This window comes from Magnolia sinica, chromosome 17 (genome assembly GCF_029962835.1).
Source record: "Magnolia sinica isolate HGM2019 chromosome 17, MsV1, whole genome shotgun sequence".
Classification (NCBI taxonomy): Eukaryota; Viridiplantae; Streptophyta; class Magnoliopsida; order Magnoliales; family Magnoliaceae; genus Magnolia; species Magnolia sinica.
In genome coordinates this window covers 5,057,995-5,122,759 of record NC_080589.1, presented here as the reverse complement: position 1 = coordinate 5,122,759, position 64,765 = coordinate 5,057,995, and the positions used below count along the sequence as shown (strand labels likewise).

The window sequence follows — 64,765 nt, the reverse complement described above, 5'->3', positions numbered from 1 at the left end:
CCCACACATTTACCTGTTTACCTTCCCTATTAGGACACGTATAGGGATATTTTGGACTCCACAAACATCCAAGATGAATATGGGTAACCTATACTTTCTAAAACTTTTTTAAAAAAAAATAAAAAAATAAAAATGGTATTCATATGTACATTCTATACCCTACACCCTCACTCAATGAGAATAAGATCCAACATTTGAAATCATGAGATATTATCCCTACATGACTTACACCCAAACAACCCATGTAAATAGAGCTGGGCATGCCTGACCCGATCCAGTGGATCCGACCCGATCCAACTAGATCCGACCCGATTCGAACTGAACTGACGGCCTAGATCGGTGCGGTTCGAGTAGGGTCAGTCTGATCCGACCGTTCATCGGATCATCGAGTTCGGTTCAATATCAATTCGGACTGATCCGATCCGAAATCTAATCCGATTGGATCTGATCCAATCCGGTCATATAGTATGAAGTTAAAATAGATTAAGAAATAAATGATTGAGGTTAAAATAGAGCCATTGGATGTTTGCATCATCAGTGCTTCTACTTTTTCCGATGATATGGTCCCCTTGAGCTTTGGATATGCATAAATTTTGGGTTTAACCACTAAAATGATCTAGAAAAACGAATGGACGGTGTGGATCAACCACATGCATTCATGGTGGGCCCACGTGCACGCCAGCTATACTACCATGTGTGGCCTGGATAAATTTCAAATTAATTGCTTGTATCACACGCAAGCTACTGGCAAGTGACAGGTTAAGTAGCTAGCGAGACTCTTTATTGAAGTGACATCACCAGGTTATGTGGGAACCACCATGATGTATGTGTTGTATCCACACTATCCATCAATTTGTAGAGATCGTTTTAGACCATGAGACAAAAGAATGAGTTAGATCTATATTTGGAGTGGACCCTATCACAGAAAATAGTGGGAAGAGTGACTTCTACCGCTGAAACCTTCCTAAGGTCCACTGTGATATTTATCTGAGTTCCAACATGTTCACAAGTTAAGACAGACATGAAAGAAAGTAAAACACAAATTCCAGTTTGATTGAAAACTTTTACAGGCCTTAGAAAATTTTAATGGTGGGCGTCACTCTCTTTACTGGTTTCTGTGTTGCGGTCCATTTGAGCTTTGCATCGGACTCATTATTTGGCTCTTACTGTAAACTGATATCTCCAAATGAATAGATGGTGCGGATATAACACATATCTCATGGCGGGTCTCACGGAACTTGGTCTCGTCACTTCAGCAGAGAATCTAGGCTCTAGCTACTCAATTTACCAGTAGGCAGTAGCTAATCCGCGTCCCACGCAAGCTGCACAAGACAGGCTATTGTTGTAATCTTGTCGATATCTGTCGTGCGAAGACAAGCACATACGCGCCTCGAGCCTTGAGTTGTACGAATAACCCAAATTAGATCAAAGTTACGTGCCTCACCCTAACGTTTATTTTCCATCTAACCTATTAGTAATGTTGAAAATAACTCTCGAGTGTATACGGAATTCGGTGCATTAATGGTCCTGGACATTTGAAATTACGGCCCTCCACTGTATATGTCCCGAAAGGTAACCCAACCAAGGCATCTCAGTGGGTCCACATAAACAAATCAGCTTTGTGGGACTAATTTTCAAGGCAAAAGTAACTTTAAAATTAAAAAAAGACAAAAATGTCAGCATGTTGGATTTGCCGAATCCCTTGGCAGCCGGTTGCGTGTACGAGGCCAGCTGCAGCTGAAGTATCATCGTCCTGTCACCGCTGGATGGAATTCGCCACTACACTACAATCCCATCCCACTACACTACAATCCCATCCCCCGCGTTGGGCGAAACACGCCCTACGATCTGCCAGGCCATTCAATAAATAATTGGATGCAGATTTCATGGTGACCACCAACATCTGTGGTGCAGGATGTCGTGGTGTGGGGCCCATCGTGATGTATGTATTTCATCCACGCGATCCGTCCACTTTGGTAGCTCATTTTAGGCAGTGAGCCCGAAATTAAGGCATGTCCAACGATCAAGTGGACCACAGCATAGGATACGGTGTGGGTTGAACACCTATAGTTAAAAACTTCATCCCAGCCACAAAAGTTTTTATTTTTGTCCATGTAACCTTATGCATAGGCAGGATGACAAATAAATATCACGGCGGGCTTTAAAAAGATTTTATTGATGGTCATCATTATTGGCATGTTTCCGGTGGTGTGGTTAACTTGAGTTTTAGGTATGATTTAGTTTTGTGCTCACGGAGTAAATGAGCTGGCAAAGTAAATGAACGGTACAGACGGATGTCGCTTATAAACCACGGACCTCACAGTAGACCTCACTGTTGTCGCTGCAGAGTCGTACCTCTGGTGGGGAAAATGCAAGAATTTGGCCACTGTAAATGCTAACTTTTTTATTATTTCTGTTTCCGGTAGTTCAAGACTTACCTTACCGAACGTTGGAGGTACGGACGAGCATCTGGGGACCACAATACGCCTGTCTTCCTTTCAAAGCAGATTGGCTGGTGTACACCACACAGTAGGTACGTGTCGTGCGAAGAGGGAAACGGATGGGCAACGCCCGCTGCCATCAGCCCCGTGGCTGGTGTTCGGTTCTATGAAGGCCCTTCCATGATATACCTGTTTCATCCATTTTTAAAGACCATTTTTAAGCTTTATTCCAAAATTTAGAGGGTTATAAGTGCATCACACCACAGGAAGACAATAGTGATTGGATATCCACCGTTAAAATCCTCCTAAGGCCCATTGTATTATTTATTTGACATCCAATCCGTTGATTAGGTCATATAGGCCCAGATTAAGGGTAAAAAGTAAAGATCAGCTTGATCCAAAACTTTTATGACCCTCAAAAGGTTTTTAACAGTCGATGCTCATTTAACACTGTTTCGTGTAATGTGGTCCATTTGAGCTGGGAATGTACTTCATTTTTGGTCTCATACTATAAAATGATCTGAAAAATTAGATGGACGGCATGGATGAAACACATACATCATGGTGGGACCCACATAGCACCGACCACTAGCTATTAGCCGGTGGCAGGGGAGTAGCCAATCCGTTTCCGCAAAGACGAGCACGGACGCTCCTCGAGCTCCTAGTTGCACGAACGGTTCAAAGGAGATCAAAGTTACATGGGCCCCATAGTGATGTATTTATTATATCTACACCGTTCATCTATTTTTAAAGATGATCATCTGGACCACACTACAAATAGCAACGGAAATAATGATTTTTACCGTTAAAAAATTCGTAGGCCCACCATAACATTTATTTTCCATCCAATCTATTTATAAGGTCAAAACGACCTGAATAAAGAGGAAAAACGAATTTCATATTGATCGAAAACTTCCGTAACCCCCAAAAGTATTTCAATGGTAGACGTTCAATTTCCCACTACATTTTGCAGTGTGGTCCACCTGATAGCTAGATCTATCTTATTTTCTTCTCAAGCCTTGATAAGATCTCGTCAAATGGACTGAAGGTTTAGATATAACACATACATCATGATCAGACCTATAAAACTTGCTGGCATCGTAACTTTAACGGCCTGTTTGATTTCTTTGTTTCACCGAGAAAAGGTAAACACCCTGGAAATGGGTGATTATTACCGTTTAGCCTATTTGAATATTCATGGGAATTTCACTTTTTGGAAATCGGTTCAAAAGTACTAGTGGCCATTTTAGGACACCATCTCGATGTATATGATATATCTATTCCGTCCATCCATTTTATCACAACATTTTGAGATATAAGAAGAAAAATGAGTTAGATTCAACACACAACTGGCTCATACCAAAAGAAAAAATGGTCCCAAGAAGTTTTTAACCGTAAGTATTTAATTCACATTTTTCTATGGCGTGGTCTACTTGAGAATTGGATATGCCTCATTTTTTGGCTTATATCATAAATTTATCTGAAATAGTGGATGAACGGTGTGGATATATGATATGCATCGTGATGGGATCTACAAATGTTTTACAATATTTGCCACTTTTACTTCCAAAAAGTAGGCCGTCAAATCAATCATGAGGAAGTATGCGGCAACTACCGAGGGAAATAATTATTACCATTTACCCGGGTTTTTTCCATTCCTTGAAAAACAAACAAGCCCTAAGGAACACTAGCCAATCCATTTCCTGCGCGGACGCTTGGACACAAATTAGATACTGATCGGTTGATTAGCAAGTCGGCTACTAAAGTGAAGTCATCAAATTCTGTGGGCCTATTATGATGTATGTGTTATATCCACGTAGCTTTCCAAAAGTTTAAAAAAACATGAAATAAGGAAAAACACAAATATCAACCTAATTGAAAACTTTGTGGCCTGTAGGAGTTTTTAATGGTGGGCATCACTGTCCCATTGGATCCACTGGAGATTTGGATTTAACTCTTTAGAATATTGTCCTAAAATGATCTCTCCGAATGGATGAAAGGCGTGGATACAAAACATACATCATGGTGGGGCTCACGAGCATCAGCGCGCGTCTTCGCACGCCAGCCAATCCGCTTCCGAAAGGATGGCAGGGGTATTTTGGTACTCAAATGTTCGTCCGTACTTTCAGCTCTAAGTTGGTAATGTAAGTTTTGAACTCCAAGGCATGTTTGGTCACTGGGATTAGAAGGGATTCGGTGGGATGGGATTCAAAAATCATAATTGTTACCATTGCTGGGATTGTCCCCTGTTGTTCGCATGGGAAAAGATTAATGCCATGCTTTGTTGGTAGGACGTTGGTACAATGGTTGGATATAACACTGTCATTTGAAATTATTGAGAATAACACACGTGTTATATCTAAACTGTTCATTTGTTTTATAACCTCATTTCATGGCCTGAGCCTAAAAATGAGGTAAATCCAAAACTTATTTGGCCCTAAAGAAGTTTTCAACGGTGAGTATTCAATCCCCATTGCTTTCTATGGTGGGGTCCACTTGAGCTTTAGATTTACCTGATTTTTTGGCCTATGCTCTAAAATTCAAAAAATGGGTGGACGGTGTGGATATAGCCCACACATCATGGTGAGACCTACACAACTTGCTAACATTGAGTGAAATTGGCACGGACCCAATGCAATTCCATCCGCAGCTTTTCCATTCTTCCCGAACATGGATTGGAATTGGGACAGGACCAGATGCACTTCCATCCCACCAAATCCCTTCTAATGCCACTGCCCAAACACGCCCTAAAAGGTTGGGTAAAAAGTTTCATCTACTGTGGTCAATTTCCCAATGGAATGCCAATAACAAGTCTGTGTGTGGAGCCACCATGTAGTGTCTTTCATCCAACCTAACACACCATGACGAAGAAAATATACCAAAATCAACCGAACATCGTAAACTGGTGCACACCGTGTAAACTTGGCAGTTTTGGGAGCAATTATACATTACTGCGTTAGGGCGTGTTTGGAGGGGCCCGTATCATGGGATTAGATTGTATTAGGGTGGATGGCAGGTAATGATGTCTGCATCAGTAGATTACTGGCAATCCCATGGGATCCCTATATCCAGGAATCTACCACCGAGTATATTTGGCTCGCCTGGCCAATCCCGGGATTACGCCTGGTCAATCCCTTCCAATCCGTCCACCCAAACATGTCCCAGGCAAAATAGATAGATTAGGAGGAATTGAGTGGATTTTAAGGTAATGATGGTCATGTCAGTGAATTGCTTCAATCCAGGCAGAAGTTCAACGTGCCCGTTTGGTACGCCGACCAATCTCGGGATTGCTCCTTCATCCCTTCCAATACAATCTAATTTCATCCAATCTACTCGGCCAAACAGGCCCCTAGTGTGATCCGGTTGAGACATCTGTCAGGCTTACCTTATGCACATACGGTGCAAATAATGGTTCTCACTTAATGGGTGGAGCAGATGTTATATAAACATCGTGATGGGCCCTATAATACTTTGGGTGTTTCATGTGAGGGAGGTGTTTTACAGCAGAGTCAAACGACCAAGAAACACTCGTTTATTTCTCTTCAAGTTTGGTAAACTTGTAAAGGTTACTATAATTGCAGATTTTAAAAAAGATATCTAAGGTTTAATGAAGGAAGTGTCTTTTCATAATTTTAATGCATTTGCCGTGTTGGCACTTTCTGTGCCAATGTAATTTGGTGATGTACAAGTGGAGGTACAAGTGTAAATGTAATTAGGTAATGTACAGATGGACGTAGGTAATGTACAGGTGGACGTACAAGTGTAAATGTAATTAGGTGATGTACAGGTGGACTTGCATTTCCTTCATTTTATTTTTAAATTACTTGATGACGTCTAAGCTCCTACCTTATTACTTGTCTCCTTAGGTCATTTAATAATGATTGAATAAAGATAGCATGGTTTGGAGGGGGGCTCTGAAAACAGTCCAATCATCGGAAGATTCAAGCAAAGTGTACATAATTGTACAACCAAGGCCAAATAAGAATAATTTGAATTTTATGTACAAATTTTTAAAAAAAAAAAAAAAAAAGTGTACGCAATTGTATAACCAAGTTTAAACAAGAACAATTTAAATTTTATATGAAAAAATTCTTACAAAAAAAAATAAAATCATAACACAAAGCAACAAATAATGCACTATGAAAACAAAAATTATAAGAAATAGAGTGTTACCAATTTGAACAAGCCTTGAATCTTTTTCACAAGCCTTAGGTATCCACTTGAACCCTTAGGAACAATTAGAAAGCTCTAATATACCTCTTCCTTGCCCTAATCTCAATTACACCTGATATATCTACTATTATAATCAAAATAAGAAACAAATCCCGTGCTTGCGCAATTTTGTGCACATTTTTTATGTAACTTTGATGGTATCGACAACCCATCAAGGATCAGTCGATGGCATCAAACTCATTCGATGCCATTGAGTAATAGCACTAAAACGTTCCAACAACCAACATGGATTTTCTAGATTTTTTTGATGGGATCGAGCATTTGTCGATGACATCCACATTTACTCGATGATATCGAGTGGTCTGTTGATGACATTGACAGACCATTTTATTGATAGATTTAAGATATCAATAATAATCTCCGCCATGTCTTTAATATTTATTTTTTTATAGCTCCTTATCAATCTTTATCTCTAATTCTGCATTCCATTATAACTCTACCATTACTTCTCGTGCACACTCCATCTTCCATTTACACCTTTACCAAGCCCAGAGAAGTTGTACAGAACTTGAACTTTTATGTGGGAGTTACCTTCGTAAGCATGTCAGCCGGATTTACGCTTGTGTGGATATTTGCTAGAGTCACGTCTCCTTCCTCAAGCATCTTTTGAATAAAATGATGACATATATCAATATATTTAGTATGTGAGTAATCAACAGAATTCTTATCTAAATTGATCATGTTTTTCACTGTGACAATTGATTGACATGACCTCCTATTAAAGCTCTAACTGATTTATCATTCATCTTAACTAAATACCTTCCTTGAATGCTTCTGTCATTGCCATATATTCAGCTTCAGTTGTGGGAAGAGTCATCATAGACTGAAGCTTCGACATCTAACTAATCGCTCCACCTGTTAGCACAAACGAATAATTGAAAGTAAACTTTTTTATTCACACTGCCCGCGTAATCTTTTTTTTTTTTGTACGAATAAATCCGCTTTTAAAAAAAGAAAAAGGAAAAAGAGATCTTCATTTCATATGAGGGAATTACAGGAACTGTACTTTGGGAATCCCAAGGGTGCCAAAATAAACCCTCGGGGTAACCTATCATAAAGGAAAAACCTATACATGATCCACCACCCTAATGACACCCAAACCAACTTTATTTAACACCACCAAGCCATGGATCCCATGGGAAAGGTCCTTCGTGGCGTGGACACCTTATTGCTCTGGGTATTGCTGCCTAGCCGGGTGTAACGCCCTGAAAATTGGGGGTCTTGCATATACTCGACTCCCAAGTTCCCAGATATCACTTATAACCGATTTTTCACAATCAGGTTGTAAATGCGCAGCGTGGAATTTCTTGAAACATGAAGTACAATCACAACTAATCTATTGAAATGAAAGAGGTCAAATATATATAAGTCCAAAAGAATATAAGTAGGTCGTACAAGGCGTTGCCCAACAAAATCACAAAAGAGTAGCATGTCCAAAATAATAATGCGCTGAGTCCACTACTCAGTGATCCAAATTCCGTCTACTAAGCCGATGGGGGACCGCTCACCAGCTGGAAGTAAGACAGCTCGTCCTCCTCGTTAATGCCAGCCCTACTCGGCTCCTCGAACTCATTGCTACCTGCAGCTATTGAAGAGTCTGGTTGGTGTTTTAAAACACCATCCCAGAGTGGGAGTGAGTGATCAACTCAGTGGGTGCTATTAATCTTAAGTTACAACAGGCATCAATTAAATTATGGATTTAATGAAAGGCAATACATTCATTAGCACATAACAAATCTTATTAATGCGTGTGCATGATGGATGATATGATGTATGCCCTCACCACAACACTCCCTCGAGTGACTCCATCTAACGATCGCGTATGACCAACACTCCCTCAGAGCGACCTCGACTGCCGAGTCGCCAAACTAGCTAGTGCGATGCGATGATAATGTTAGCCAAGTTCTTAGTTAATTTCATTCATCCAACAGGTTGGGGAAACTGATACACCCCACGTATCAATGCCCTAAACTGGTTGCGAGGCCAAGGCCCCCCAACGTGTGAGGCCAAGACCCCGCGATCCTTGATCCCGTCGGGTTCTCCATCCCCGACTTCAAGCACATGGGGAGTGCTGAGAAAAAGGGATCACTCGCGGTCATTACGGGGAAGCGCGTCACCCCAGCGTAGGCCGACAGCTCGGACATAGGGTCTCATTCCACTATGCCCGGCTCACGAGGCGGTGGATCAGTTTCAATCTGGTTATCGATGGGTTACAACGGTTGTAGGGTGTTCCAGGTTCCATACATATGTGAGCAAACAGAGGGAAACAAAACAAGGTTGGTCAGTAGATAGGCTAGACCGCACGAGTTCAGGCAAGCACATGATAGACGACATCGGATACAAGCGACTCATGTAGTCTAACTACTATCGCCCACGCGCACCCGCCCAAATTCATGGGTTTAACCTCAGGATAATCCTACCAAGGGGACCACCTTCACTCTTCTTGTATTCCTGACCAACCCAAGGGTTTGGTGGTATTGTGTAGCATGCCGACTAACATGGGTTATCAATTAGCATAGGTAATAACATGCATTCATACTTCACATCATAAAATCTAGATTTTTACAAGACAAATGCTAACAATATCATGAAATAAAGGTACATGTGTTGTGTGGGTTAGTGTGGAAGGCAAGCATTTCATATATCTCCTAACACCAAAATATACACAAGGGTTAGTGCATCAAACATATTATGAGGAAAACATCTTACATGAACTGAGCAAGGAATGTACAAGCAATCATCATTAACATACCCAATCATGTTTGAGAAACAATAAGCATTTCATCATCATTCCACATTAATTTGGGGGATCTAAAGTGTAGGTCTTGTCTAGGTGTTACTAGATTACCCAAATACATCATCTAACAAACAAAATCATTAAATTCATATTAAAATTGGTGTTAGGCCACCTAAGAACAATAGTCCGCACCTATAGATCGTTGAAGACTTGGAAAATGACCTGAGAGTGTGGATTTGGGGTCGATCGGCCGGAATCCCTAAAACACACCTTTGCATGTTAGAATCTTCATGTAAATCCCTTCTTAACACAAGGGTTTCAAGAAAAGGGATGAGGGATCTCACTTAGATGATTAACGAAACGATTCTTATGGTTGTGGTGTACGGTTTTCCTTTGGAGAAGGGATATGGAGTTGCAAGATTGGGTTTTCTTGGGCCTACCTCGATCTATGGTTCACCATTACTCTCACCTTCACTCTCTTTCTTCACTCTCCCTAACTCTCTCTCTTCTTTCTTTACTCTGTCCCTCTTTCTCTCTTTCTCCCCTTTGAAAATAAAAAATCTTATGGGAAGAGGAGTGCTCCAAATGAGGCCCTTTTATAATGTCAGATTTAGTGCCAATGGCCCCAAGTGTTGGGTTTTTACTATAATAACCCTATGGGAGGGTTTTTCTAGCCTCTAGGGCCCACTATAGGGTGTAGGAGTCAATACCCACCGTTGGATAGTTGGCCCTAGTGATGATCTACGCATAGACACAATCGGCTCGCCATTTAGACGCGCCGATTGACAAATATGATTAGAAGTCTGTTCAACGGTCACCGATAGCCGATTGGGGTCGCGGTTATATGAATGTGAGTAGAAAAATATCCTTACTCCATGTGTGAAGTTTGGTCGTAAATCGACGGTTCGAAATCTTCAACTTTGCATAAGAGTGGACAACCCAATTCATTTAAGTTATAGTCCTTCCTTTGGGATATTTGCACTTCTCATGTACTCGTCATTCGGCTCAAGTTGAGTGGTTCTGGGTAGTACCCAGGTCCGACTCCCGCGATGGACGTTAAGCCCAGTGAGACAGATATTATTTTATAATTTTGGAACTAGTAGCCCACCAATGAGAGGTTTAGATCTTGTTTGAAAAATTGGAGCGTTTTTGGAATGAATTAGGTATTGAGATTTCTTGTTGCCAATGATCGGGGTTTGGATTGACTATATTTATAGGGTGGCCTATTTATAACTAGTGGAAGTGGAGATTTGGTCATGATCACTCTAAACTGTCGGTTTTAGGCTAAAAGAGTAATGGGGTTCATTTGGTCTATTAGCCAAGATCCGGGCCTTGTCTGACTCAGCTTCGGTTGGATATTTAAATTAGTTATGATTGTCTTGATTTATTAGCAATGGGTCGGTTAGATTTGGGCCCTCTGTAAGTGAATCATGGGGCTAAACTTGATATTCAGGTGATCGGGCGGATTCGTTGGCTTCCTACGGTTGATTAAACGAACTTGTGCGGTTCTTTACTGGTTCCACTCGTGTTTAAACTATCATTGAGTACTAATGGTCATTAAGTGATATTATAAGTTAATTAATAATAAAAAAAATTTCAAGGATTTTTGAAAATCCAAAACAGTGAAAATCCAGGATGTTACACTGGGCCAGGCCATCTGTTGGCCCGTTCTCCTCTTTAAAAGTGTGAGTGAAGCGAAATGAGCCCCTTGAATTGAGGGAAGTGATAGACGCCACCCAATGATGCCACTTCCAACCCGTCTGTGAAACTCGGTTGAGCATATCCACCACCAACTTTAAGTCCGACTCAACCATAACATTCCATAGGCCTTTGCTAGCACAAATAGAAAGGCCCTCGTAAACTGTCAAGAACTTCGCCTTGTTATTGGAGCTTAAACCATAACCATGAGAGAAAGCAAAGACCAACTCGCCATCTTTGTTCTTACATATACCACCCCCACCTGACGGGCTCGGGTTATGTAGGGTTGAATCGTCGACATTTAACTTGACCCATCCACGTTCGACCTTCTCCAAACCACCACGTCAGCTCTCTTGGGCGGTAGGGGGGCCTCAGGAATGTGGAGATTCCTGAGTTGGAGGCAGACCAACCAGGAAGAGGGGTTGGCGTGAGCTTAAGTGCCCCCTTTGTACGTCCTGCCCAACCACCAGTTTATATGAGTGATCACAGCACCAATAGGTAGCTTCGTGCTATCAAATCTGGATGAGTTATGCGCCTTCCAAACCTCCTAAAGTAGGAAAATGGGAGTAAGGGCACGAATTTAGACAAGGTAGATGTCCGGGGGCAAGGCCCCCCACCATTGGGCCAACCTAGCCTGCGGGGAGGCTTGATCAGCAGGGGAAATGTTGATGATGCCGCTGAAGTGACGCCACACTACCGATGCCAGATGGCCCGAAACGAACAGATGCCTCAGAGTTTCCTGATGACTATCATTTGGGCAGCACTCGCAGCGAGACGCTATTGAGACACCCTTAATCTGGATGCGATCATTAACCAGAATTGCCTCATCAAGAAGCCTCCAAATGAAGATCGAAATCTTAGGTGGGACTTGAGAGTGCCAAACCCATCTCGACCAACCCCTCCTATCACCTGACGGTCTGAGGATAGACCACACTGATTACACTGAGAAGCCACCTGACGGGGTGAAAGGCCAAACGTAGGAGTCTTCTGTGTCGGATGTGCATAGGCTACTCTGAATAATATACTAAATGATCTCTTGCGGAAGGTACTCCAACATTGAGGAAGGCGGGGACATGCCTTGACTACCAATAAATTCCTTGACTTTCAAACTACGCAGGGCGGGCGGGACCTGTTTGATAATGGCATCTTACAGAGGGCCGAGCCCTGTCCAATTGGCTTCCTAGAGATTGTACTCTCCTCTCCCAATCAAGCATCAAATGTTGGCTGCCAGGAGAGGAAACAAAGCTAGAATGTTGTTCCAGAGAGGGGAGTACGCTGATTGGTTATGCCTGGAGCGAGAGTGGTAGTGGCCGGTAGCGGTGGGAACTCCGTATCTCACCCTCATATACGTCGCCCAAATGCTACTACTGTTACCATGAGAGATCGCCCATGCCATCTTCAATCTCAGTGCCTTCATCATGTCGCGCAACCTCCTGATGCCTAGGCCACCTACCGTGATCGGGGCCACAATCTTACAATTGGTCCAATGTAATTTTTTCTTACCGTTTTTCCAGCCCCAGAAGAAGTTGGCAAAGCTCTTCTCCATATTTGACAAGCACCTTGCGAGCATAGGGGTGGCCGCCATTGTGTGAATCAGAATGCTGCCCAGGACGTACTTGATGAGAGTGGCACGCCAGCCTGCAATAGAATTTGGGCATTCTAGCCATCGACCCTGGTTGTGATCCTGTCTAAGAGGGGCTTGAAAGCATCCCTAGTGGGCCTGCCTTTCACTATAGAGACTCCCAGTTACTGAGCAGTCGAGGACGCCTTGGGAATATTAAGGAAGCTACCAATATATCTGACTCGGCCGATAAGAAGCTTGGATGAGTAGAAAAATGCACTCTTGGCGTGGTTAATCTTCTGGCCCGACGACCGCTGATAGGAGATCAGAAATTCCTTAATCGTTGCCAGCGAGGCCGCACTACCATTGGCTAATAACAATGTATCATCCGCATATAACATGTGAGAGATGAGAGGATAGGCCCTCTTGAGCTTGAACGGTTGACAGATCCCATGGCTAAATAAGGCTCTAATGCCTCTGCTGAATACCTCCGCTGCTATAATGAAGAGGCTTGGAGATAGTGGGTCACCCTGCGGCAGCCCACATAAGGACTTGAAATAGCCCTTAGCTTCTCCATTTATCAACATGAAGAACCAACAATTGTTCCAGCATCTTTCCACCAAACTGACCCAACTTCTGCTGAAACCAAAGCGTAGGAGAACCTGTTTGAGGAAGCTTTAGTTGACCCTGTCATATGCTTTCTCCATGTCGAGCTTGATGATGATGTTTCCGCCCCTCACTTTTCTGTCTAACTCCCTGAAGACCTCTTGAGCTAGCGTGATATTCTCTGCGATGTTCCGGCTTGAATGAACGCACCTTGCTCTGAGGAAATAAGACCGGGGAGGACTGCTGCCAATCTGGACGCTATCACCTTCGAGAATATCTTATAAATGTAATTACATAGGCTTATGGGCCTGAAATGGTGGAAGGCCGAGGGGGCAACGGACTTCAGGATGAGGCACATCAAGGTAGAGGTGAACGCTCTCGGAAGATCCCCCCCTTTAAATAGGAAAGTTGTAGCTTCAAGAATATCAGCACATACGATCTGCCAGCAACCTTTGAAGAAAGAACCACCGAATCCGTTGGGGCCAGGGGCACCGCCAGATGGCAGCGGGAGAGCTGCCTGACGAACCTCCTCCATGGACGGAGGGCGCAACAGTGCGTCATTATCAGCATCAGATATTGAGCAGGGGATGTGGGTCAGGATACTGTCAGCCTACTGGACGTGGGCCTGGTCTGCATCGGCTAGCTAATCAATAGTCAGCAACTTGCTGAAGTAATTAACTGCCTCTGTTTGGATCTCATTTAGGTTTGTGAGAATAGTTGCAGCATCCAAATTGATCTACTTGATGTCCGCTCTTCTAGCATGTTCAATTACTGACAGATGAAATAATTTCGTGTTACGATCCCCCCAGAAAATTTTCTCTGCTAATTCCCACCTAGTCAGGGATTGTTTTGCTTCTAAAATGTCCCCATCATGGCAGGGAACAACGTCTACCTGCTGACTACATTCCAGCTGCTCTAATTTCTGCTCGGCCTCCTTCCTCTTAGCAAAGGCATCTCCAAACGACTCCCTGTTCTAAATTTTGAGTGTTTGTTTTACTTTCCTTAGTTTCAGCATGACCACGATCATAAGCGACCCTGAAGACTCACTGTCCCATGCATCTTTGACGATTTTCAGAAAATCCTCATGCAGAAGCCACATATGTTGAAATCGGAAGGGCTTGGCGTGAGCCGGGGATGGGGCCGAGATTTTTAGCAGTAGGGGGCGTGGTCCGAGCTCGCACGGGGCAGATGGGCCACCTGGAAGTGAGAGAAACACCTAATCCAGTTAACATTGCAAAGAGTTTTGTCTAGCCTCGACTAGACTCTGGCATTCCCTCCTTGATTGTTGCTCTAAGTAGATCTGTTTCCCGAGAAGCTGGCGTTGATCAGCTTTGCATTGTCAATAGCTGCTGCAAAATTCTTGTCCCCTGCGCTGAAGTGGGACCTGTTACCATGCCTTTCTGTAGCATTTGCCACTGCATTAAAATCACTGCCTGCGTAATCTAAATCCACATAACTTACTAACTTGTCCCATTCTTTTTAAATGATAAGACGCAGTCCTATGTAGCTCGAATATATAAAAGTAGCCATTTCACTACCTCTCAGTGTTGGACTGTTAGTTGCTAGGGTTAGACATGTATTTGTTAACAATACCCACTTCATGTGAAATATTCGGTCTTGTGCTGACCATCGCATACATCAAGCTTCCAACTACGCTAGAATAAGGCACACGAGACATATCTACTTTTCTTCATCTGTCTTAGGGCACTGTTCAAAAAATAACTTAATATGAGCCGAGTGGGGAACGTTAACTAGCTTTGCCTTGTCCATCACATACTTCATTAATACATTCTTAATGTATTTTGCTTGAGATAACCATAACTTGCTCATCTTCTTATCTTTGTGCATGTGAATGCCGACAACCCTCTTTACAACCCCTATATCTTTTATCTTGAATGTCTTTGATAGTTGAGCTTTTCAGTATGTTGATCTCAGATATGCAATGACTGACGATAAGCATGTCATCAACAGACAATATCAAGCTAATGAACTTTCCATCACTTAGTATCTTATAATAGATACAATAATCATAATCACTCCTGGTAAACTTTCGACTCACCGTGAAATAATCAAATTTCTTATACTATTGCTTAGGCGAATGTTTTGAGATGTATAATGATATTTTTAACTTGCAACCTTGTTTTCAACCCTTTGTATTTCGAAACATTTTGTTTGCTTTATGTAAATCTGTTCTTCTAAATTCTCACATATAAAGGTAGTCTTCACATCCATCTGTTCCAGCTCGAAATTTTATTGAGCAACCGACACTCATACGAATCTGACAGATACTTGCTTTATTACCGACGCAAATATCTCGGTGAACTCCACACATTCTCTCTGAGGATATCCCTTGGCTACCAACATTGCCTTTTACCTATCATGTTTCTGAAAAATCACCTATAGTGTAATGGGCTTACCGCGGTTGCACGTAAGGAAGCTTGGTGAAGCTAAGGAATAAAGGCTATGTCTTGAGGGGGGGAAGGGGTGATTATGATCAAATAAAATTTTTACCTTTTAAAACCACAATTGCCTACTTAAGCCAATATGTAAATTAATCTAAGTACGACAATTAACTCTAAGGCTTCCAAACGAATAGAGGGTCCAATCACATAAACTATAAAGGATATGTCAATTAAACAACTAGTCTATAACATGATACTATATATGTATGTGTGGGATGTGCTAACTATCAAGTCCCAGCATTCATCTAATCATACATATAGATAATTAAACATTCAATCACATAAGTATAATTAAATAAGTATGCAAGTGACAATTCCAAACATAAGCATTTGTAATGGTTCGGTTTCCTTTATGGTTAATGATCTTTGAGTTCTCAATCCAATGTGTTTCTATAGGGTATAATGGACTGTAAGATCGTAATAATTGGTTAGTGGCGACCCCCTTTTATCTCCAAATAAAAGCCCTTGAGCGAGGTAGCCAGTGGAAAGAGGAGAGTCGATCTCTCGTCCCCTTGAAAAATCCACCCTCTAGTCTCCACACCGAACCATGTTATTCTTCCTAATTTTTCTAAGCCCTTTTCATTTTGAGCGTGACACCTTCAGTCCAAAGGATCAAAAGTTATATTCAAACTAAAACTTACTATTTATAATAAAAATGAAAATAAAAGAGACATTTGATCGTCGATTTTATAGAATCTCACAAATCTAGTGTGGACAACCCAGCATAGCAGGGTTGGTTGGCTAAATTAGCTTCTCCTACCCCAAAATTATATATAATATATAGAAAAACTCATCCCGATTTGCGAGGTACGACTGTTTTAAGATTCTGATGGTCTGGATCATTTCCACCTCCAATTAAGTCTTCTCTTATCCATCTTTACCATGAAAGTATCTATGATGCACTACACCAAGATATACACTGGTTTCGTGACGGAAGACCTTTCTCTTATGGGACTAAAATACTCTACAAAGGCTGGTTTCACGCAGTCCCAAGCACAAGTCCATTGGGTGACATTTTGCATTTATAAAACCTACTGTCACAGGTTCTATACCGGATGTTAGGCCCTAAGACTAAAAATCAGCTGCATTCACAATTTAAACGGAAGGATGATAATGTAAATAACAGGTTTGTGTGTGAGGCCACTGCGTATCTTTCATCCAACTGTTGATCCCATGTAACTCCATGGCACAAGAAAATATACAAAAATCAACCAGAAACCTAAATAAGTCACAGTGTGAACTAGGGGTGCACACGGGTCGGTTTGGTCCGGTTCTGGGGTGAAACCGGAACCGAACCGTTCCTAATGGTTCCAGGATATTCGAAACTGGAACCGGACCGTTGGCACCCTAGAACCGAACCGGAACCGAACTGTTAAAACCGGTTCGGTTCCGGATCGGTTCCACTGTTCTGGGCTTTTTATAATCCAGCCCAATTGGATGTTTAATTTTATTATCTAACTCATGTCCATCCATGTTGTGGTCCATTTGATGAATGGTTTAAATATTGTATAAGGTGTGCAAAAATTCATTTATGAAAATAATTAAATGATGCATTATAAACCATAAATCATGAGTCAAATATGGAAACAATCAAAGGGTTCTTGGATCGGTTCCAAGTTCGGTTCCAGGTTCGGTTCCACGGTTCAGTTCTACGGATCGGATCCACAGTTTGGTTCTACGGATCGGTTCACGGTTCGGTTCGGTTCTACATACCCTCAAACCGAGAATTGAACCAATGTAATCAGTTTTTTTATTTTTGGAATCGGAATCGGAACCGGTGCACTCTAGAACCGGACTAAACCGGACCGTTTGGTCGGTTCCGGTCCGGTTCCACGGTTCTACTAGTTCAATGTGCACCCCTAGTGTGAACTTGGTGACGTCAACACACCATGTTGGTGCATACATAGGTTGGTGACGTCAACACACCACCAAGGTCGGTAGAGTGAGGCACACCATGCAGTCAGTTTAGGAGGAAAAACTCGGGTACTTGGGCAGAGTACAATGACTGATACACAGGCACTGCGGAATTCCAAACGCCTTTAAATTAGACGTGAGGTTAGATTAGATGCCCACGGGTAACAAATATTAAAATCTTGTATCGGTTTCCGTATAGTTCATTACCGATACGAGCTCATATCGCCTGGATTGAGTTTGGGCCCAAACAGCCGCATAGTCATGGATGATAACATAGTCATGGATGATAAGAAGATGTCATGTGGGCAAGAAGTCGGCATGTCAAGTGGGGGAGCACCGATGCCATCTCTGCATGAGAATGAATGCACGATGCTTGGGGAAGCAAGCGGTAATTCCTTGATAGAACCGCTCCTATCTCCAGATGGGCCTGTGCTCCCCATGTCAAGTGCGGAAGCGCACGTCCATCCCCGGCGCAAAGCCATGGTCGGATGCGCAGCCGGCTATTTCACGACGAAATCGGTCACCCCATCCGTTTCCTTGCCAACCATCTACAAGGTTCCAGAAAGAATCCGGCAAGCAAACAAGGATGCGTTCGAGCCGTACGAGCCCCAGATCGTGTCGATCGGCCCATACCATCACCTTAAGAAGGAAGAATTTGAAAAGCACAAAAAGCTGTACCAAAAGTCAATCCTCTCCCGCAATCCCAACCATCTGTTGGAGGACTACAACACGGCGATCGAGAAATTGGAGAACGAAGCGCGAAGTTGCTACTCCGAGGATGTCCGCCTTAACGGCAGCGAGTTTGTCAAAATGATGGTGCTTGATGGTTGCTTCATTGTTGAGCTCTTTCTCAGGGCAAAAGAAGAGAAATTCGAGGGGGATGACCCTGTATTTAGTACGATTAGTACGCTACCCCTAATCAGGTATGATATGCTCCTCCTCGAAAATCAAATTCCCTTCTCTGTTCTGCAGGTTATTTACGAAAAGGCTAGTCCGGGGAACGGTTCACTTGTGGAAATTGCCCTTGATTTCTTCGAACCCATCATACCTAAGAGTAAGGAAAACAAGATCGAGGTTTCCAACGATCAGATCAATGGTCGCTACTTTCATCTGCTCCATTTGTTCTACTCGTATTTGATGCCGACCCCTAGAGAGAAGTCCAAAAAATGTAAGATTCTAATGTTCTTATGCTCGAAAGGTTCAAATGAGGCCGAGTTGCCTATTAGTAACAATCGATCTCCACCAATCAAGAATGAGGCCGAGTTGTCTATGATCCCTTGCGCGGCTGAACTCCAACTTGCGGGAGTCAAGTTCAAGAAGAAAAAGGACTTCAGTAGCATCTTGGATGTGGAATTTAGTGGCGGGGTGTTCAAAATCCCGCAGCTGTGTATAGATGACAACACCAATACTCTCCTTCGGAACCTTGTAGCGTTGGAACAATTATGCTACCCAAGAGTTACATTCCATTTCACGAATTACGTTGGGTTCATGGATTGCCTTGTCAACACATCCAAGGACGTGGCATTACTCCGTTGCAATGGGATCATAGATAATTTGTCGGGAAGTAATGAGGATGTGGCCTGCTTATTCAACCAGCTCTGCTCTGGGATATTCGTTGATTTCGAGAATAATTACCTTTCCGGTATATACAAAGATGTGGATAAATATTATAACACCCCATGGAACATGGGTTGGAATAAGTGTTGGGGGAACTTGAGGAGTGGTTATTTCAGCAATCCGTGGGTCGGCCTTTCTTCGGTAGCGGGCGCAATCGTCATCCTGCTAACTATCGCCCAAGGTTTATACAATTTCTTGCATTACTAGCGGCCACGGTCCTAGTTCTTAATCATCATGTTTTAATGGTTTAGATTATTTTGATTTTTCTCCTTCGTATTTTGCTAATGGAAGTATCTTATGTATGTGTGAAAAACATTACTGTATAATATAAATATTCCTGCTTTTCTTGTGTGTGTGAAAATTGAAAAACATTAATTACTATATAGGACTATAAATCCTGCTTTACTTTTTAATCTGGTAACTCGTCACCACTCGTTCCGGTTCAGTTAAGTGTACTGAACCCTATCAAGCTCGAGTCAACTCAGACCAATTGAGTATGACTCAGACAAGTCACCAACCATGGCTGGCAATGGTCAAGATTCCTGATGGCAACCATCTATCTAACCAACCTGATTTCCAATCGGATCTGAATCCTGGGCCTAAACCTGACCAGTTGTGGACTCAATGTGTGGACCCAAATCCGTGACCCCTTCAACCAGTCCTGAACTCTGCATCGAGATTCATCCAGATGGTAGGGCTGTCAACGGGCCAGGTCCTGTAGTATCTGCAACTGGGGTAACCGGTATCTCTGGCGTTGCCAGGTCTGTGTGTAGTTCTTGAAAGCCCCGACTGAGATATGATTGGGCTCGGTACATACCAGGCCTTTTGATCTGTGTTTGGAGCGGAGACAAATATGAGCATTTACGTTGGGCTCATATGAGAGATGGATTAGATCATGTCAGGAGTCTGCATAAGTAAGCTCTGAATTCGGATCACATGAGATTAAGCAAATGTAAATAAAGCAAGTACAAGCACACACAAATTTTATGTGAAAAACCCTTGTGGGATAAAACCATGGCACAAAGCAACAGCGAATCCACTATGAAAAAAAATGAATTACAAGAGCTAGATGGACTTACTGATCTGAAAACTCTCAAAATACCTTTGTAAAATCCTAGTTTTGTCGTAGAACACCTTACGAATGTCTTTGCCTTCCCTAATCCCAATTACACCCGCTTATATTGTGTTACAATCGAATTAGAAAATACAATACACACTTCCACAAAAGTGCACAATTTTGTCAATGAGTACCTTCGATAGGATTGACGACCATTGAGGCATGTTGATGGGATCGAAGAATAACTCAAAAACTGTCTAGCGAACAAAAGTAAAAAATAGGGAATTTCTCGATATGATTGATAGATGATCGATGGGGATCGAGTGGTCTGTCAATGGGACCAATAAACCCTATTTCATCCAAATTGAAGACATCTAAAAACAGATCACACATATCTACTTTTTGACATTCATGATATAAACAAGGTCTTTATTAGAATAGACTAACCAGTATATATCAAATAATTAAGAATTTAATACCAACACTAGTTGGACTTAACCTGAACTTAGGTAGACCGTGACCTAACCTAACTTTAACCGGTCCATCGTGAACCTGACTAAACCTGACTTTAACTAGGCCTACACAGTGAGACCCAAACCCCATTGATTTTTTAACGAGTCTTTGTCGACACTTTTTTGGTTTAGATGTTTTGGTCACATGTGAAGCACAAAAGCATGCCAAATCGACTATGTCGCTCGATTCTAACCGAACAACTTGATCTCAAGCACCAATATAGGCAGATACAATGACTGGGCCCGTATCTGACCAAGATCTAAGCAAATCAATCACCTATTCACCTAGTAGCAAATTGTTTTATAAAATGATTAGGCAATACTTGGAGGGTGGGGTTCTTCCTCTGAAAGTGGGTTGCAACTTGCCCTTCCATATGAAAAGACTTTTTCACTACTCTGCAATGATCAATAGAAATTAAGGGAAATACTTAAAGTCGATCGAAGCGTAACAGTAAGAAACATGTCTGAATGAAGAATCGCTTTGTATTGATAATTAACATATATAATCCAACGTAATAGTGTAGACTTGGATTACATCTAATTAATTATAGCTAAAGAATTATGACTACGCTTAAGAAAGAGATAAGCTATGACAAGGTAAGATAAACTTCATGGATAATTGAAAGATAATTTAATTGATTTGTTGGATTGGTATGAGAAGACTTGTTTTATTGAGCTTCTTGCTATGTATACACTCTCTTGGGAGATGAGAATTGTTGATGACTAAATCGGGACGACTCTCCACTCTAACTCGCGAACTCTGAACCGCTTCAACGTCTTGAGCCTATACGCTAGCAGCCAGTAAAGGAGACCTTGGCTAAACCGGGGGACCCTCCGATGCCTAAGTCAGGTAAAAGGAATCTGGGTCTAATTTGTAGAGTAGAGGGAGAGTGCAAGATGCTGTGTACCTGTAGCAATGGGGTCCCCTGGTATTTATACATGTGGATTGGATGATCTGCGGCCGTTAATCTCGGCATGATTCACTCAATCAGTGGGATATTGCGATCTTAGAGATATCGTCTATAATCCATGGATTGTGTAGCGTATCATGTCTTAAGAGAGCGTATCTGCGGGTGAGACATTCAGTCACGTCCGTGTTGGGTAGTTTCTTAGTTTGACACTCGGAATATTCACATCTGGCCTCAGCCTCGGCCTTACCCGGCCTGAGGTCGAGTGTTATTAGTTGGGACTGTCGAATCCCCTTTGGTTCGACTTTGGACCTTGGACTAAGATGGCCTCGGTTCCTAGCCTTGGACCAAGAATAGTATGTAGATTGACCTTTTTGTCAAGTTTTTAAACGAGGATAGCTCGGAGTCGAGATATGTCGAGAGAGGACTCGGCCCTACTTATCCTTCATACATGCCCAAGGTCTCCCCTCTGAGCTTTGAGGTCCATAGCCGGCTTGACTCGTCGAGTTGGATTTCCCCACAACAGAAGCCCCCAACGCTTTTAGTCCGAGCTCGGACTTAAAGAGTAAATGCCTGGGAAAATTAAACGACGCCTTCGTATCTCTGCCCATGATGTTGATTACGATAATCGGGGCACAACTAATGCAATTCGTACATATCCGATCCCGCGTGCGGCGCAACGGCCATATCCCTTCAGTTTTTGTCCCCTTGGTAAAGGGCACGTGATGACGGTTACGATTTGTAGACGGCGAGACGAAGGAAACGGCGCCACGTATGTCAGAGGAGCGAGGAGGAGCCTGCATCTTTAATGACATTAAATGCTGAGAATATTTTGACCTCGAAGCATAGGTTCGGACGTATCGCACTCTTCCACGTGTCCCTTGGCATCAGTGCTGAGCCGTATCGGCTTCTGGAACGGTCGCTTGCAATGATGATTATTTGCCGACGGCTTGTTCATATGTGTTGATTGTCGTTCTTAGATGTTAATGTTTAAGGACCTACCCCTTGAGGGGCCAACCCCCCACGAATGGCGCGCTTAGTCGTTTTCGTAGATTAGTCGTTGCGTGACGAGTCAACCCCTTTTTCAAGGAATCGGGTCGTCTTTAGGCTTTTTCCTTGTGTGTGAGGGGATCCCTATGTAAATTTTCATGGGTTTAACGTCCCGACCCCTTCTTGAAGGGATTGGTCCGTTAAGTTAACCTCTGCTTGTGAGAGGAAACTTTTTTCGTTTATAAATTGCACGAGTAGATAATGTAGAAATGGAGGAACTTTTATTAAGGGCCTTAAGAGGCTAGTAGCTTCAAGAAGTACCTTTATTAAGGACCTTCGTTGGCCAGTGGTTTCTTACGGATAGTAGATCTTCAAATGCTCGACATTCTAGGGATGGGAGAGTTGTCGTCCCTCGAGGTCTTCCAAGTAATAGGAGCCTGGCTGGGTTGATCTGACCACATGGTAAGGCCCTTCCCAGTTGGGTCTGAGCGTCCCGACCCCCAGCTTAGCTGTATTTTGGAAGATGTGACAGAGGACCAAGTCCCTTTGTTGGAACCGCCTTGTCTTGACCCTTGAGTTGTAGAATCGTGCTACTTAATGATGCTTAGCGGTGACTCGAAGTCGGGCGATATCTCTGGCTTCCTCGAGCAAGTCAAGGCTTGTTGTGATCTACTCTGTGTTCTGATTTTCCTAGTAGTTTCTGACCTAGCTGTTGGGAGGCCGATCTCAACGGGACGATCGCCTCCGAGCCATAAGATAGCGAAAAAGGGGTCTCCCCAGTAGACGGCTGGGCTGTAGTCCTATAAGCCCAAAAGACAAATGGGAGCTCTTCTGGCCAGTTACCTTTCATTTTTTCTGACTTTGTCTTAAGATTGTGCTTAATGACTTTGTTCACAGCCTCTAATTGTCCATTGGATTGCGGATGCCGAGGCAAGAAACAAGCGTTCGAGATGCCGAGCCCCTTGCACATGCCTCTGAACTTATCATTGTCGAACTACTTGCCGTTGTGGATGCGGATTCATCTTGATGCCTCTCTAGCTGATTTGAAACCCAAGGAACTTGCCAGAACCGACTCTGAAGACACATTTGGCTGGGTTTAGCTTCATGCGATACTCCCGGATGATTGAAAACGTCACTTTAAGGTCTGCGAGGTGGTCGGATGCTCTGACACTCTTAACAAGCATGTCATCAACATAAACTTCCATTGTTTGTCCGATCTGCTTGGCAAACATCCGATTCACTAATCTCTGGTATGTCGCCCCAGTGTTTTTCAGGCCAAAAGGTATGACCCGATAATAGTAGACCCTTTGTCGGTGATAGAGGTAGTCTTCTGCCTGTCTGGGAGATGCATCGGGATCTGATTTTACTCGGAATAGGCATCTAGGAAGGAGAGGTGTTCGTGACCAGCCGTGCTATCGACCAGTTGATCGATTCGAGGTAATGGGAAACTATCCTTCGGACATGCCTTGTTCAGGTCCGAGTAGTCGACATGGACCCATCATTTCCCACTTGCTTTCTTTACCAGGACCACGTTGACGATCTAGTCCGGATAATGTATTTCTTCAATAAAGTCAACGTCGAGGAGATTGGAAACTTCATCGGCTATGGCTGTATACCTCTCGGCATTGAAAGCTTCTTCTCTTCTATTTCACTAGTTTGTGATCTGGATCCACATTCAGTCTGTGGACCATAACCTCGGGAGAAATTTTCGGCATATCCTCATGCGACCATGCGAAAACGTCCTTGTGCTGTTGTAGGAAAGCTAGTATTTGAGACCTCTGCTCTGAATTCAACGATGTCCTGAGTTGAACAGTTCTGCTCGGGTCGGCTTCCTCAAGCGGGACGGTCTGCAAGTTCTCGGGGGGATTTTCCATGATATCGAGGTCGTTGACGGTGAGGGTCTATTTCACTGACCCTTTCCTTACAGCTATTGCATAACATCTCCGAGCTTCACGCTAGTCTCCTCAGAGATATTCGACCTCACCTTCAGCGGGGAACTTTATCATCAAGTGGTATGTGGACATAATCACTCTCATTGTATTAAGGGAGGGTCGGTTCAGAATAATATTATGTACCGATGGCATATTGACGACGAGGAAGTCTACCATAAGGGTGACTTGATGTTGTCCTTCTCTCGCGGTCACAGGGAGGGAGATGGCTCCCTCAGAGATCACCCTTTCTCCGGCAAAGCCGTGCAGGGGGTCTTCACAAGTCTGAGGAGTGACTTCAGAACCCCCATTCTTTTGAAAGCCTCAGAGTAAATACATCTGCTGAGCTTCCGGTGTCGATCGGGATGTGGTACACCTTATAGTTGACTATAGTCATAGTAACCACTAGGGCGTCATCGTGTAGATGCTGGATCCCGCGCTCATCATCTTTTGAGAAGGTCATGCTGCACGGACTGATTTAGAGTTCTTTGCTCGGCCGCTCGGTCAAGTGGATTTAGTGTTCCGGATCAGACTTCCGAGAGTGGGCTTTCCGAGCCCTGTTCGAATCTCCTCCACCGAATGAGCCCCCGAAGATGGTGCAGATTTCGGCTGGCTCTTCCATGGTGTTATTTGGCTATTCTCGCCCTCGCTCTTCTTTCCAAGCGATTCTTTCTCCCTTGGCGTATCGGCGCAGATGTCCCTTACGAATAAGGGTCTCGATCTCATCCTTGAGATCCACGCAATTGGCTATATTGTAGCCTGATCCCGATGGAAGCGGCAGTACTTGCGCTTGTCTCGATGATCGGGGTCGACCTTCATACAAACTGGCCAATTTAGAAGCTTGTGCCCTCTGATGTCTAGCAAAATCTCCTCGGTAGATATGTTAAGGGGGATGTAGGAATGAAATTTTTCCTCTATTTTTCTACTCGGGCGACGATCGCGAGGAGCGCGGTCATCTAGTCCCTTACTGGATGGCTGGGATTATTCGTTCCTTGGCCTCTTCCCCTTGCCAATCGGTTCCGTCACTTGAACATTCTTGCGGGTATTGGAGAATTCCTCGGCGTTAGTATACTTCTGGGCTCTGGCGATGAAGTCAGCTAACGTCTTTAGCGAATTCTTCCCAATAGAGAAGGTGAACCTTCCTTCTTTCAAGCCACCGAACACGGCGGAGAGTGTCATCTTATCATTGTAGTCCTCCACTTGTAATGCTTCCTCATTGAAGTGAGTGATGTAGTCCTTCAATGACTCCTTAGGCTCTTGCTTGATGGTGAACATGTGAATATTCGACTTTCTACTCTTCTTACTACTTATGAACTAGGTAAGGAATAATCGGCTAAGCTCCGCGAAGGAACCAATGAAATTGGGCTTGAGTTGAGAGTACCAACTCAGAGTGGATCCTGTGAGTGTGATCGAGAACCCCCTGCACATCATCCTGTCCATTGCTATTTGGATTTTCATCCGCGAACGATATGCTTCTACGTGCTCGGATGGGTCACTAGACCAAAGTATTAGATGACGGGAGGTATCCGAAACCTCTGTGGCATCACCTTGCTCATGATTACTGAGGTGAAGGGAGCCTCGATCTCTTTCATCATCGCCTGAACAATGGCAGGAACTGACGACGGCTGCTGCTTCTTTTCTAGTGTCAAAATTTTATTGTTGAGCTCCGCAAACTATGTTTTCGAAGGATCTTTGTTCTCAGCCACTATCTCCTAGGTGTCTTCTATTTTGGGAGTCCTCCTTCTCCTCCTCCGTTCCAGCTCGTGACGAAGATCCGTAGGTGCCAGGGCCGAGATGACCTAGGCATTTGTTGGAGCTCGAATAGCTGTGTTCCGAGTCGAAACTCGAATTTGGGTCGGGGAAGGATTCTGAACCGAAACCGGCGCCCGAGCGGGTGGGCGTTGAGGCCCCTTGGGTCTCATACTCCTCGGCGCGGAGTGAGCTTCCACGACCGGACCAATCGGCTCAGGAACAGGGTTTTCCTGAGCAGAATGTGGTTGCAGCTCATGTCACTATTTCATTTAGTTGATTTTATCATGTAGGGCTTGTATCTCGCTCTGCATTGCCCGATATTTATTTGCCCGATTGCGAGAATGCTGGGAAACCCCTGGGGCTGATTCGGCGTGAAGTAGCGAAGAGGAACGGGTCAACTCATTTTGCTCCAGTTCCGTGGCTACTACTTTTTTCTTTCCTCTCGCCATTATGCTTAAGAATAAGAACCTGACCTTTTGTATCAGCTTCCCACAAATAGCGCCAAAATGTTGATGACTAAATCTGGACGGCTCTCCACTCAGACTTGCGAACTCCGAACCACTTCAACGTCTTGAGCTTGCACACTAGTAGCTAGCAAAGGAGACCCTGGCTAAACCGAGGGACCCTCCGATGCCTAAGTCAGGTCAAGGGAATCTGGGTCTATTAGAGGGAGAGTGCAAGATATTCCATACCTGTAGCAATGGGGTCCCCTAGTATTTATACTTGTCGGTTGGATGATCTGCGTCCATTAATCTCGGTATGATTCGCTCAATTAATGGGATATTATGATCGTGGAGATATCGTCTATAATCCATGGATTGTGTAGCGTATCGTGTCTTAAGAGAGTGTATCCGTGGGTGAGACATTCGGTCAGGTCCGCGTTGGGTAGTTTCCTGGTTCGACACTCGGAATATCCACATCTGGCCTCAGCCTCGGCCTTACCTGGCCTGAGGCCGAGTGTTATTAGTCAGGACTGGTTGAATCTCCTTTGCTTTGGCTCTGGACTTCGGATTAAAATGGCCTCGATTCCAAGCCTCGGACCAAGACTAGTACGTAGATTGACATTTTTGTCGAGTTTTTAAAAGAGGATAGCGGCTCGGAGCCGAGATGTACCGAGAGAGGACTCGGCCTTGCTTATCCTTCATACATTCCCGAGGTCTCCCCTCTGAGCTCTGAGGTCCGTAGCCGCCTTGACTCGTCGAGTTGGATTTCCCCACAACAAGAATCATCTAAATGATTCGTTTCTTGGCTATCATGTGACTCTTCAGCATCCCTCTTTAGTTACTTCATCAATTATGGCAGCTGAATTGTGGTCGCGTTGGTCTTCTAGATTCTTCTCTCTTCGCATCCCTCTAACTGTTCGTTTCCACTTGACCACTTTGGACCTCCTTCTCGGCTGCACCCCTCTTTCCGCTAGACCACTTTCTACATCTTGGACTTCTTAGTCATGCCCCAAGCTATATATTTCCCATGCCATGACATGTGTCCTTTTCCCAATTGAATCTCCCGGGAATAGCTAGAGATAGGGTACAACAGGTATAATAAATGAGATCCAAACCCTTTAAAATCAGGTTGGTCCATTAAGTGCTTGCCAATACCCATTGACAACCTTGCGAATATGATTATATGAGTGCAAATTACAGAACCTAAAACCAAAAAATAAGGCCAATCAAGTCATCAAGCGGGCCACACATGGGAAACAAAATACTACAGTCCAAAAAACCGGCCAGACCTGGCCTATGTTTTTTAGGCGACACTTTGATGGTGGGGTACAACTCTCGGATTACATGAGTTTTGAGCTTTGTGTACATTATAGTGGGGATGTTAGGCAATCTTCCACATAAGATTCCTCCAGCTCTCATATAACTCGTCGCTCAAACAAATCTTCACATCCATGAAACCAGAATAAGGTAAAATAAGTAGATTGTAAAAAATCAGACAAAATCTTTTTCTCTTAACTACAATGATTATCCATGTAACTCTACATATTTGTGATACATCACACTCGAGATCTTTAAAGAAAATTTCAATTCCAAACAAGTGTTCTTTATGATAAGAGAGCACCCGATATAGGCATCCAATTCATGCATTGACAGTACTTGTAGTTCATCGACCACCGTTCATTAACCCTAACCCATCACCATCCATCCAACCCAACCTATTTAATTAACCAGCAATGACACAAGGATGGACATGATGAGGTTGATCACTGTCTTCCTCGATCAATAAATATCTTGACTCCGCAAGGCACTCTTTAATCCAAAATAAACGGGTTTAATATGCTTAAATAACCATATAAAAACCCTAAAATATAATAAAAAAAAGAGTCCTAGTCAAATAAGGAAATAAATTTTAAAATCACGTAAATTTTCGCAGTCTATCGAATCTTCATCGACTAGTCGAGTCGATTGGTTGAACAGGCTCTAAAATGTCCAGAGATGAAATAAAATATTTGGTGAATTTTGACTTATTGACCCAATTGGCTAGCTTGACGAACATGGCCTTGGACATGTCGACCAGATTTGTCAACCTGTCGAAAGTAGTAGAAATTGTTTGGGAAACAATTTAGAATTTTTGGCGAAATTTAGACCTATCTAATCGATCTGTCAACCAGTAGAACTATGCTGAATGTTGTCGATTTCTCTTTGAGCTTCTTCTGGTTCATGTGTGTTCCGAATGTGCTTAATCCACGTCATACATCAGTCTCCTCCACTTGAAAAAACTCATCATCAAGTTCTTCAATGGATTTGGTTTATAATACGTGCTCAAATTCCTCAAGTTCTTTAATGGACTTACTTCACAATACATATTCAACTTCTGGTGCCGATATTTATTAACATTTACCTTGTACTTTGTAGAAGGTTTCTCTTATTTCTTTTGGACATTAGCATAAATATTTGCTACCCGAACTATTATATTTTTCACCGCAACATTCATTCCAGGTATTTTAGGCAATGGAAACAAGTCGAGTGCAAGTTTAGTAACTCAGGCATATACAACCTTAAATTGGGCCTGGTCGGTAGATTGATTCTTCGTATTGTTGAAGACAAACTCAACTTGAGAAATACAAATCTTCTGCATAGGGGACAAATTCTTCGGGAATGTTTACGAACAGATTGCCTACTGGCACTGCCTGTATCTCCGTCGAACAATGCTATATGGGACCCACCATGATATATTTGTTTTATCCATGATGTCCACCCATTTTGGATAATTATTTTAGGGCATTAGTCCAAAAACAAGGCAGATCAAAATCTTAGGTGGACGACACCACAGGAAAACAATGGTGATTGAACGCTCACCATTAAAAACTTCCTGGGGCCCACTGTAATTTTTATTTGCTATTCAACCTGTTGATAAGATTATACTGACCAGACGAATGGAAAACACAAACATCGGATTGATCAAAAACTTTTGTGACACCCAGGAAGTTTTAAACAGTGGGTGTTCAATCACCACTTTTTCCGATGATGTGGTCCATTGACATTTGTATCTGTCTCATTTTTGGGCTCATGCCCTAAAATAATCTGTAAATATGGATGGACGGCTTGGGTAAAGCACATACATAATAGTGAGCTCCACAGTACACGGTCAGTAGCCAGTCGCTGATGGCAGTGTCAGTATGCAAACCACCCGGCTGATTTGTTGGGGAACCTTAGTTTTAGCCGTTTTACAATCAGTAGGTACGTTAGATTTGGTCTCGTCTCTTATTTTATTGGGCTGCTTATCATGCGCATGTTTACACACGTACTATACACGTAGCCTACATTTACCTCAATCAAAATATAGACCGTCTAAATGGTGTGACTACTGCAGCTGTGGCCCAAGAAGACAATCCGAACGGATAAAGGATTCGAACAGTTTGATATGTTGCCATAAAATGGATGGAGAAATAATCAACAGCTTTTATTCAGCAAGTATAAACCCATTTTAGGGGTAAAAGGTGTAGTGCAAAACCATCCGTGGACAATGAGTCTCAAGATCTGACGCTTGTGATTTGAGATACGTGATTTCCATATGTACGGTGGTTTTGCATGTGCATGATATGATATGACATACTCTTTCATTGTCCAGCGTAAAATCATCTAGTAGCTTTTTTCCACCTCCGGTGAAAGATGCATCACAACTTGTGATACTGTACGTTTTCTTAATTAGTACAACCTGTGTAGGACAAATCATGTTAAGGATAGTGAGTACCGTGAAGGTCACCTGAGACAAAAGTCAGGCCTTTTTATAAAAAAGGTGGGTCACACTGTTGTAATCAATGGATAGCCGACTGTCTGATTCGACATACAGATCCGGCCCACCTTGGGATTTGATCATATCGATTTTGGAAAAAATTGATCCGCATGGTGGGCCTTATCGTTTTCATGGCAACGTTGTCCGAATCAAGTTGCCTGTTAGTGGGAAAGATAGTATAGTAGTACAAGTTGGGATACCTTTGCCTGTATGTGATCGCTCCTCTTCTTGATTTAGGGCATGTGCACGTTGTTCCAGTCTGCCGCAGCATGGGACCATTGTTGTACAAGTGGCCCAACTTTGGTGATTGAAATTGTTCTTCTCATGGTGAGCCCTGTTAGTGCAAATTATAGATTTGCGAAATCTGAAAAAAATAATTAAATAAATCAAAAAAAAAAAAAAAAAACAGGTTGAAGCACTTGTAATCACATTGTTGCGTTATTCCCCATTACCGAAGTGTTGATAATGTTGATAGGTTGGAGACAAATAGCTTTTATGATACACTGAGTTTGTTTGTGGTCCTTCGTTCAACAGACACGAAGAACTACAAATGGAACTCTTTGTATACAAATTTCTTTCTAATAAATAGTTGTCAAATTAGTCTTTTCACGCTTATCCCGGTTCAATTGGGGCCACACAGAAATAGTGCTGATTTCCCTGGAGATGGTTCCAGACACATGGGCCATTGTCACGTGTGTGGTGGAGATTGCGGACCTACTGTACCATGGCTAAGTAGGGGCATGTGGTGCCCCGAAGAGAGATGGGACCTATGATGACAGGACTGTTAATGGTCAGGCCTTTGTGCGAGACCTAATTTTAAACGGGTCAGGCCAGTCCACCAGTTGATGTCCTAGCCCGGCCCACTTACATCCCTGCCGGAACCAGCAATACGATGGAGCTAACTTGGGACACATGGTGTTGCGGTATGCATTGATAAAGTAGAATGCTTGGTTATTTATCACCTGCGCATCTGGTGGGCCACCAGATCAACGGCTTTGATCACCCAAAGGACAGCCCAATTTATTCCCAAGCTCCGAACACATGCCTAATACATCCTAAAGCAGGATAATCAGAAGTGACGTCCGGCCATCGGGCTCACTTCCAACCCTCACCAAAATAACACCTACCAATCATAGTGCGTTCCAGTGGTACTCTATAGTGGCCCCAGGTGGCGTGTGGACAACATCCAACCTACCCAAAAGGTACGTCCCACCATGATGTACACGAACGTCAAAACTCATGCAATCCAAGAATTGTACCCCACCATCAAAGTGTGGGGCCCAAAAATCTTTCTAGCCCAATAATTAGGTGGGCCCTACATGAGGTTTTTGATCTGTTTTATTTTGGGTTTGGGTGGGATGGGGTGTCAGCATGGCAGACTGGATATCATCTAAACATCACGCGGCGTCCAAAATAGATTGGTACCACCGTTACTTATGGTGCTATACCACCAGAGTGTGATGTTATAATTAGGTCTATCGACGGGCCGGGCCTGAGGTAGCTCCGGTCCGGATTTTCAACTGTTTCGGGCCGGTCGGTTGGGCTTGGCCTTGGCCTTTTAAAAATTCTGATAGCAGGCCCAAGCCCGGCCCATTGATACCCCAACTAATAATCAATCATATCCATATGGGTCGATGGGTCCGTGGAACATGACTAAGCCCGATTTTTAACTAGGCCTAAAAGGTGAGACCCATGCCAACTGATTTTTTAGTGGATCTAATGAATGGTTGGAATCAATACAATTGACTGAACCTGAATGAGTAGTGATGAGTTACCAAATTGAAAATAAAACCAGGATTTGTATTCTACAGTAATGTTTTTCACACACAAGTAGCAAAACACAAATGAGAAAAATCAAAATAATCTACGCCATTAAAATATGATGATCAAGAACTAGGACTGCGGTCGGTAATAAGAAGGACGGTGAAGAACGTTTGGGTGACGGTGAGGAGGAGGAGGATCGAAGCCGCTATCAAAGAAATGACAGACCATGGATTGGTGAAATAATCGCGCATCAAGCTCGCCAGCCACATGTTCCATTTGCTCTTGCAATGTTTTTGGACATTCTGTGGTAGATCCGAAAGGTAGCTTTCCTCATAATCAAGGAATGTCCCAGTGCAGAGACGGTTGAATAGTTGGCCCACATCATCATCACTTTCCAACCCATGATTTATGATCTCATTGAGATGGAGCAGCGCCACATCCTTGGACGTGTTGACAAGGCAATCCATGAACCAGAAGTAACTCGTGAAGTGGGTTGTTGCTTCCGGGTAGCATTGTTCGAACGCTACTAGGTTCCGAAAGAGAGCATTGCTGGATTCATATATCGACAAGGGAGGGATTTCCAATACCCCATGGCTAAATTCCACGTCCAAGATGCTACTGTACTTCTCTTTCTTCTTGAACTTGACCCCCGCAAGTTGGAGCTCAGCCGCGCCAGGGATCATCATTATCCTTACTGGAGATGGATTGTTGCTAATGGGCAACTGGGGCTTATTTGAAGATTGGAAAAACCTGCTTATATTCTTGAACTTGTTGAGGACGGATTCGACGGTAGAATTGCTCTCCTTGCTATGAGTCGGGGTCGGTATCAAATGCGAGTGGAACAAACGGAGCAGATGACAGTAGGAATCCTTGATCTGAATTTCGTTATTCCTATGCATGAAATGATCGAAGAAATCAAGGGCCATCTCGGCAAGTTTATGCGGTAAGTTCACCGGACAAGCCATCATGAAAATACGCTGCAGAACGAAGAAAGGAATTTGATTTTCGAGGAGGAACATATCATACCCTACAAGGGACATCATTCCAGTCGCATCAAGTATCGGGTCTTTGAAGTCTTCTAACTGAGAAAAGAACCCTATTTTTTTCCTGAGCAACTCCTCTTCTGGCTCGAGCTCCTCCTCTTCTGGCTCGAGCTCCTTCTCTTTTGGCCTGAGCTCCTCTTTTTGCGCTAACTGTTCTTCTTCCTTGCGAAACTCCCCTATTTGCTCCACCATTTCGTTGAGATTATTGAACTTGAGAAAGAACTCGACAATGAAGCAAGCATCAAGGACCATCATTTTCACAAACTCGTTGCTCATCTGTGGACCCACTTTCTCGGAGTAGCAAATTCGAGCTTCATCCCCCAATTCTTCAATCGCCTCGAGGTAGTCCTCCAACCGATGGTTGGGATTGCGGGAGAGGATTGAATGTAGGTACCGCCATTTGTGCTCTTCCATTCTTTGCAGGCTATTCTTGCCATGATGGTATGGGCCGATCGACACGATCTGGGGCTCATACGCAACCTCGTTTACTTGCCGGATTCTTTGTGGGACTATGTAGATGGTGGGCTTCCGCTTCCGAACTCGGAAATGGATGCGTTGACCGATTTCATCATGGAATCGGCCAGTGCTTGCCTACCTGGAGTTAGGCATCTCCGTCCCGGAGCGTCGTTGGTCGATGTGTTCGCTTCTTCCTCTTCTATTTCACGCATACCATCCATGAACGATGCCGTTACAGCACCTCGTATCAGTAGTGAATGATACGATTGCCGATACACTGGTTTTAGTGCTTACTGCCAGTGCACATCTCTCAAAGGCGTTTGTGACGCAGGGGATGAACGTGATGAGGATAACTACTCCGAATCCACGGAGCTTCTCTGGACTCCTCACAGAGACTTCTCGAATCCACGAGGAAAGAAAGTAGAAAATTAAAATAAATTCTAAGAAATTCGAAATTGATTAATTGATCATTGATAATTCCCTAATGTGGCTCCTTACACTATTAATATAGGAAAAAAAAAATAAACTAAAATTCGTAATTATCAAAAATAGCAAAATTCTAACTTTAATAAAAATCCTAATTCTAATAAAACTCTTCTAAGGCCTAATTTCTAAAAATAAAAATTGCAAATAAACTTTTTCTAGAAGAGTCCTAGTATAACTAAAAGTTATTTCTAAAAGGAAAGAAAATCTAAAACTCAAAAAATATTTAAAAAATCGAAATTACTAAAAATAGTAAAATTTTTCTAAAAATTCGTTTTTGAGCTGAAAGCGCGCCTTTTCTGACGAAACGGACAGATGCGACTCACTTTGTGGGTCGGTTCACCTCGGATGGCCCATTTCAGTGAAGATTGATAGGTTGTGCGCCCCGTAACGATACCCGGATCAAAAGTTATAGTCAATTCACGGTCCATCTTCTTTTGGCTCAACCATGCTAGGAACGTGTCTGTGACAGGTTTTACATTAGACCCCTCCACTTGAAAAAAACTCATCCTCGAGTTATGCAAAAGACTTGGCACATGAGTCTGAGATAACTTCTGACACCGATGTTCATTAGACTTTTTTTTATACTTGGCATTAAGCTTTTGAGCCGATACGATACATATACTCATGTTTTCCTTGACTAATATCGATTAATTCCTTCACATCTGTCTTCAAGATTTCATATTTTTTCTGATAATGTGGGCAATTAGGCGGACTTGCCCCTGCAATGAGATCAACGTGATTTTGCATATCTCGTATGGGAGGTAATTTATTAGGGAATTCATCGAGTACAACCCCCTTGAACTCCTGCGATACTGGTTCCAAATCCTCTAGGATATTCACAGGCTCCACATATTTTTTCTCTTCAACTACTGCATATATGTCTCCCGTTTCCTCAGATTATTTAACAAAGGCCTGTTCAGTTATGAGAGATTGTCCCTCTACTTTAGAAGTCTTGAGTTGGCTCACCGTTCCTATAGGGGTCACATGTTTTCCACTGATGAATCCTGTGGTTTGTTGCAACTCCGTTTTGACCCGCTCACCTCTCACCGACAAATAATAGGATTTCTTTGCATAACCCTTTAATGATTGGTTATCTTGCCAATAATTTTGATTTTGTTGGAATAATACCTGATCGTAATTGGTAGGGAAGAATCACATGCACAATAACTTCTTCATCCGCGACCACATGCGGATTGGCGCCTTCATCCATCTCATTCGCTCGAGTTGAAGTTGTTCCCACCAATCTGAAGCTCTGCCCGTCAACTTGTAGGCCACGAGTTTAACTTTCTTTTCTTCCATTATGTTCATGTAGTCGAAGAAATGTTCGACTTTAAGCAACCAATCGAGGAAGTCCTTGAAGTAGAGTTGACCATTAAAACTAGGAAGATCGACTTTCATCTTGAATTCTTGATCCATCCGATCCATCTGATCAATGGCTCGTCTAGGATGTTGTAAAATCATGTCGCTAGATCCCACTTTATTAGGAGGGATCCTGTGGTTCACTGATAGCGTCGCCCTACGATCAATATGATTACTAATTCTAGCAATTGTTGATGGTGGATCACCACCATGAACACGGAGCTACCCTAGGGCCTTCGCCAAACGATACGCCATGCTATCAATGGTAGCCTGCAGCCCTTGCATGGCTTGCCGATTCTCTCGCCGTGCTGCTTCAAAAGCTGCCGCCGTTAAAGGTAAATTCCCTGAAACACCGCCCATGGGATTGTTGCCCAACCCGTCATTAGAAGCCATCAATCTAAGGAAAAAACCTTGCTTTGATACCAAACTGACGCAGGGGATGAACGTGATGAGGATAACTACTCCGAATCCACGGAGCTTCTCTGGACTCCTCAAAGAGACTTCTTGAATCCACGAGGAAAGAAAGTAGAAAATAGAAATAAATTTTAAGAAATTCGAAATTGATTAATTGATCATTGATAATTCCCTAATGTGTCTCCTTACACCATTAATATAGGAAAAAAAATAAACTAAAATTTATAATTACCAAAAATAGCAAAATTCTAACTCTAATAAAAATTCTAATTCTAATAAAACTCTTCTAAGGCCTAATTTCTAAAAATAAAAATTGCAAATAAACTTTCTCTAGAAGAGTCCTAGTATAACTAAAAGTTATTTCTAAAAGGAAAGAAAATCTAAAACTCTAAAAATATTTTAAAAATCGAAATTACTAAAAATAGTAAAATTTTCCTAAAAATTCATTTTAAAGCTGAAAGCGCGCCTTTTCTGACCAAACGGACAGATGCGACCCACTTTGTGGGTCGGTTCACCTCGGATGACCCATTTCAGTGAAGATTGATAGGTTGTGCGCCCCGTAACGATACTCGGATCAAAAGTTATAGTCAATTCACGGTCCATCTTCTTTTGGCTCAACCATGCTAGGAACGTGTCTGTGATAGGTTCTACATCAGTTTGTATTTCCTTGGACGTGGTTTCCCTACTGCACCTACCGGTAGCAGGGACTGTGGAGAGCACCGTGATGTATGTGTTTTATCCATGCCGTCCGTCCATTTTTCCATATCATTTTACGATATAAATATGAACCCAAAAACGTGGAAGATTCAAGGCTCAAGTGAACCACACACAAAAACTAAACATATTTCGAGTGAGTTTCACCTGCACACGTCACCTATTGGACCCAAATTCACACGTGTGCATATACATGTGTGAAGGAATTTGGTTGTCGGAAAAAAGAGAAAAGAAAAAGAAAAAATAAAAGATAACGAAAAAGAACAAGAAAAGAAAAAGATAAAGATAAAGATAAGAAAAGAAAGAAGGGTTTCAACCGTAGGCATTGCACTGTAATGTGTAACACACCTAAGATTTGGATCTACTAACTATTAGGGTCCATGGCTAAACATGACATGAAAAAACTGATGATCGGAATGGATTTATCATAAACGTAACAGTGGACCACATATAACTTATTCAACGCTTCACTTTCAAAGAATAAACCGGAATCTGTTTTAAACTGCACATGAACGTGTTCAAGACCGTTAGTTTTTGTTTTTCTCTCTAGTTAGATTCTTTTCCAATTCAGGAGAGGTTTTTGACTCCTCCGTGTGAAGAATTTCAACCATTCAAATCCAAAGGACCATGCCAACTATCATCTGTTCAAAAAATTAGATTTCCATTGACACTCGGAGACAGCGTTTGGACTATTTTCGCCCCTCAAAACTAGATATTATTCACCCACAAACCAATAGATATTAAACTTTAGATCTCAGCCGCTCAGAAAAACCCTACGACTCCTATTAGGAATTCAAAGAAGCCAATAATACTTTCTTTTGTTCCGAAGCTCGAGGATTGAAACTATGCTATTCCTGTCATGCAGCCCACACGGATATTTGATTTGCTCCATCTCTTAAACTCTACCTTATTAAGACCCTGCAAATCATATGAACGGATAAGATTTCTCATAAACTATCATAATGGACCCCACAGTTTATACTTCAGGATGAACTTGTCTTTCTCACTTCCGTTTTGAAAACATTCTCGATTTTTGAGAAATCATCAGACTGCTTACTTAACGAGTGTCATTTCCAACCACCAATCTTTTAATATATTAGGAAATACCTTCCAACCTCAGATCTAGATCGTCTAAAGTAGATTCTAACTTTTCATCTAAGCTCACCAAGGCACTCAACCATCTAACCATCCATTTAATATGTCTCAATCACCCAAACTAAGACGGTCTAGATCTAAATAATTCATATTGGTTATTTCCTCAAATCAATTAAGTGGAAACCAATGGATGGTTTGTATTTGATCTAAAGAAGTAAATAACCCTTCAATCTAAGGGCAAACTCCCATGATATTAAATTAATATTTAATCAGGAATTTATAAAAAATGTATAATTTTTTAAGAGTTCGTTGAATGGTGGTTAACTACCTAAAGTGAAAAAACCATTTAGAAAAAGCTTAAAGGTGACTATAGGATGATCGACCCACCTTAGTAGATTCATTGATGCACCCGCTCCCCTTGCAACTTTGCTAGAGGCCACACAAGTTATAATTTTAGTTCTCATACACATAAGGTAAAGGGAGCGATGGCGGGGCCAAAGGCACATTTAGCGCGATGCGCATCCTTCATCGTCATTGCACATGTGGCATGCTTTGATGGCACCGGTCCTGGTATTGATTGACCTACTGGGCCACCAGGAGAATGAAACCCACATTTAAAATTGAGCCAATCAATGGGTTATGATTCTCAAATCACAGTCTTTTTGTGCCTATGGTCTGTTCAAGTGGGGCCCACCGCATAAATATTTCTGAATTTCCTATAGATGGTCACGTGTAGAGGTGTATACAAGTTGAACCGAGTTGAGCTTGGCACAACTCGACTCGGCTCGACCACTAGCTACCTCAGCTCGAACTCGGCTCGGCTTGGCTCAGTCTTCGAGCCTGACTGGCCAGCTCGGATAGGTTCGGTCAGTAGCTTGGGCCAGTTCGAGCCAAGATCGAGCCTATGCGGCATTTTCACAAACACATAGAGTGCAGTTTCAGTTTCTGACTATATGTAAAACAGTAGCAGCTGTTTAGAGGCATTTCATCAAACATCTCGTAGGCAACAACAAAATTAAGAAAAAATGATATTAGCTTCGTATACATACCTTCCTTGCCACCAGCCAACAGTTCATTGAGTCATTTCATCAATCAATTGGTGAGCAACGTAAATATCAAAGTAATCAAGTCACCGAACTAGTTCGATTCGAGTTGGAGTTCGATCCAAGTCGAGTCGAGCTCGAACTTGGTTCGAAATTTTTTCGAGCTCCAAAACTCAGCTCGACTCGTCTCGAATTAATCTTCAAACGGAATCGAATCAAGCTTTTTCGAGTCGAGTCGAGCGAGCTAACCGAGCTAGTTCGGTTCGTGTACAGCCCTAGTCACGTGTGTAATAGAGATGCAGGAGACTGTACCATGGCTACGTAGGGAGCGTGTGGTGCTCCCAGGGTGACAGGACTGTCAATGGGCGAGACCTTTGTTCACGATCTGATTTTAAACGGGTCAGGACAAGCCACCAGTTGAAGCCCAAGCCCGGCCCACTTACATCCCTGCTGGGCCCTGCAATATGATGGTGCTAACTTTGGACACATGGTGTTGTGGTATGCATAGATAAAGTAGCAATGCTTGGTTATTTATAACCTGTGCATGTGGTGGGCCACCATATCAACGGCTTTGATCACCCAAAGGCCAGACCAATTTGTTATTAAGCTCCGGACACAAGCCAATCCATCCTAAAGCGAGCTAATCAGAGGTGACATCCAGCCATCTGGCTCACTTCCACCCTCACCAAAATAACACCTACCAATCATATTGCGTGGTACTCTGTAGTGGGTCCCACGTGATGTGTGGACCACATCCAACCTGCCCAAGAGGTGCGTCCCACCATGATGTGCACAAACGTCAAAACCCACCCAATCCAATAGGTGTACCCCACCATCAAAGTGTAGCTAGCGCCCAAAAACTTGGCAGTCCAATCATTAGGTGGGCCCTACATGAGTTCTTTGGTCTGTTTTATTTTGGTTCGGGTGGGATCGGTTTTCATCATGGTGGGGCGCACTTCTTGGATGGATCGGATATCATCCAAGCATCACGAGGCGTCCATAGTAGATTGGTACCACCATTACCTATGGTGCTACCACCGGAGTGCACTCTTATAATCATATCCATAGGGGTGGATGGGTACTCGTAATCGAAGGTACCTGATAGACCCAACCATTCATTAGAGCCACTAAAAAATCGGTTGGGCATGGGTATCACCTTTTAGCCCAATTAAAAATCAGGCTTAGTCGTGTTCAAGTCAGGTCCATGTTATAGACCTAGTTAAAGTCAGTTGGGTCAGGTCTACTTGGGTTCAGTCGGTTCCCACGAGTGTTGATATTAAATTTTTGTTAATTTGTATATATTAGTCATTCTATTCTAACAAAAGAGAGCGCGCACAGGAGTGCAGAGAAGCTTCTTGATTTCTTTTTTGCTTTCTCGGCGGCCTATGGGTTTGGATCAAATACCAGAGCCGAGCTTTGAGCTGTCTACAACGGTCTTGCATATTGTAGAGCTTTGGGCTTCGTCAACGTGGAGATAGAGTCGGATTCTTTGTTAGTGGTGGGCCTCCTAAATGGGGCTCTCAAGTCGAGCTGGCGTTGGATGTATTGGATGCAGAGGATTCAAAGATTGAATGTTGGAAGTCAGGTCAGTTTTTCCCACGTTTTTAGGCAAGGAAACGGCCCAGCAGATGGTTTAGCCCGAATGGAGTCCGATCAGCAACTCTCCTTATTTGCGAAAGACTCATCGGACCTTCCGTCCCACGGTAGGGGGCTGATTTTTCTGGATAAAGTGGGCCTTGGTAACCTTAAGGAGGAGATTTTGTCAGTCTAGCGCAGCCTAGCTTGTCCATAGCTTTATTTTCTATTTTCCCTATATGATAGGCTTTCCGGGTCTTTCTTTTTTCATTGGGCAGCCCGTAAGTGGCTGTGGTATCTGTACATGGTTCCCTCTTTATAAATATATATTGATATGAAAAAAAAAAAAAAAAAAAGAGAGATAGAGAAAAAAGAGGGCGCACACATGTAATAGAGCCTGTTTATACATCATAGACATCAAAAGCAGCAGATATGTATGGTACTCTAATCCATCCAATGGGTAGGCCCAACCATGTCAATGCTCGTATTTGTCCCAAACCCAACTCCAAACTTGGATCAAAAGGCCTCATGGTACCCACAGCCCAATTAAATCCAGTGTGGGAGTTCAAGAACTGGACCAAATCTAGCAAGATCCAAAACTGATTAGCCTGGGTTATGGTTCTTATAGGACTAGATCCAAACTGGACCTGTTGACAGCCCTAATATCTTGATGCAGAGTTCAGGACCGGTTTAAAGGGTCACGAATTTGGGTCTACAGATTGGGTCCATAACTGGTCAGGTTTGCTTCACGGATTTAGATCTGGTTAAAAATTGGGTTGGTTAGATAAAAGGTTCCCATCAGGATACTTAACATTCTTAGTCATGATTGACGACTTGTACATAATCATGTGAAACTGGTCCAAGTCAACTTTGACCTGTGAGAACGATTGGGTGGGTGATGTAGAGAGGGTTGTGGACAATTACATGACTAAGATGGATCAGAAAAGGACCGGTCGACGACAGAAGTGATCCGGACCGTCAGACCTTAAATCAGGCGTATCTCGCAATCCGGAGTGAGTTATCGGATGTAAAATATATGATTTTGGGGTTGAAGGAGCTACTTAATTTATGCCGGGTTGCACAAGTAGGATTTGCGAAATACCGCCAGATCGACGGTCATTTCCCTAGTTTATCTGTTGAGCTTTAGGAGCTGCGCCCAATGCGAAAAGAGCTTAGGAAATTAGGAGAACGGCTTGGTGAAGCCAAATAGGACACTTACTATTTTTGGCCGAAAACCTTACGCACTAGTAGATATCACGACCGTCTATAAATAGTAAGTTTACTATTTATAGTAAGTCACGAATTCTAGGAGTTTTAATCGTAGTTTGATTCTGATTTCTCTTCCATTGGTTGGTGTTCCTATTTAAAGGGTTGTGAACTCGTTTTTTTGTTTTTTTTCATTCATCAATCAATTTTATTAGAATTTATTTCTATTTTCTTGCTTTCTTTTTTCGTGGGTTTGAAAAGTCTCTATGAGGATTCGGAATAGTTATCCTTTTGAGGAAGATGGTGCTGGACCTCACATCCTCCCCTGCATCAGTGGGCCCCATAAAACTTGGTGACGTCACTTCAGTAGCGAGATAGCTACTGAAGCCTTTCAGTAACTAATCCCATCAGTTGGGCCCCATGTAACGTGTGGACCACATCCAGATCTAAAAGTCTGATGGCTAGCCGAGCCTAACTAAATCTTGGCCAGGCACTCAAGTGCTAGACCAGAACAGCAAGATCCAAAAGTAAGTGGATTGGCCGGTGTACCACAGACTACATATGTGGCTGGAGTGTTGACGTTACCAAGTTCCGTGGGTCCCGTCATAAGGTATGAGTGAGCTCCAAACCGTCTGTCCAATTGGTGAGATCGTCATAATGCTTGAGCCAAAAAATAAGACATCCAAAAATCAAGTGGACCACACTTTAAAAAGTAGTGGAGGATTGAACGCCTGTCATTGAAAACCTTTTAGGGTTCACAGAAATTTTGGATTAATATAGTACTTGCTTTTTCTCTTCATCCAGGCCGGTATGCTATGGTGGGTCCTATGAATGTTTTAACGATGAGAATTATTGTCCACACTGCTATTTGTCTCGTGATCCACTTGAACCTTAAAAATTACTCATTTTGAGTTCAAGATCTAAAATTATCTAGCTAAATGGATGAACGGTGTAGATATGATAAATACATCATTGTCCGGCCATGTAACTTTCATCTCATTTGAACCGTTTATAGTACTCGGAGCTCGAGTTTCAGCGCTTGTCTTCACACGACATGTACCCTCACTAGCTAAGTTGCTGATGTGTGGTACACCAGCCAGTCCGCTACCTATCCAAAACTGGTTAGCCCGGTTATAATTATTATAGGACTAATCTGTTGACAGCCCTAATATCTCGATGCAAAGTTCAGGTCTGGTTTGAAGGGTCCCGAATTCAGGTCTGCAGATTGGGTCCATGACTGGTCAGGTTAGAGTCCACGTATTCAGATTTCATTAGAAATTTGGTTGGTTAGATGTACGGTTCCCATCAGGATCTTGACCATTCCTAGTCAAGGTTGGCAACTAGTCTAAGTCACATGCACCTGGTCAAAGTCAACATGAACTTGACATTGATCAGTGTACTGGACCTGTACTGGTTAGGACTAGAGGTGTAAACGGGACTATATATCCAAGTCGAGCTTGGCACAACTCTGGTCAGGTCCGCCTCTAGGCTCGGCTTGGTCCTCAAGCTTGACTAGCCAATTCAGCTTGGTTTAGTCAACAGGGACCAGTTTGAGCCAAGATAGAGCCGAGTTCACCTGTGCAGCATTTTCACAAATACATGGTCTGCACCTTGAAATTTTCACTGTGTAAAACAGTAACAATGGTTTTATAGGTATTTCATCAAACACCTTGTACGCAGCATCGAAATCAAGAAAAAAAGGTATTTGTTTCATATACATACCTTCCTTAACACCAGCCAACACTTCATTGAGTCATTTCATCAAAAACTTGGTGAGCAACATCAATATCAAAGTAACTGAGTCACTAAACTAGTTCGATTTGACCCAGGGTTCAATCCGAGTCAAGCGAGCTCGGGCAAGTTCGAACTTGGTTCGAAATTTTTCGAGCTCAAAAAATCTGCTCGACTCGGCTCAAACTCAGCTTCGAACCGAGTCGAATTGAACTTTTTCAAGTCGAGTAGAGCGAGCTAACCGAGGTAACTCGGTTCATGTACAACCCTTGTTAGGACGACTTGCAAGGTTAAAAAGAAAACCAATGTTTTTCACACACACAAAAGATACTTTTTATTAGCTAAACACAAATGAGAAAAAAAATAAAATAAAATAACAATCAAATTCATCTAAACCCTTAAAACATGATCATCAAGAACCAGGACCGCGGGGTCAGTAATATGGAAAGACGGTGAAGAACGTTTGGGTGATGGTGACCAGGATGAGGATCACGGCCGCTATTGAAGAAAGGCCGGACCGTGGATTGGTGAAATAATCGCGCCTCAAGCTCGCCCACCACTTGTTCCATCGGGTGTTGTAATGTGTTTCCACATCCTTGTATAGAGTCGAAAGGTAATTATCATCGTAGGTATCCATGGTACCAACGCGAAGCTGGTTAAATAGGGTGGCCACATCCTCATCTCTTCCCAGCAAATGATCTATGATCCTCTTTCGATGGAGCAGGGCCACACCTTTAGACGTGTCGATAAGGCAATCCATGAAGGAAAGGTAAATCGTGAAGCGAATTTTAGCATTTGGGTAGCATTGTTCGAAAGCTAAGAGGTTCCGAAAGAGAGTATTGGTGTAGTCATCAATCACCAACAGAGGGATTTCCAACACCCCATTACTAAATTTCACATCCAAGATGCTTCTATACTTCTCTTTCTTCTTGAACTTGATCCCTGCAAGATGGAGGTCAGCCGCACAAGGGATTATCTTGGGTGCCAACGGTGGAGATGGATTGTTACTAATGGGCAACTGGGGCTTATTTGAACTTGGGAAGAAACCTCTCGAGCGCAAGAACATGAGCAGTTTCTTCCACTTGTTGGGGTTGCGTGGAATGGACTCCTCACTAGGTATCACATGCGAATGTAACAAATGGAACAGATGATGATAGGAATCCATGAGCAGAATTTCCTCATTTCTTTGCAAGAAGTCTTTGAAGAAATCAAGGGCGAGCTTGGTAAAGTGAACCATCCACCGGACTAACCATTTGGAAAATACGCTGCAGAATGAAGAAAGGAATTTGATTTTCGAGTAGAAGCAAATCATACCCTGTAAGAAGAAGCATCCAAGTCGTTCCAAACATCGGGTCCAGCTTGCATAGCTCTCCTAGCTTGAGAGAGAGCTTGGCATTCAAGCAAACATCAACTACCTTCTCCATCTCCTTCTGTATTTCCTTGACCTGGTTGAGCTTGAGGAGTTCGACAATGAAGCAACCATCAAGCACCATCATTTCCACAAACTCGTTACCCATCTGTGGGCCCACATTGTCGGAGTAGCAATTTCGTGCTTTATCCCCCAATTCCTCGATGGCCTTGACGTAGTCCTTCAACTGATGGTTGGGATTGCGGGAGAGGAAAGATTGTAGGTACCGCCATTTGTTCTCTTCCATTCCTTGTAGCCTCTTCTTGCCGTGATGATATGGGCCGATCGACAGGATCTGGGGCTCATATGCACTCTCGTTTACTTGCCGGATTCTTCGTGGGACTTTGTAAATGGTAGCCGGATCTCCACGTCTGGGTTTGGAAACGACATCTTTGAGCGATTTCATCATGGAATCGGCTACTGCATGACCACCTGAGGCGTTGGTCGATGTGTTGAGCGATTTCATCATGGAATCAGCTACTGCATTCCCACCTGAGGCGTTGTTCGATGTGTTGAGCGATTTCATCATGGAATCAGCTACTGCATTCCCACCTGAGTCGTTGGTCGATGTGTTCGCTTCCTGGCACATCTCGATATCACCCATGAACGCCTGTTCGCTTCGTTCCATTTCTACTACATGCTCATAATTTCTTCATCGATGCGTCTATAGGCACTCTTGTATTGGGTAGTGAACGATACGATACCTGATACACTGATTTTATTCATTGCTGCCTATGGAAATATCTCATGACCTCATATCTGATTTTGATGAAGCGTTTTGAATTCCTTTGACGCGGATAAAATACACACATCACGGTGGGCCTGAAAGAGTCTCTGCCAAGACCGAGTCCTGCCCCTGCCGGGACGCAATCCGCGTCGCAATTCATCGATACTAGGAGAAAAGTATTCGCAGAAGAAGCGGATTGAGCCAGCCTGCCTGGAATTTGTTCCTCCCGGTGGGCCCCGCCATGAACCACACTGGGAAAAGTCAGAGAATGCACCCCCAAGCTCAAAAATTGCAGCAATCAGTCAGTTACGATTGTAAAATCACGGTCTTTTCATGCTCATGGATTGTTCAAGTGGGGCCCACCAGATTAGGAAAAAAAAAAAGTTCTTAGATATGGTTCAAGACACATGCACCGTTGCTGCATGTGTTGTGGAGATGCAGGGCGGTACCATGGCGACATAGGGAGTAGCGCGCGGTTAAAAATCGGTTGCGCATGGGTCTCGGAAACGGATTGGCTACTCCCCCTGCCACTAGGCAATGGCTGATGGTCGGTGCTTTGTGGGCCCTAACATGATGTATGTGTTTCATCTATGCCGTCCATCTATTTTTATAGATCATTTTATATTATGAGAGAAAAAATGAGGTATATCTAAATCTCATTGGACCACATTACAGGAAACAGTGTTGAATGAACGTTGGCCATTAAAAACGTTTTGGGGCCATAAAAGTTTTGGATCAAGCTGATATTTATTTTTTCTTAATCTGGGTCTTTATGACCCAATCAACAGATTGGATTTCAAATAAACAGTACAGTGGGCTTTAGGAAGATTTTAATGGTGGATATCCAATCATTATTGTTTTCCTGTGGTGTGGTAGACCTGAGATTTATATCCCTATAATTTTTTGTATAAATCCCTAAAATGATCTATAAAAATGGATGAACGGAATGGATTAAAAAAATACATCATGGTGGGCCCACAGAGCACCGACCACCAGCCACGAGCCTGGTGTCAGGGGGAGTAGCCAATCCGTCTCCATGGATCTCACCTTTTAGCCCAGTGAAAAATCGGGCTTTAGTCATGTTTAAGTCGGGTCCATGTTACGGACCTAGTTAAAGTCAGTTGGGTCAGGTCTACTCGGGTTCAGTTCGTTCCAGCGGGTGTTAGTATTAAATTTTTGTTCATTTGATATATATTAGTCTTTCTATTCTAACAAAAGAGATGAGTATTTTTAAGGGCGCACGCATGTATAATAGAGCCTGTTTATCCATATATCATGCACGTCAAAGGCAGCAGATATGTGTGGGACTTCAAGAACTAGACCAACCAGCAAGATCCAAAACTGATTAGCCTGGTTATGGTTCTTATAGGACTTGATCCAAACCGGACCTGTTGACAACCCTAACATCTGGATGCAGAGTTCAGGACCGGTTTAAAGGGTCACAAAATCGTGTCCACATATTGGGTCCATAGCTGGTTAGGTTTGCCTCATGGATTCAGATCTGATTAAAAATTGGGTTGGTTAGACGTTAAAAGTTCCCATCAGGATCCTTGAACATTCGTAGTCATGATTGGCGACTTGTCATAATCGTATGCAACTGGTCCGAGTCAACTTGGACCTAAGAGCGATTCATTACGGAACCTGAACGAGTGAGGATAAATTACTGGATTAAAAAGAGAAGGGATTTAGAACGGTGGTATAGCCAAATGCCCCAAAAATTGGGACCTCTAAATAAAATGCCTTAGCTGGCCCCAGACACTTAAAAATAAAAAATAAAAAATGGAATGAAATTGTCCCGGCTTGGAGCCTAGTGCTCCCATGGACCTTCTTCCTTTGTTGTTTTCCTAAGACTCTTTTTATTTCTTTTCAAGCATGTCTTATGAGGACCAATCAGCACTCTCTAACCATATTTTCTGGCATACGGTCACCGACATCAACTTTTACAGCATATGGGCACCATCAACAACTTCTACAGCCCTAAAAATGAGTGTTGTTTTTTGCTTCGACGACCACATTTCTTAGAGATGGAAGCTATTGATAAGTGGAAGATATATCAAATGATTTAAATCAAAGTAATATTTTCTTAGATATGAAAGCTACTTTTTGGTTATAGATAGAGAGGGATGGTTGTTTTTGTTGTCATGAGGAGAATTGATTGCCGGAAGGGATTTGAAGTAGAGATGGATGGTTGTAATTGTCATGTGGAAGACAATGTAAGAGATAAAAATTAAATTTTATAATGTATTGTCTTGAAAGACAATGAACATATATCATTTGTTAAAGGTTGAGGTTGTCATGTATAAATGGCCTAAGTTGTGGTTGTCATGTATTAAGGGTCTGAGTTGTGGTTGTCATATGTTAAGGGTTAAGGTTATCGTGTCTTAAGGGTTGAGGTTGTCAAGGTCTAGGTTGTAGTTGTTATGTGTAAGGGCCAAGGTTGTCATGTGTTAAGGGTTTGGGTCGTGATTATAATGTGTCAAGGGTTATGCGGCCCATTGTGGGATATGTGTTGAATCCATTCTATCCCCCCAAGAAGTTTTCAATGGTAAGTTTTTGATCTCACTACTTTATGTGGTGTGGTCCAATTAATCCTTTGATATGCCTCATTTTTTGGCTCATGCCCTAAAATGATTTTTCAAAATAGATGGATGGCATGAATAAAACACATACACCATAATGGGTTTCATGGGACCATCGGTCTCTAGCTAGGTCCTACTACCCAATCTGTGTCATGCGGAATTTGAGCAAAAGCCTTTTGCAACAAGTTCTTGCCACCAGAACTTATGTTGGGCCCATTGTGATGCTTGTAGGAAATCCAGTACTCCATCCATCCATTTTAGAAGATCATGTTAAGACATGAGACAAAAAAATAGACAGATCTAAAATTGAAGTAGGCCACATATTGGAAACAATGGAAAGGGGTTGCTTACCGTTTAGACCTTTCTAGGCTCCACTAAGATGTTTATATGCAATCCAAATGATGTAGAGCGGGTTGCGGACAATTTCATAACCAAGATGGATCAGAAAAGGCCCGGTCAGCGACAGAAGTGATCCGGACTGTCAGACCTTAGATTGGGCATATCTCACAATCTGAAACGATTTATCAGCGTAAAATATATGATTTTGGGGTAGAATAAGCTACTTTAGCCACTCAACTCGGCTATGCCCAAGCTGAATTTGCAAAATACCCCTGGATCGATGGTCATTTCCCTATTTTAATTTCATTTTTACTATAAATAGTAAGTTTTAGTTTAATTATAACTCTTCATCCGTTGGGCTTTAGGAATTGCGCCCAACGTGAAAAGAGCTTAGAATTAGGAGAATAGCTTGGTGAAGCCAAATAAGACACTTACTATTTTTGGCTGAAAACCTTACGCACTAGTAGACATCACGATCGTCTATAAATAGTAAGTTTATTATTTATAGTAACTTGCAAATTCTAGAAGTTTTAGTTATAGTTTGCTTCTGATTTCTCTCTCATTGCTTGATATCCCTATTTAAAGGGTTGTGAACTCCTTTAGTTCATTCATTAATTAATTTAAAATTTGATAGAATTTATTTTCTATTTTGCTTGCTTTCTTTCTCGTGGATTCAAGAAGCCTCTATGTGGAGTCCAAAGAATAAGTTCCGTAGATTCGAAATAGTTATTCTCTCGAGGGAGACGGTGCTCGATCTCATCATGTTCATCCTTGCGTCACCAAACCATTCATAAAGTGGCCTAAATGCTCATAAGGTCCTTACCATAAGGATGAACTGGAAGAATAATTTTTTTTATCCTGATTCAAAACTTAGGCAACCCCATGAATGTTTCAACCGTGGGCGTTTGATCTCCACTATTTTCTATTGTGTGGCTGATTTGAGCGTTGGATCTACCTCATTTTTAGGCTCATGTCATAAAATGATTTGAAAAAATATGTGAATGGTGTGGATTTCTCACAAACAGTATAATGGCCTAACAATGTTTACCCCATATGAATCCATCCCCCATCAGTCGTTGGCTCAACGCGAAAAGATTTTGAAAAGGCTGTCCAGGGGTTATGTAACGACCATAAATTTCTGTGCACTTAAAACTACAATTAGCAGTTAAAATTTTAATGTTTAAATTAATAATAAAAATAAGTCAATAACTAAGTTGGTAGAGACACTCTTGGTTGAGAGAGTGGTTGATGGATTGACTCTTACCGTCTTGACTCTTTATTGAGGGTGAGGTTGGAGGATCCATTCCTGGAGAAGTAATAAGTTATTTTTTCTTTGAACTATGTTAGGATGGATCTGAGTGGATCATTTGATCCTAAGGACCAAAAGATACCAGTGCCTTAAATTTCAGATCAATCTGATCAGCGGATGGGCCATTTGTATTAGATCTAATTATAGATGTAAAATGTAAAGTTGTGTGTGGTCCATTAGTAGTGTTAGATTTAATTTGATCCATTTATATAAGAAAATTAATCAAATCATATGATTACCGTAGCAATTAGATATAACTGTAGGAATCATTTGTACCTTGGGATAGATCTAACTTGTTATCCAGAAAGTATGGACGAATGTGATAGTTTAATAGCCATAAAGATGAAATGATAGAATCAAACCCATTATATTTCGAATTAGATTTTAAAAGGATTGATGGACCAAATCTAAGTGATCTATTGACCATTTCCCAATATGAAATTTTATGATGTCAATGGATGGCTTAGATCTGTCCCATATGATCAATGTATCATTTAAAATAGGAGAAAGAGGGGAAAAATTATAAAGTTATTAAAAATGCAACCAAGGTCAGTTTGATCGGTCAAGGGATCGTTTTGACTGGTCGAAAAAAGCCCAAATGGTACAACAACTTAATTCCAAAAATCAGAATGAGTTCAATAGGTTGACAAGGCATTTCGACAGATCAAAGGGTATTTCGATCGATCAAAGAAGTAGCTTTGACCAATCGAAATGGGCAAAAAGTATCCAGTAAATATTGTGAAAATTCAGATTTTATTTTGACCGATCAAAGTAGATTTCAATCGAACCTTGATCGGTCGAAGGTAGTGTTGATCAATAGTTAGACTAGTCAACAATACACTAGAATTTTATGTTTGTTTAGAACTTTGATATTTTAATTTTGTGAGATAAATTAGTGACAACCCTTGCTCATTTAAAGATAATAAAATTATCAAAGCCCATTGGTTAATCAAGTGGATCTCACATGAAAAGATGAGTAATTATAAGTATTGTGAATGAGATCTATGAGAATTTAGAATCTGATAGTTGAATTCTACATGTGGGTTGTCCCGAGTTAAGGAATTGATTAACCAGAAGTGAACTGATCAAATAAGTTTCGATATATGTAATTAGTGAGTTAATTAAGATATGTAATTAGGTAATCTCTAACCGATTGATCTCAATGTAACATATCAGAATCCACATCACCAGATTTTAGGTAAGTGATCTTAACATGTTTCCTCTCCATTGTAATTAAAATAGTCATCTCATTGTTTTGATATTTGTGATTCCTTGTATTGAGTGTTTTGTTTAATTCGCTTAGAGTTGAAATTCAACATGCTGCTATATATATACGTACATGACAATTGTTAATATCATACATCAATCATTATCATACATCCCATTGCCATGCATTGTTTTTTTTTTTTTTAGAGAATTTGTAACCATTTCATTAACAAAAAGCTACTGTACATTCGGGCACCCCAGGACTAAAATAGGGGCCTAACTGTATTGAATACCTAGAGGCACTCCTTAGATGACATGTAGGTACTTACAATACCGGGTGACCTAGGGGACCATCTCTAGATACCCATAATATGTGGGAGCCTACCAAGATGGTGGAAGCCTACCTTAAGAGGGGAGATGCGAGTTGATGGAATTCAACTCAAGCAAGTGGACTGATCAACCCACTTGATGCATTCATGCATCCATGCATCTCATGACATTCATGCATCCCTATTTTATTTATGATGTGTACAAACCATGATGGGTTCGGTCATTGGGCTTAGCCAGTTGATATTATATTGATGAAAAATTTATATAAATTTAATGAACGATGAAACGATTACTCAAGTTTCAGAGAAGGAAAGTGAAGTATAGTGGATGGTTCACAAGAGCAATAGCTATCTTGATGAAGACGAGCTGAATATGTTTAGCCAATAGTACATCTAGTTGATCAATTTATGCTATTTCTTTAATTATATCTTTGAACAAATTTAAGATGAGTAGCTAAAAGTTATGAATACTTAAAGCATTTGTTAGTAAATAGTTAAATAAAGTCCCAAATGGGTGGGTTGTGGCACCATGCTTAGCTATTGTGAATGTTATCGATATGTGGGATTGAATGCCTATAAAATTTCTTACTGGTTGATTGAATGAAAGATATTTTACTAGACATTTGCAATTGTGAACTAAGTTTACATTTTAACTAAGTACAACGGTATGAATATATGATTTAATTATACTCCGTGTACGAGTCCTGTGCCAAAATTCAGGTTAGAGCACACTCTCTATCCGAATCCAAAATTTGCTGCGTAATAGGTCTGAGCATTTGGCATTACCACAATGCTACTTTAGTCAAAATCCCAAAAGAAAACCAAGATTCATTTTCTACAGTAACGTTTTTCATACACACAAGTAGCGGAGCTCAAATGAAAAAAAATCAAAATCATATAAACCATTAAAACATGATGATCAAGAACTAGGACGAAGGTCGGTGATAGGTATAGACGGTGTAGAACGTTTGGGCGATAGTGACCAGGATGAGGATCACGGCCGCTATTGAAGAAAGGCTGGCCCACGGATTGGTGAAATAATTGCGCCTCAAGCTCGCCCACTGCAAGTTCCATTTGGTGTTGCAATGTTTTTGCACATCACAATATAGACCCGATAGGTAATTAATCGGGTAATCGAATGTCCCAATGCAGAGCTGGTTGAATAGGTGGGCCACCTCCTGATCGCTTCCCAACATATTATCCATGATCCCATTCCGATAAAGCAACGCCACATCCTTGGACGTGTTGATAATACAATCCATGAAGGAAACGTAAGTCGTGAAGCAGATTGTAGCCTCTGAATAGCATTGTTCAAACGCTACAAGGTTTCGAAAAAGAGTATTGGTGGAACCATCTATTTGTAAGGGCGGGATTTCCAACACCCCGTTTTTAAATTCCACATCCAAGATGCTACTCCACTTCTCTTTCTTCTTCAACTTCACCCCTGCAAGTTGAAGGTCAGCAGCGCAAGAGATCATCTTGACCGGTGGAGATGGATTGTTACTAATGGGCAACTGGGAATTATTTGGACTTGGGAGAAAACCTTTCGAGCGCAAGTACTTGACTGGATTCCTCCACTTGTTGGGGATGGATTCTACTTTATGATTGCACGGAAGGTAGGACTCCCCGGTAGGTATCACATGCGTCTGTAACAAATGAAGCAGATGATGGTAGGAATCCATGATAGGGATTTCCTTATTCCTATACAAGAAGTCTTTGAAGAAATCAAGGGCAAGCTCAGGAAGTGAATAAAGGAACAGTTCGTCCACCGTACAAGCCATTTTGAAAATACGCTGTAGAACGAAGAAAGGAATTTGATTTTCGAGTAAGAGCATATCATACCCGATAAGAGACAGCATCCAAATCGTACTAAATATCGGGTCTTCCTTTTCTTCTTTCAGCTTGAGAAAGAGCTCGACAATGAAGCAACCATCAAGCACCATCATTTTCACAAACTCGTTGCCCATCTGCGGGCCCACATTGTCAGAGTAGCAACTTCGTGCTTTATCCTCTAATTCCTCGATAGCCTCGAGGTAGTCTTCCAACCGATGGTTGGGATTGCGGGAGAGGATTGAATGTAGGTACCGCCATTTGTGTTCTTCCATTCTTTGTAGGTTCTTCTTGCCGTGATGGTATGGTCCGATCGATACGATATCAGGCTCGTATGCATCGTTCTTTATTTGACGGATTTTTCGTGGGACTATGTAGATTGTGGGCGGATCTTCATGTCTGAGCTTGGAAACGGATGCGTTGATCGATTTCATCATGGAATTGGCGAGTGCTTGCCTACCTGGGGGTAGGATTCTCCGTCTTGGGGAGGCGTTGGTTGACGTGTTCGCTTCCACTTCTATTTCATACGTATCGTCCATGAATGATGCGGCCATTGTATCTCGTATCGGTAGTGAATGATACGATTCCTGATGCACTGTTTTTTTTTTCCCTTGCTGCCGGTGGACTTCTCTCATGGCTTCACATCTGATTTTAAGGGTCTCGGGGTTCCTTCGACGCGGATTCCGTACTGCACCTGCCGATCCCAGCAGTGCGGCCCACCGTGATGTATGGGTTTTATCCATTCTGTCCATCCATTTTTCAATATCATTTTAGGTTATTGAGTCCAAAAATGATCAAGATCCAAGGATTAAGTGGACCACACAGTGGGGATTAAATGCTCACCGTTAAAAACTTCTTGGGAGCTGCAGAAGTTTTGATCAAGCTGATGTTTGTGTTTCCATACGTCTAGGTCTATGTGACCTTATCAACAGGTTGGATGGCAAAAGAACATCACGGTGGGTCCCAAGAACGTTTAAACGGTGGAATCATTATCACCATTGGTTCTTGTGGTGTGGTCCACTTGAGCTTTGGATTTGCTTCGTTTTGGGGCTCATGCTATAAAATGATCTTTCATATAGGATGGACGGCATGGATATAATACGTACATCACGGTGGACCCCACAGAGCTCCTGCCAATGTCAAGACCGAGTCTCATAATCCACATGTGATTTCCTCAGTACTGCGAGAAAAGTATGCGAGCAGAAGCGGATTGCGCCCACTTGGATGGACCCGGTCCAAGCAAGGGCTCTATGCACTCCATTGGAAGCAGTCGTGATAAGGACATCCACCGTTGATTTTTATTTTCCATCTAACATGTTCATATAGGTTGCGTAGACCTTAGACGAAGGGAAAACACAAATATCAGCTTGATCAAAACTTCTGCCAGTGCCAAGGAGTTACTAATGGTGGGCGTGCAATCCCCACTATGGTCCACCTGACCTTTGATCTATACCAGAACGTGTGGTACAGTATCTTCCTTCCCCCAACGTGCCACTTGTGTGTAAGATATCAGTGTCATGTTAACAACAGGACCCATTATGAATGTCTCCGTGGGCTCCGCTATGATGTATTTACCGTTCATCCAATTGGGGAGATAATTTTAGGGTAAGAGCTCAAAAATGAGTCATATCCAAAGCTCAAGTGAATCATGCCACAAAAAAAAAAAAAAGACAATGATTCCCGCCATTGAAACATTCTTAGGACCCACCATGATATTTATTTTCCATCCAAAATTACTCTTATGGACACCCTGACCTTGATGAAGGGAAAAAGAAAAACAACAACAACAAAAAAAAAAAAAAAAAAACAAATATAAGATTTATACAAAACTTCTGTTATCCATAAGAAGGTTCTAACAGTAGTTCAACCCCCACTGAATGGACGGTTGAGATATACACCATGGAATCCAAAGTTGAAACATTTTTCCCAAATGAATGGACGGTTTAGATATAACACATACGTCATGGCGGGGCCTACAGAACTTGGTGACGTGGTGTGTGGTACACCACGCAATGCGTCTCCTACTAATGGTGTTACCACCGCCCATCGGAGTGCGCTCTTATAATCATATCCATAAGGCTGTGGATGGGTAGTCAGTCGGGTATGGGTCTCACCTTCTACGCTCGATTAAAAATCGGGTTTAGTCATGTTTAACTTAGGTCCATGTCATGGACCTGGTTAAAGTCTAAGTTACCTGGGATTGGTTCGTCCAGCGAGTCTTAGTATTAAATTTTAGTTTATTTGATATATATTAGTTATTCTATCCTAAGAGATTCTAAGCCACACACATGTAATGGAGCCCATTTAGATCGAACATCATGCATGTCAAAAGCAAGCTGATATGTGCAATCCAATCCATCCGCTGGGTAGACCCAACCATGTCAATGATCTTATTTCTCCCAAACCCAACTCCAAAAACCTATTCCACTACATGAAAAATGGAAAAAAAAGACGGATTTCGAGACGGTTCTGGACCGTCTCTAAAATTTCTTGGTTTAAAGACGCTTTAGAGACGGCCACAAACCGTCTCTAAAATTTTAGACGGCTCCTACCTGTTCTTAATATTGTCTTAAAAATTTGAACGTCCACAAATTGTTAAGGACGGTCGTTGACCGTCTTATATACGGTCATTTGAGACGTCATTGGCCGTCCGTATTACAGACGGTCTTTGACCGTCTTACATGCAATCATTTGAGACGGTCATTGGCCGTCCTGTACTTGTAATCTGAGACTGTTAAAGACCGTCTCTATTAGAGACGGTCCTTAGCCGTCTCATAGCTCTGCCAAAGACCGTCTTTATTAGAGACTGTCAATGATCTCCATTAGAGACGGTTTACGACCGTCTCTATTACAGACCGTTAATGACCGTCTCTATTGGAGACTGTCGAAGACCGTCTCTATTAGAGGCGGCCCTAAACCATCTTATATCCCTGCCTCACACAATGCTAATGTTAAAAAATTAAGAAACTCTAAAAATTTAAGAATTACGAAAAAAAATAGTTGAGAAGCTTAGAAAAATAATTAACAATGTTTATGAAAATTTTAAATTTGGAAAAAAAAACTGTAATTTTATAAAAATCTAGATTTCGAAAAAAAAAAATTAAAACTTTGAATAATGTTGATAATTTTGAAAAAAAATTTTGATAAAAAAATGATATTTTGAAAAGAAAATTTTAAAAATTAAACAAAATTGTGAAAAAATTGACAAATTGTTAAAAAATATATTTTTTAAAAAAGAAAACTAGATTTTGTTTTTTGACAAGAAAAATTAAAAAGTTTTATAACAATAGTGAGATTTAAAAAATGATATTTTCAAAAAGAAAATTTAAAAAATTAAACAAAATTGTGAAAAAAATTGACAAATTGTAAAAAAATAAAACTAGATTTTGTGTTTTGACAAGAAAATTTAAAAAGTTATATAACGAAAGTGAGATTAAAAAATGATATTTTGAAAAAAAAAATTTAAAAATTAAACAAAATTGTGAAAAAATTGACAAATTGTAAAAAATATATATTTTTTTTAAAAAGAGAACTAAATTTTGTAAAAAAAAATGTTAAATTTATTTATAATAAAAATGATATTTAGTTAAAAGAGTAAAAAAAGTATACATTTTGAAAAAAAAAAGTTAAATTTATTTGTGAAAAATAAAATTACTAAATTATTAGGCACATTCACTAATTGAACATTTAATTTTTTTTGGACAATTTAATCAGTTTAGATTGAAGAGTATATAACTTCAGATGTTTAAATCAAATTTCATTGAAATTGTTTATCAATCTTGTATGCTCAATATCTTTCTCATATGTAGCCTGATTGAGGCGAGTAACTAGTCAAAATGAGAGTATTGATCAGTAAAATAGAGTAAATGGACCAGACATGTAAAATGGGTCAAATATTCTGGTCAAAATTGTGATCCAACTTACTGACCCCGTGAGAATCTAAGAATTGATGTAAGTTTTGTGGGCCCCATCATGATGTGTGTCGAACATCAACACTGTGGATTTGATGTGTCCCCTTTAGGTTATGAAATATTTCAAAAATCATCTGTATACGAAACTCAAGTGGACTAACCATCTAAAACTATGTGAAGACATCCTAAAAATATAAAAGCACTTGGTGGGGCCCACATGAGTTTTGGATGCGGTTGAAACTTGGTCTGACCCCTCATCCAAGTGGGACACACATAATGAGTGGGTTGGATATGTGAATCACATTTAGGTAGGCCCAATATATGATTATGAATGTTTTAAGGAAACCCTTCTCTACTACATTTAGGTGAGTTACTTGTTACCCTTACCAGAGTAAACTCTGTGGGGTCCACTGTTATTTATTTATTTTATCCACTCCAATCATCCATGTTAATAGATAATTTGAGGTCTAAAGAACAAAAAGGAAGCATATATATATATATATATTTATATATATATATATATATATATATATTTATATATATATATCCAAAGCTCAAGTGGACCACACCACAAGAAATAGTGTGATTGAACCTCTACCATTTAAAATTTCTTGAAGGCCATAAAAGTTTTGGATTAAGCTGATGTTTGTGTTTTCTATTCATTCATATATTTTTGATATTATGAACAACATTTAACTGTTTTTGGACAATCTAATCAGTTCAAATTGAAGAGTAAATAACTTCAGATGTTTAAATCAAATTTCATTGAAATTGTTGATCAATCTTGGTATACCCAAAATCTTTTCTCATATGTAGTCTGATTGAGGTGAGTAACTAGTCAAATTCGAGGTATTGACTAGTAAAATAGAGTGAATGGACCAGATATATAAAATAAGCCAAATATTCTAGTCAAAATTGTGACCCAACTTACTAACCTCATGAGAACCTAAGAATTGATATTAGTAAGTTTTGTGGGCCCCATCATGATGTGTGTCGAACATCAACACAGTGGAATTGATGTGTCCCCTTTAGGTTATGAGATTTGTCAAAAATCATCTGTACACAAAACTTAAGTGGGCCATACAATCTAAAACTATGTGAAGACATCCAAAAAAAATTTAAAAGCATGAGTTTTGGATGTGGCTGAAAATTGGTCTGACCCCTCATCCAAGTGGGACACACATAATGAGTGGGTTGGATATGTGAATCACATTTAGGCAGACCCAATATATGATTATGAATGTTTTAAGGAAACCCCTCTCCATTATATTATGTGGTGTGGCCCACCCAAGTCATGGATTGACTTTATTTTTAAGCTCTTGGCCCACCTAAGTCATGGATTGACTTTCTCCATACTTTTCAACGCTTTTCTCGGATCATTTTAAGATATTAACCAAAAAATAGGGCAGGTCCAAAGCTTAAGTAGACTACAAAGTAGGGACTAAACGTCCACCATTAAAAATAACATTCATAGAAGTTTAGATCAAGTTGATGTTTATGTTTTCTCTTCATTTATGTCCTTTTGTTTTGGGATTTGATGGTTTTTTGTCCATCTGGATTTGGGTGTTTCAGTATCACATTCCTTTTTTTTTTCCCACAGCTTTGATGTTAAAATCTCTTTTATAATTCGAATTTCTCCCTTTGTTTATGAAATTTTAAGGAATCCTATTCCTATAAAATAAATCAATAAATAAATAAAAATAGAAATATTTACTCATTCTTCATGGTTATGAAGTATTTGCCCTTATTGTAGCAGTAGTTGAACTTGTTAAACATTGTCTTTTGAAGAAGAATTATAGTCTCAATGTAAAAAAAAAAAAAAAGAGTACAGTTGGCCTTACGATGATTTTAATGATCGATAACCAATCACTATTGTTTTCATGTGGTGTGGTCCACCTAATATTTGAATATGATTCTTTTTGGGGCTCATATCCTATAATGAGTTGGCAAAACAAATGGATCATATGGATATACAATATATAAATCAAAGTGGGCCCACATCTACGCCATCAGTCAGATGCACCATTCCATGGTGGGCCTAGGGTTTAAAAATTAAGTCAATCCGTGAGTTTTTTGGGCCACACCACATACAAAAGTTGAGAGGGGTTATCCTCCATTAAAATATTCATAATCATTTGTTAGGCCCATCGAGATGTGGTTCACAAATCTAGCCTATCCATTATGTGTGTCCCACTTGGATGAGAAGTCGGACCAAGTTTCAAATGCATAAAAATTTCAGGTGGGGCCCACCAAGTGCTTTTATATGTTTTAGGCATTTCTTCACATGATTTTAGATGGTATGGCCCACCTAATTTCTTTATACGGCTGATTTTTGGGATATCCCATAATTTAAAGGGGACCCATCAAATGCACGGTGTTGATGTTTGACACATGTCATGGTGGGGCCCACACAGCTTGACCTTTGTGTTTAATCCATGTCGTCCCCATGAGGTCAACTGTGTGGGCCCCACCATGATATGTGTCAAACATCAAAACCGTGCATTTGATGGGTCCCCTTTAAATTATGGGATATCCCAAAAATCAGCTATATACGGAACTCCGATGGGCCATACCATCTAAAATCATGTGAAGACATGCCTAAAACATATAAAAGCACTTGGTGGGCCCCACATGAAATTTGGATGCGTCTGAAACTTGGTATGACCCCTCATCCAAGTGGCGCACACATAATGGATGGGCTGGATTTGTGGACCACATCTCGGTGGGCCCAAAAAATAATTATAAATGTTTTAATGGAGGGTAACCCCTCTCAACATTTGTATGTGGTGTGGCTCACAAAAGTCATAAATTGATTTTATTTTTAATCCCTGGGCCCACTATGGGATGGTGCATCTGACTGATGGGTTAGATGTTTGACACGCATCATGGTGGGGCCCACAGAGCCGTACCAGACCCAGCCTAAATTTGGGCGCGCGCTCAAAAACGGAGCCGCGCCCAAAAAACCCCAATTCCCAAATCTTCCGCTCTCTCCCTCCATTCCCTAATCTCTCGCTCTCGCTCTCTCCCTCCGTTCCCCAGATCTGGTCCGTCTTCTCCTCCTCTCAGCAGCTGTTAGAATCCATGGCAGCTTCAGTAGTTGGGTCTTCGTGCAACGATGAAGGTACTCATTCTCTCTCTCACGGGGCTTTCAAGAGAGAAGCTCAGATCCGAAAAACCGTAAGAAATTCTTCCTCCTTTCAATTTCTCGACGCAAAAGAGCTTCGAGATCGAATCATTTTGCGGTATTTTCACACAAATCCGTTGAAAATCACGTTAATCCATGTTCTTTCTTTGACTGAGTTGATTTCAGATTGAGAGGTTGATGTTAGGGTTTTGTTTTGTAGTCAAATTGATTGCTTGTTTGTATTGGAGACTGTAAATCTTTGATTTAATCTCTTGCGTTTTGGTTTTATTAAGAGAAAACGAAAATGTTTTTGTTTTTGTTTTTTATTTTTTAATTTTAAAGAAATTGAGGATATTTTTTGGCATATTAGTGAAATTTTCGACGTTCGAAACTGTAGATCCTTGAATAATCCATCTTTCTTTCTTTCTTTTTTCTTTCTTTCTTTCCTTTTTTTTTTTTTTTTTTTTTGAAAAAGAGGCTTTGTGAAGGTAATTTTAAAAAACTAGAGGATATTAGTGAATTCAGTGGGTTTTTATGTTTGGAACTGTAAATCTATGGGATTCCAGTGGATTTTGATGCTTGAAACTGTAACCCTTTTTTAAAGTGGATGGTGAAAGAGGATGTTGGAAGATTATTATTATTATTATTATTTTAAAATTTTTTTACTGGCATTTTATCACACACACACACACATATATTTATTTCAAATTAGAGGAATTAAGTGAATTGTAATTTTTGGGATGTTTAATTTACAACAAATTCCTCTTCCTTTTTTTTTTTTTTGGTTGTCACTGATCAAATAGAAAGATATGGAATTTGTTTTTCCTGTTTTTTTTCCCATGTCTTCTTGTCTGTCTGTCTCTGTTTTTTTTCTTTTGTGTGTGTGTGTGTGTGTGTGCGCGCGTGTAACTAAGCAAGTAAGAGGCGCTAATGCAATTTCTGCATGGGCAAATTGAAGAAGCAAGCAATTCCTGGCACATGCCAACCTGGCACTATTGGAGATCACTGCCATTCACCAGATGGGGCCTAGCATTGTAATGTTCTGGCCTGAAAATCAGGCCAGTATTGCCCACCTACCTGTCCACATATGGTTGAGTAAAAAGGGTGCTTAGAAAAAAAAGATCGACATTTAATGTAATATGTGCATGTGTTGCCTTCCTGATTAGTGGATCAACCTGATTTTTATGCTAGGGCATGTTCACAGTGGGACCCACCTGGTAAAAGATCAGGGAATGTTCACGTATTTGCCAGTAGACACGTGGACTGCAAATTGTTTCGACAGTCTTGCCTTGTGTGCATTGCCATAGCATTCCTCTCAGCATATTATAGGGCTTCAATGAATTTAGCAGATTATTTGAAGTAGCAGTGCCGATACATTGTTGATGCAATATTTTTTCTTCTTCATGTTTTGTTTTGAAGAAGCTTACTCTTTTTTTCTTTTTTTTTTGGTCTCTGATGTGTTTCTACACTTGTTTGTTGGATGGATGGTCAACTGAAATGGAATATCCAAATTTGGGTTGGTCACATGTGCTATTGGTCAAGTCACTAATTGTCATGCCCCGAAATTCGAGTATCCGAATAAGTCTTCGGGACTCGAATCTCAAGGTGTGAATTATAATATAATGACATTAATTACAATCCAGTTGATTTAATTAAATTCAAACAACACTCAACATCATCTAAAAGGAAATACAACTGAAATGTTTATTTAATTCAACCCTTTCTACATCGAAATTTGAACATAAACTAAACCTAATAACAAAATGATTTGAATTAAAACTAAACCTAATTAAAAATAAAAATAAATAAAATAAAAATAAAGCTAATAGTAGAGGCCCGCCTGCTCGTAATATTCCAGCTCTGCACCTGTGCATTTGTTTTGGTAGGATGAGCATAACAGCCCAGTAGGGTCGTTTCTTACCCAAAATTTAACATGTTCAGATAATATCAATTTTTAAAAAGAAGGAATAGAAAACAGATAATGGAATTTAACAACAGAATTGTGAAATGCAATACATGTGATATCTCCAAGAATACTCCTAACATTTGTATTATTTCTTACAACACTATATCCAAGTGGATGGTCACGTTGCATTAACGCCCACGCACTGGTACCTCATGGTGAGGGACCCATTTATACGTTAGCTGGTCAGACTACTGCTCCAGTTGTACTCCTGACGTATGTCCACGCACACAATTGTATTCATACGCCGTACACAAAGGAGACTCCAAAGGATCCAGTGGGTTCTAGGGTCTTTCACCCAAGGGACACGATTGCCCTACTTGCTGACTTTAGGGTCTCTCACCCAAGGGACACGATCGCCCTACTTGCTAATACAACCATATATATATTTTTTTACAATTTAAATAATCAATAGATAAGCATGAATAACATGAACAATTCTAATATCAACAAAAATAAATGATTAATAATTTAATAAATTCAATTTCTACACTATAATGCAAGTCTATATGAGGTGCATAAATTTGTTAAAATATCAGGTTCTATACGAGCTCCACCCTTGAGTAATAAATCTCACATTGAGTGGCTGGGCCTACTAAAATTCATGGTCACTTTCGCATTCTCAGCTCAATATTTTTATTTATTTATTTTATTTTTGTGGCCCACCATCAAAAGTTGGTTCGACAATTTGGACGGTATGATTACCATACCAACATTTCATGGTGGACTGTTGAGGAGTCACCACCATATTAAAAATGGCAGTAAACTATCATGATATTGTTATTTAACAAAGAGGCAGATTGTGAAAATAAATCCATACAACAAACCGAGTAAATGGTGTAACCCAAAGTAATAATTAAAATGCAGGTATATGATGAATGTATACACTACAGAGCCGAAGGGGTCATGGCCACTTGCACAAATCCAGAGCCGTTGGTTGATTTCTAGAATCCATGCAGCAACTCCAATGCCCCACCATTCAATTCTTCATGAAAAAATGGGAAAGCTACTCGCGCGAGTAGGATTTGAATCCTACTTGTGTGTCATGTGCCACACAAGACACGTGTGTGATATCTATTTCGTTCATTTGAGAGGTCATGTTTTCTATGTTCATATTACTGAAAGTTTAGCAGTTAAACTAAATAGGTGGACCATACTTGTAAGTCGAATAAGGAACATTGTTAGCTTTCATTCATTCATGGTGCCTAAGAAAATAGACAGACCGTGTGCTTTTTATTTATTTATTTATTTATTATATTTATTTGGGCACGTCGAAGATGTGGATTGCATGGTAGATTTCTCAGACTTACACACGTGTGTTATGTTCCGCATGAGGAGACGAGTAAGATTGTAGTCATACTCGCCTATCTCGCACTAACAGAGTTCCATTATAATGAGAAGATCTCTAGTTCAACTGGTTGGAAACACTATGGTCCATCAAGTAAATAACTTCTAACCTTTAATATACATGTAAAATCTAACCCATTCGATAGGTTTATTATACTATTAGGATCACTTACAAGAAACATTTACATTCACTCATTAAATGGATAATACTATTTATCAACAGATATAAGTTATTTTCTATTTTTTTTGGTGGATATTCTGACTAGTATATAGAAATGATTTTTTTTTATTATATATAAATGATCTTCATGTTGTTTTAAACGTATTGGGTGGGTTGGATATTGTATAAACTTAGTATGTCATAAATCTATTGCTAGGTGGACCGTAACTTGCATCCAGCTTGATGGATTTGAAACCTTCCCCATTAAAGTAGTTTCTCATGGTACATCTCCTGACTTTTCATGAGGAATTATTTGATACTCTGGTAGAGTACGACGATTGATATGCATGCACTCTGAAATTGCAAATGTGGCATATGATAACATAAATATTTTTATATACAAAATTTATAAATCCAAATATACACTTAGATAATTGGTTTATTTTATTCTGTAAATTTATTTAATTATATATAAATATAATTATTTCAACATTAAATATCAGGAATGTATATAAAATAAAAAAAATAAAATATAAATTCATAAATAAATAGGATTTCCTACATAAAAATCAACTGATAATAATATTCCTAACAAAATTTTGAAATAATAAAGATAATAATTAATTGAAAATATTAAATCTCAAGAGAAGATCACCTACCTTAAAGTTTGATGATCTGCCTCCGCTCTAATCTCCCTCTCTCTTGATCTACAGCGCTTTCTCTTTCACTCTCTCTCTTGATCTACTCGGTTTACTCTCCCTTTATGATACGATTGAAACTTTGTTTATATCTTTCCTTTCTTTTTAATGGATATGAGGAACGAGGCGGAAGAGTGGGAGATGTGGGCAGTTTCATTTCGTGGGAGGGTTCGGCGGCCATTACCGTACAAAACAGAAGGAAAGTGGAGAAAGTGGCTTAGTCGTGCGGAAGATATAACTTTCAATTTTTATTTTCTTTTAATTTTTTAAGATATAGTGGGTCCCACTAACAAT

At 41.2% G+C, this 64,765-nt stretch overlaps 4 protein-coding genes and 1 pseudogene across 4 annotated transcripts; 1 reads left to right on the top strand and 4 right to left on the bottom strand.

Moving 5' to 3' along the window:
• Positions 1–12,322: 12,322 nt before the first annotated feature.
• LOC131231775 (uncharacterized) lies at positions 12,323–13,811 on the bottom strand. The gene is made up of 2 exons (XM_058228077.1): positions 13,487–13,811; positions 12,323–12,747 (listed from the first exon to the last, which is right to left on the bottom strand). Exons 1-2 carry the CDS (start codon positions 13,809–13,811, stop codon positions 12,323–12,325), a joined length of 750 nt encoding a protein of 249 aa, XP_058084060.1.
• A 4,102-nt stretch (positions 13,812–17,913) lies between these two features.
• On the top strand, positions 17,914–19,618 carry LOC131231774 (UPF0481 protein At3g47200-like). Its single transcript, XM_058228076.1, has one exon. It carries the CDS (start codon positions 17,914–17,916, stop codon positions 19,474–19,476), a length of 1,563 nt encoding a protein of 520 aa, XP_058084059.1. The 3' UTR covers positions 19,477–19,618.
• Positions 19,619–32,527: 12,909 nt separating this feature from the next.
• LOC131231773 (UPF0481 protein At3g47200-like) lies at positions 32,528–41,724 on the bottom strand. The gene is made up of 2 exons (XM_058228075.1): positions 41,707–41,724; positions 32,528–34,053 (listed from the first exon to the last, which is right to left on the bottom strand). The coding sequence occupies exons 1-2, from the start codon at positions 41,722–41,724 to the stop codon at positions 32,542–32,544; spliced, it is 1,530 nt and encodes a 509-aa protein (XP_058084058.1). The 3' UTR covers positions 32,528–32,541.
• Positions 41,725–43,950: 2,226 nt separating this feature from the next.
• LOC131230639 (UPF0481 protein At3g47200-like) lies at positions 43,951–45,661 on the bottom strand (annotated as a pseudogene).
• Positions 45,662–52,259: 6,598 nt separating this feature from the next.
• On the bottom strand, positions 52,260–54,724 carry LOC131230637 (UPF0481 protein At3g47200-like). The gene is made up of 2 exons (XM_058226527.1): positions 52,982–54,724; positions 52,260–52,882 (listed from the first exon to the last, which is right to left on the bottom strand). The coding sequence occupies exons 1-2, from the start codon at positions 54,018–54,020 to the stop codon at positions 52,365–52,367; spliced, it is 1,557 nt and encodes a 518-aa protein (XP_058082510.1). The 5' UTR covers positions 54,021–54,724; the 3' UTR covers positions 52,260–52,364.
• Between the last annotated feature and the right edge of the window lie 10,041 nt (positions 54,725–64,765).

Bases quoted from the DNA above. Each gene is read 5' to 3' on its own strand.
- LOC131230637 (XM_058226527.1), bottom strand. From the start codon at position 54,020: ATGGACAGAATGGATAAAACCCATACATCACGGTGGGCCGCACTGCTG. The intron at 52,883-52,981 runs GTTTTCTCCCAA...TTCAACTTGCAG, and splicing joins CAAGTACTTGCGCTCGAAAG to GGGTGAAGTTGAAGAAGAAA.
- LOC131231774 (XM_058228076.1), top strand. From the start codon at position 17,914: ATGGATGATAACATAGTCATGGATGATAAGAAGATGTCATGTGGGCAA.
- LOC131231775 (XM_058228077.1), bottom strand. From the start codon at position 13,811: ATGGAGGAGGTTCGTCAGGCAGCTCTCCCGCTGCCATCTGGCGGTGCC. The intron at 12,748-13,486 runs GTGCGTTCATTC...ATTCTATTGCAG, and splicing joins TCTTATTTCCTCAGAGCAAG to GCTGGCGTGCCACTCTCATC.